Source organism: Cinclus cinclus, chromosome 5 (assembly GCF_963662255.1).
Source record: "Cinclus cinclus chromosome 5, bCinCin1.1, whole genome shotgun sequence".
In the NCBI taxonomy this organism is placed as follows: Eukaryota; Metazoa; Chordata; class Aves; order Passeriformes; family Cinclidae; genus Cinclus; species Cinclus cinclus.
In genome coordinates, this window is record NC_085050.1 from 54,012,527 (window position 1) to 54,084,615 (window position 72,089).

At 39.6% G+C, this 72,089-nt stretch overlaps 1 protein-coding gene across 1 annotated transcript; it reads right to left on the minus strand.

The window, feature by feature from the left end:
• Positions 1 to 3,508: 3,508 nt before the first annotated feature.
• On the minus strand, positions 3,509 to 29,778 carry BMPR1B (bone morphogenetic protein receptor type 1B). Its single transcript, XM_062493833.1, has 10 exons — positions 29,630 to 29,778; positions 22,133 to 22,235; positions 21,060 to 21,162; positions 14,950 to 15,046; positions 13,971 to 14,109; positions 9,096 to 9,288; positions 8,337 to 8,634; positions 5,763 to 5,938; positions 4,371 to 4,501; positions 3,509 to 3,634 (listed from the first exon to the last, which is right to left on the minus strand). Exons 1-10 carry the CDS (start codon positions 29,767 to 29,769, stop codon positions 3,509 to 3,511), a joined length of 1,506 nt encoding a protein of 501 aa, XP_062349817.1. The 5' UTR covers positions 29,770 to 29,778.
• Positions 29,779 to 72,089: the final 42,311 nt, after the last annotated feature.

Consider the following 72,089-nt stretch of genomic DNA (forward strand, 5'->3'; position numbering starts at 1 on the left):
ATTACAGTATTTACAGGTTTAATAAGGCACTGGTTCTCAAAAAAGAACACAAATTAATTTCTTAGTCTCTACATTGACAACCTTTTCTTTAATAGAAATAAGTTTGTGCTAGAGAAAGGATAGCAGTTGCTAGACAGCATCTTTTTTCTTCTCCCACTTACCTATGCCACCTCACCTATGCCAGTAAGAAACTAAACTACACTTCCTTGAATGATTTACATTTGAAAAGTGGATTTCTAGCCCCGTGGGCACTGAAGCCACAATTATCTTTACCACTGACTTCCAAGCCCTCATCAATGTGCCCTTTGAAACTACCAAAATATGGAAGTGACATTAAAAGGCCACACCTGGCAAAATAAACATATTAACCTGTATTCACTGCAGGTGCCGAAATCTTAATATTGACATGCTGAGTGCTGCAGAAAGTCACCCATGCAGGCAGTAACTCGAATGTCACAGCACTGGAACAAAAGATCTCCAGACTCTCCTTAGGCTGTTTTTTGGCCTTAGGAATAGCCCTTCACAATAGATTACAGTGGATAGGAGATTTGAGGGCAAAATCTGGACTTGGGAGAAAATAGGCAGGCACTAGTTACACAACCGCAGACTGTTTGCTTTCTCAGTGTGTGTCTCCTCATATACATATATATATATATTTATCAATTTTCCTATACAGCACCGTTGCAGTGATTTGTCATTTTATGCATTTTCATAAATAAATATTATATTTAGTGCTTTTTCATCCATAATAGTTACTCTTAATCCACATACTGGAGCTATTCCAGACTCATAACTGAATATATATATATTTTTTTTATATATATATATATAAAAACACATAAACTTGAACATTTAACATACACACTTTATGTGATCTATCGACCAGTCTCTTAGACCCTCTTCTTCTGGACCAAAATAAAAAGGTAAGGTTTGTTCAGGAAACCAGTGACTGGCCCTTTCTCTTGCAACACACACTGATGACAGGTGCCAGAGGCAATCACTGCATGCCTCGTGCTGCCAGCTGGCAAAGCACCTTCCAAAACACTCCTGGAGAGAGAGCCCTGCTAATAAAAAAAAAAAAATCTACTTGAGGAGAGTAGAGGAGAAACACACCTAAACAGGCAGGAAAGACGCATCCCTGCTGTGCAACCGGGAACCTGCAGGTCCCATCCGCTTCTTTGGAGCTTAGAAATCTTGGTTCCATAGGGTGTGCTGGCTTTTATGGGAAGAAATGACACTAGAAACCCGTGGCTCCATTCACTAAGACGAAAAAGGTGAAGAGAGGCTGGGCTGTCCCCATTTCAGCCCACAAATCTCAAGCCAATGGTGACCAAGGTGGCCAAGAAGAGGAGCAAAACTCCACTCGCAGCCTCACAAACATTTTTTAAGGACGGGGGAAAAAACCATCATCGCCTCCCCTGGGGGTCAGGATTTGGTGTATTATTAACTCTCAGGGATTTTCTTTTTGTATTGCTTGGTAAATTTGGGTAGGGAAACTGCACTGCAGAAAAAGCACTCTAATGAACAAAAGACTTCTGATTAAGCTTTTTAACACCTATCATCATGGAGGTCGTGCTGGTTCTCTTGAACCACACATTTTTCTCTGTTAGCTTGAAAGTATAAAATGGTAATTTTTCCAGCTAGAAATACCTTCAGGGAGCTGTTAAGCTAAACCCCAATTATATACATACCTACCACAAATAAATCAGTGTTGTCCAAAAAAGGAAAAGAAAAAAAAAAAAAAGAAAGAAACATTACAGAAGTGCTGAGGCTAAATCCTGCATGGCAATTATTTCAGTTCTAAAATCGGCTTAGCATAATCAAAGCAGCATTTGTAAGAACTTATTTCAAAATTGAGCTGAACACCATCTAATAAGACAACATAGGGAGGCAGGAAAATTTTAAAAACAAATGAAGGGTAAAAAAAGGGTAAACTGTTAACTCCCATGCAGCTCAGCTTTGGAAATCTGATGAAGAACAGAACCTTTCAAAGGGAACCTTTCCCAAGGTATATTTCACCTCTCATTTCCCCTTCTGTACCATTAGCATTGCTACAGCTGCTGCAGCCCCAGGAAGGAGGAACGGGCAAAGACAGAAAATTCATGTCCATTGCCTTTCTCCCTGACAGCTCCTCTTGCTGGAAACCACAATGCTACACAGCCCCAGCCCGACAGCTGTGCCTGCGGCTGCCAGAGGTGTGGAAGCTGCTGGAATGCCACCCAAAATAGCAATGCAGATAAAACCTGAGCCAATGGTTTGGTTTGTGGTGTCTCTCACTACAGCAGAAGTGCTGGGGGCAGGTTCCCAGCTCTCACCATCCTCCTAATGTGTCACCCACTCCCTCCCTGTCACTTCCTACTACAGCCTCAAGGCACCTCAGGTCTCCTCACACTCAAGGAAAAATGACTGCCACTCCAGAAATGGGCATTTTTGAGGTTTTTAACCTTCCTTTAAAAAGGGAACAAGATTTTTTGTTTTGTTTTTTTTTTTCCCTGTGTTTTGTGGTTGCAGATGGACCCCTCACTTTTACACAAATAAAAGAGCAAGTTAATAATTCCTTCTCACAAGGTATTTCCTCTTAAACAGTGGTTGTTTGTGGGTCCTAGCAGTTTCAAATTACCCAGCAGATTCAAATGTGTACTTCATTTCCACTCACACACAAAATACTTTATTTTGCAGTGGGTGGAAAGGAAGGGAAAGAAAGCCAAGAAACAGGGCACTTGTTTATTACTGTGGTGCTATCCCTATCAGGTTTCCTGGAAACATGAAGATCTTCTTTAAACAAGTCACACCAAACCATATTCATACAGCTCCCAACTACCTTAAAGGAAGCAAAACCTTCCCTGGGACATGCCACCCACAGCAAAAGGAATGGCAGGGATGCATATGGGCTCCATCTCTGTACTGTGAGAATCACTTGCACATGTAGGGTTTGGAAAGTTATCTCCACAAATAGGTGGCTTTTAAGGCAGGCTCCATTACAGCTCCTCTGAGCTACACAGACCCACTCACCTTTTTTTTTTTTTTTTTAATGCAGGAGTGCAATAGTCTTTTTGGAAATTAAAAAGTTGGTTTGCTTTCATTTTCAGCAGTTTCCTCCAATTTTTTTTTAATGCAACAATATACATATTTTTTACTTCTAACCCAAAAGTTTTATTTTCATAAAATTTAAAGCAGTGTCTTTTTAAACAATCAAAATAATAATAATAACAATAATAATAATAAAATAATAAGTGGCTTTCATGGAAAGCAACATGCATAATCTTAAACCAGTTACTAAAACTGTATTTCCCCATGTAAACAAGGGCAGATGAGCCTCTTCAATCTTGCGTGTCAAAATTCAGGTGATTTTTGCATTGGATAGTCTCTTCAAAAACTCACAGCTGCTCTTAGGCATGACTCCTCCATTCAAGGTACTTAGCAAAGACTTTTGATACATCTTCAGGACTTCTGCCTGCACAAGAAAGTCCATTTCCAGGAGCCTCCACCAGAGTTGCTTCTGGCAGAGTCAGAGTTTAATGTCCTGGGACTCTGACATTTTGGCAAGTGTCTTCTTGACGCGCAGGGCTGTGAGCCGGGAGGCAGGGCTGTGAGCCCAGCACTCCATCATCAGCTTCCCCATCTGCCGTAGGCACTGCGGAGAGAAGTGGGAGAGAAAGTCCCACTGGGATCAGTGCAAGAGGAGACTGCAGTTGTTGACAACGCTGAAAAACTGAAGGGAAAAGGTTTATCCCAAGGGCAGTGCAGACCCTGAAAGGTGTTACACATAAACACCACCAGCACTGCCCAGACCAGCCAAACATGTTTCATGCAGATTATTGTAGATTTTTATACATGCATTTTCGGTAATACACAAGCACTGTGCAGTAACAAATTAATCTTTTATTGCTGCAATGCCTGGGGTGGGATTACCAAGGATGCTAACCAATTAATCAAGAGCAGCTATTGCAATAAGCCTCCTCAATCCTTGACACGTGTGGTAGCAGACCAAACATTGAGTGCCATCACACAAAATCCCTTTCTGGAACTGATACTCCTGCCTCCAGTGTTTCCAGCCCCAATCTGAAGGCTCAGAGGGACTTGGCTAAGGAAAGGATGAGGCGGGTGAGTTTTGATTAGATCTTCTCACACTGGCTGTTGCACAAGACCTCAAGCAGCCCAGGGAGGTTGTTTCTCTCCCTCACATTCACAAATCTCATGCCACCTAAATCTTTCATCTCCCCGCAGAATATTCATCCACATGCTGCTATTCCCAAATGGCAGCACCCATGGTAAATATCCTCCTCCCTCAAAATGATGCAGAATTGGGTCAGTCTCACTCACTGAGTGATTTAAAGCACAGACTGCATGTTAAGAGGGACGATGGGTACCTCATCACTGCTCCATCTGTTGGGAAACGAGGGGCGTAGTCTCTTGATGCAGACGATCTCCCGCATGTCCTCATACGAGGGGTCGTTGGGCACGAGGTCATGGTATGGAAGCTGGTATTCCTCAACTATTCCTGAAAGAAGCAATTAGCTGCCTGTCACTTGCAGAAAAATAACTTCGACTCCCCTCTTCCCCTCTCATTTTAGAACAGATTGGCCATACTGTCTAACAGTTGGGCTTGCTGCCCTTAAAAAGGACTTGCCTGCACTAGAGGTTTATTCCACAGTCAAGTTCCAATGTAACCATTGCTGTGTAAAGACTGGCCAGGTATCCTAATCCAAAACTGTAGCAACTTGCCAAGTGACACAGTTTCTACCACTGCTGTCCAGTCCAGCAATCTCCAATAAGTTCTCACAGAAAGAGCTATTAGCATAGGCTCTGTATCAGAATAATTTGAGAGAGAATTAACCTTGAGTTAGGTCTCCTTCTTATCAGTGAACCTGGAAAATACTAAAGGGCATTTCTGTGCCTTTTCAGAACACAGCAAGGTACCAGTCTTTGTGCACAGCAACAATAACAAAAACATTACAGATTTCACCTCACACCATTGCAATCCTCATACCCAGCTTCTAAACACAGGGATCCTGCTACTCCTTGGCAGCATTCAGCTCCTCTAGGGTGAGCGCTCAGCACAATACTGCAGGATTTAAAGACCCATAAGGTATGTTGCAGGTATCAGAGATCCAAGACAGACATGCTCTACTCTCACCACCAAACTGGCACAGAACTGCTACCAAGTCATTTCTGTGCGTTTAACTTTCTCAGTGGCAAAAGAGGTAACAACACCCATCACTACTGCACTACATTGAGCTCTACATGCAGAAAGAGGGAAATTAAGCACATCACTCGTATGACAGTGATGTAATAAGTGCCACTTCCCTCCAGTGTTCTGTTATTTGTCTTGTAAACAGATTGTTTCAGAGTAGCACAGCAAAGCACAAATTAATTGTCCTCCTCCTTTCATTTAACCCTTAACTAAACTAAGAAATCACTATTTTCTTTCTGCTAAATTAGCTGAACACTGCAGTCCAGCAGAAACCTTTAGAAAAGTTTAGTCCAGATGCCTTTAGAAAAGATCCTCAATTGAGTTCCACACTGCCTCAGTGCAGGCATCCACTGCCTTCAGATGAGCCATTAAAATACAGTCGAAATCTCTGCTGCTGAAATAGCACTGACTGATGCTTCAAAGTAAGTTTTAACAAGAGAACAGATATTAAGAGAGTTACCTGTATGGTTTACCCACACTTGTTTATTACTGTAAAAACAATTACCCACAGAAAAAGGTGTAATGGATGTTCACCGACACAATTAAAAGTGGCCTCCCAGCTCTTTACCTCCTGAAACACATCTCCTTGCTATCTCCCAAAGGATGAGTCCAAAACTGTACATATCAGCCATGATGTAGGACTGAAAGTGATTTCTATTCAAGCTTTCATCCAGCACCTCAGGAGGCATATAACGTTTTGTTCCTACACGGGTATTTGGAGGAATGTCTACCTCATTTGTATCACTAAAAAAAAAAAAAAAGGAGGAAAAAAGCACATCAAACATGCAGTAAAGTGGCTTGAAAAGAAAGCAATTTAGGTGGAATAAGTAGTAAATCCATACCACATCCACTCTCAAACAAGGTCAAAAGTAATGCACAATCTTAATAGAACAATTCTTGCAAGAAAAGCCTCTTAGTGTGAAGGCAACCCTCCTTAAAAGGCTGACCCGCCTGAGGCTATGTTAAGCATTCAATGCAGAACCACAATGGAGATAAGACTCAACAGGGATGCTGTAACATTTGTGAGATTTCATTAGCATTAGACCCAACTCTAATGTTAGTGATAACAATCAAATCTTCATTAAACACTGTTTTCTTAACATACTCCACCACCTAATGCTTCAGTCTCAGCAATTAATGAGGAATACTAAGTAGCTGAGGCAGTATCTCTTAGCTGTAGCAAATCAGATCTGCAAGGAAGATGAATCTGACTATTATTGCATGCATGCATTATGTTTGATCCCTCACAACCTTTACGCATCGAGATATGCAGACACAGAGAGATAAAATGCGTAAGAACATCTAAGCAAATGTGTCACACCTCACATATTGACCAGAAGAGACAACATACAGGAAGAAAAATCCTATTAATTATGGCAATGGATTCTTGCTTTTTTTATTAGCTCAGATTCAGCTGAGTTAATATATTATATATTATTACATTATATATATATATCTAAATATTATATATTTAAATATATTGGAACATCAGTTCCAATATATTTAAAAACTTTATACATGGCATTTATTCTGGCTGCTTAAAAAGGTCTTCTTTCCTTGCCTTGCCTTCAAAATGTATGTATTTTAAATATGATAGATATATCAGAAGCTCGCAGAATAATTAGATTTTTGTAGTTTTCTTCATGTATGGCAATTTACTTTTCACCTACTGATACGAAGAAAATCTGAGTCTGTGGTCAACCAGTCACCTACACAGTCATTAAATCATATATATGCAGTGGCACTAGTGTACACCTACAAGAACATAACATAAATGCAGTGACCTGCACTATCTTGCAATATTTCAAATGAAATGGAAACAAAGAAATTAACTAGAATCATTAGCTTCAGCAGAGCACACCCCTTCCAACTATTTTCTGTTCCCTGTTCTTGAATGGGAAATGCTGTCCGAGGAAGGATCCAGTATGAGAACAAGCCAAGTACACAACATGAATTCCATCTGGAGTGTGAAAAATCCATATTTCACCTTCTTTTGTAACAGCACTTGGCAATTCTTAGCTCTTCTTCATTCACAGCTAAGCAGTGTGCTGCTCTGTATTTGCCAGGCAAAGTACACCTGCAAAGGGTGAATTTCTTCTCTGAAACTTTTTAATAATGTATTTTCAAGTTGTTGTTTTCTAGGCCTCTGTTCCTCAAAGTAAAAGTATTCCTTTCCTCTCTCCTAAAGAAAGGTCAGGCTCATAAAGGAATTGTCTCACCAAGCAACCTGGCAGGTAAGTGAACAGTAAGGAGAGCACATAAAAACCTTTCTTTCCTTTCACTCTGAATAATTTCAGTTCAAGATTTGCACAGAATTCCTTTTTTTTTTATTATTATTATTTTTTTTTTAATACTCCAGGGAGTGCACGGTTTCAAAGCTGACCTCTGAAAGGGAAACCTTCAGTCTACGTATTCTGGACACATTTCTGTGTACATAAAAATCAGAAACTTTGGAACACGTCTCCACCACCAGGACCACCGCTGAGAGCTCAAGCACCTTTTGAACAGAGCTGTCAAAGATCAGCGTCTCCTTATGAATCCCAGGAGTGAGTAAGTTCTACTTGTCTGCCCTTTCTAAGTTGTTTAAACACACAACCATTTTTTAAAATCAAATTTAAAAGCCATTTCAAAAATCAAATCTGTACTTTGGCAATTTGATTTGTAGGAAATGGAACAAAAGGCAGCCCAAATGGGGTCCCTTTCAATAAATCCTAGTTAGTAACTCGTGCAAATTATTAGTATTTTTCTCTCTAAGTTGAGAGTGAGTTTTCATGGGATAAGACAAGCTAAATGGTTCAGTGACAAGCTCAGTGATGTGACTTCAAGCTGTCAGTGCTACATCCTTTCACTGCATGCCAGCAACAGCAGGATAGCTATGGAGGATAGAGTAATGAAAACTGAACCTTTATACAAACACAGCTAATGTGCTCAAATAATCAAAAAGCAACTTATTACAGACCTGCATGAGGTGCTGGCATGACATTCTTCCCCACACAGGTAACCTCACACACAGATGAGCAGAGCCAGAAGGTGTGCACACACATTGCAGGTGCTTGTCCACACGTGCACATTCAGCCAACAACTAAGGAAACCTTTGCACCTGATTTATTTACCTCTCCTCAGCCCCCTCACTTCCACTCACCTGATAAATTTAACAGCCAAGCCCAAATCTGCTATACAGCAGGTGCCATTCTTTTTCACCAGGATATTCTTACTCTTTAGGTCACGGTGGGCAATAGCAGGTTTGCCCTGAGTGCTGAAGATCTCAGTGTGCAGGTGGCACAAGCCACTGACAGAGGAGTAAGCCAGTTTCAGCATGGCTTTTGTGTCCAAAGTAGTAGATTTTAGATAATCATAAAGTGAGCCGTTCTCATGGTAGTCAGTGATAAGATACAGCTGGGTCCAAGATCCTGTACCTTTAATATCTGCAGCAATGAATCCTTTAAAAAAAAATAAATAAAAAGGATATTTTCAATACTTCTCATGGGATTTTTGGGTTTTTTTTTTTTTTGACTGTTCAGAACTCTGGACTGTCACCTGTCATCCATTTCAGTAGTTTTGTTTTAATAACGTATTTACTTCCTTTCATCTTACTTCCATGAAACTGTGCCTCACCTCTAGCCTTTAATGTACTTTCAGAAGCCCAAATATGGATATACCAGTGGCTGAAACAGACATGTTATGTTTGGAACAACAACCCCCAAACCCCATTATTTTTAAACTTTTATTTATGTTTCAGTATTCCTTTAAACAACTTTTCTTTGAAAAGCACTGGGTGGCTAATTGCAGAGCACAGAAGGAAACAAAGCACATCGGAAAGGACATCAGATAACAGCAAATAGAAAATTGCTAATCTTAAAAACCTGTCCACTATCAAATAGCTCTCTTTCACTTCACTCACCAAGAATATTTTCATGTCTCATCAGGACAGTCTGGTAGATTTCTGTTTCTCTGAACCAGCTGGCCTCCTCTGTAGTAAAGAACACTTTCACTGCTACCTTTTCACCACGCCACTTTCCCATCCAGACTTCTCCATAGCGACCTTTTCCAATCTGCTTCACCATTTGAATCTGTTTTGCGATGGTCCTTTGAACCTGTGAAATGCCAAGGCAGATCTTACACCTTGCTCAGTGGAAATCTCTGCATTCACCTCTCTCCTCCTGTGTCTGTTTCCCACAGAGCCAGCCCAGAAGAGCGTAGGATACGCAGCCATTGTGACATGGATTTCATCAACCCTCCACGACTGCAGAGGCTTTCCATCTTCTCCAGGACACACTGCTGAGGACGTTCCCACCACTACAGAGAAGCCTTTCCATGCACACTGAAGACATACTGTGGTCTTTCAAGAAACTCCATCAGTCTGTGTAGAAGAAATTTTTGTCCCTGCACCTTTAATTTTTTTTATTTTTCTGTGGGATGTAGCACTTGGTTGAATTATTTTTGGTTATTTTTGGGAAGTTTTGATAGAGGTAGGAAACACATTTTCATTAACATAGGGAAGCTTGTTTACATAGTCTACACTGCTGAGACTCCAGACTAGGGCTCACAAGAGTCAAAAGCCTATTGGAGCTCCAAAACCAGCAAAATTACACCCCCTTTTTTTTTTTTTGACAATACTTCCTATCACCTTCCTTGAAATTGCCATGCCTAATTATTTCAAAATATATGTTTAAATATACATTTGGTGTTAGGAATCTCAACCACTACTTTCAGAGTCAAAACACACGTGCCTACATTGATTTTATAACCATAATTACATATTTATAAAAAGCAATTTCTCCCCAAAAATATTTTAAAGAACAGCTTTCCAGTGTCTGCCAGCTTTGTCAGGGGCTGTACTGTGAGCTAAGGCTAAAATCGTGGGTATTGCAAGGTCAATGTCCATGGCAGCATTGCAGAGATACTCTTATCAAGGATGACAGACTGCCTCTACATTTAACAAGGTTTTACAGCCACAAAAAATCTTGGACAAACGGAGACCAATAATCTCATCAGATTCCGCATGTCTGCAGATCATGTTTTTCTAAAAGTTCACAAATAAAAATGCAAGTGGTTGCTGCAACACAGTTCACTGGGTTTCATGGCTTACTCTGCCTGGTGCTAATATAACAGGAGATTAAAATGTCACCCTCTTGTGCCACAGCGTTGCCAGTTCAATCCACAGCTAATGAGTTTTTGTCAGGTAGGATTTGTAAGAGTTTGAAAGAACATTGCCACCAACGCAAGGAGATTTTCATCTGGCTCCAACAATTGGCAAAATCTGGACAAGTTCAAATTTGTAGCCTCTTGCTCCATTTTGCCACCATCCAGATATAAACTACCAGTAGCAAGTGAATTTATTGCAGCAAGTGAATCTAACTGCTATAACTGAATCCCTACAAAATCATATCCATTTCATGAAATCCAAAGCATTTTTGCAATCTTGGCTGACAGAAATGAGTGAAACTTGATTTTAAAAATAATTTTCTTCCTTTGTTATGCTTGGGAAGTCCAGTGGAAACCACTAGACTGGTAATGCCAGGCAGGACTGCCACAACCCCACTGCAGCATGAATGTGCATCCACAGACAAACTCAAAACCTATTACATCACTTCTATCATTCATTTTTTAAGCATGACACTGGTTTTCATACTGGACAATTTTAAGAAGCAAAACATACTGTGGTATTTATGTAAAGCTATTCCAAATATCCCAATTTTCTTCTGTCATTTAAAGAGAATTCCATTTTTCCCGTCCTACACTGTATTATTAGATGTTCAAGATGGTAGCTTCTGTGCCATTATTTTTGATTAACATCAATAAAAGCCAACAATAGTGATTAGCCTAATTTTTAAAACTGATTTATCTTTTCTCATATAGTGATTGAACAATAGTTATATTACATTGGAATTTTGCTGTAACATTTTGTAATGTCATTTTAGCATTGTTGCTTTCTATTTTATCCATTTTAAAAATGCATCCTGAACAATAATGTGGTTACATCAAATAACTTAATTTGCGTAAATATATGTAATGGCATCATAAAGTACATGCAATTACAATACTTAATGATGAAAAGTTCCTTATTAAATTACATTAAGAAAATGAAAAACACATTTCTGTTACGGGTTTTCAGGCGGCAGAATACTGTGTGAAAGGCCTTAACCTGGTTTTGTCTTGTTAGAACTGGTCAAATGATTTCCTATGAACAATTTATTTTATTTTAAGGAATTCAGCTCCTTCTTGAATCATAAACCAATTATGATTTCTAAAACAAATAGGTTAATCAAAATTGTTGGCTGAACTGATTCCATAAGCATGCTGAATTATGTTCTCCTGTGAGTTATTTACACTGAGTGGGGCTGGGGGTTTCTTATTTCTTTTTAAATCTGTGTATTTTGCTGCTTGAGCTCTGTAAGCAGCCAGGTAAGGTTACATGACCTTTTCTTTCCTCTCCCTGAGTGGAAACAATCCAATTACCAACTATTCCTACTTTTCTGGCATCCAGCTAAACATGTTCAGCTACTGCAGATGAAAATTTTGACAAACCAACCTTTTGTAAATTTCATATTTTGAACCAAGAATTCATACCTATGGCTTGGATGCAGTCCCTTGAAAAGCAAAGTTCATTGGAAGGGAAATGATGAAAAAAAATGTGTGAGAGACCAAATGTGTAGAGAACAAACTGTAGTCCAGCAATCTCTTCAGACAGACCATTTTGCAGCATTTGACCTGCAGCAAACTCTTCTGACAGAGGTACAGACAGGTCAGGAGAACGCTTGCTGCACGTCATCATACTAACAAATTCTTGGCTAATACTTGTTTCGGGTATAATATTTGTACCCATTAGAATAAATGTTCTACACAGAAGAAAAACATTACTGGTTAGCATAAGGTGACATTTTGCATTAAATTTGCATCTTTCTTTCCTGAATTTATAGCCCTGGATGTTTCAGTCCTTGTGTAAGAAGCAAGGTTAAAAATAAGCTCTTGCACATTAAAGACCAGAGAATTATTGCCAGGCACTTTCCATACACTTGTTTCAGGCATGGGCCCATAGGTATCACTCTGTGCATTCCTGGTGAACTCACAGTGGTTGTTACTGTCTGGGAAGTGCAGCAAAGATCTACAGCCAAGTGCAAGATCCGTTTTCTTCTCTTCCACCCAAAATCACTACTTACAGAAACAATTGTGTGTGTTTCTTGTAAGCAAGGGGAGATGGGGGGGAAGAGTTCCAGGAGGAAAAACACTTGGTCTAGTGGCTGCAAAGTCTCCAAGCTTGAGAGAAGTGGACTGACAGAAGACTGGATGGTTTCTACGTCACGGAGCAGTGGCACAGCAGACAAGTAGCAGGAGTTGGTTTTCCATCCACTTCAAGAGCAGACCTGGGGATACCACTGAGACCACAAATCCCTCCTTCAACCTGCTCACTGCGACAGAGGAAGGCACAAAGAACAAGCAGTCATAACCAGCATTGCTCCAGCTTTTTTGGGACCCTGGGATGAAGGACTGAGCCATGCACCGCTGTGAGGTGTCCCAGGGCACCTGCTACCTGCATGGGCTGCTGGAAACACAGCCTCTCAGAGAATTACAACCAAGTTTCCTTGTCCCTCTTATTTGCTCTTAATTATTACTTTTTTTTTTTTCTGTCATTGGAACAAGTGAAGACAAAGACCTTGATGTGGCAGGTATTATGCAAAAAAAAAAATCTAAAAAGACCAACCAAACCCCAAAGCAAACAAGGGAAGAATCCCTCACAATTAAAACAACTGGAAAACCATTACAAACGGTCCTAAGCTTGCACACAAGATCTCTCCCTTTCCATGGGTGCTGGAAGGATATTGGTATGGGATAGGACAGAGCTTTCTTTAAGCCAAGAACAAACTCAGCCTGTTGCTCCATTTTAAAGGAAATGTAAAACTTCCCATTTAATGTCTTCTTTAGGGTGTTTAAAAGATATGTGGGGGCAAAAACCAGACAGAAAGTACAGGCTACTTGGAAACTGGATAACACCTACAGTAATAGCATCGCTACAAACAAATAGGTTTGGAAGACAGGAGGGATGTATCCACTCTGAAAAATGAAAATGAAATCTATTCCAATTTCTCAGAGACACTTATTTTAAATAAGTAACCTAGCTTTTTTACCAGTTCTTTTCTTCCAGTGATGATCCCCAGAGAAAAAAACCCCTTTATTGCCACAGAATGTTCTGCCTTTTCAGCAGGCTTAGAAATCATGGAGTCTGTTCAGAAATAATCACAAATTCCATCCCTGTGCCTTTAACCTTTGAGATTCTCATACTACAAGAGAAAAAATCCCCCTTGACTTCTGAATGCAAAGTGCACCCTACAAATAAAAAGGTTCCAAGTTTGACAAGTTCCAGTTCCCTTTAGGAAAAGGTGATGTGTCAGCGTTTGAAACCCTACTGTGTGATGCATGTACAAAGGAAGAAAACAAGATCAGTGGGCCAGGTGCTGTCTTGTACACTGCAGTAAATCCTGATGTGCTTCCATGAGCTCTTTTAGCCTGTACTTACCCTATGGTATCAAAAATAAGAAAAGAACTGAGGTAGAAAAATAACCCTAACCTTTTTTGGCTTCGTTCACATGAAAAAAGACCCCTGCTTCTAAAGCAGCTTTCTCCAGTTTAAATTCTTGTCATTTCTGCCAGAGAAAAAAACAAAAACAAACAAACCTAAAACAACAACTGAGGACAGATAAATGTATTTTTTGTGCCTCTTCTCCCTGTGCATATTTTTGCCTTTGAAGTGTGCATTGAAATAGTATTGCTTCCTTACCAGGAGAGGGAGCCCAGAACCGCTCCCTGAACTCTGGGACTGCTCGATCAAATCCTTCAGGGACTCTCCAGGGGGAATGTAGGTCTCATCCTGCTCCAGCCCGATGCTGTAGTGGGGTCTTGTCTCTTGGCGTTTGTATCTGACGTTTTGCACGAAAATGAAATGAGGTTTGAATGCAATGAACACATGTGCGATGAATAATGCACATGTCCTTCACGTTTCCTTCATTAATAGACTAACAGCTTTCTATGCTTCCCTGAGGAATATGCTGGACTCACTCGCCAAAATTATTATTTTATTTTATTTTATTTTATTTTATTTTATTTTATTTTATTTTATTTTATTTTTAGCAACTGTTTCCAGCATCAAAATTCAAGTATAACACTCAAAGGCCATGCAGTCTGGGGTAAATTTGCAAAGCAACCAAATGTCATCCTTTCAGAAACTAAAATATGTCTAAAACACTGACCAAGTAACTTTATTTTACTGTCTACAGTGCATTTCTAGGAGCCAGAGGAGGTAAGGTCATGAAATCTGGTAATATGTAAAAAATGTGCCAAATTATTAAAATATGTAGATTATGATAACATTCTAGGCACATTTACTTATATTCCTCTATCATCTTCTTTTTCATGATCACCTCTTCATCACATGAACAAATTTAGAAGTCTTAGGTATATTTCCCTTATAAAAATTTCCCTATAAAATTTTTCCTTTGGCCTTCTCAATAAAGAATAATCTGTGCTTCCACCTGAATGGCTTTTCAGGACGTCAGTGAAAGATTCTGTATTAAATTCATCACACAGGTATACCTGTGAATAGCATGAATAAAGTACACTTTTTCTTTCTAATGATAAAATTACAGTTTCTCCTTTCTTTCTTTGAGGTCCATTTCTATTTTTTTTTCAAATTCCTAAACCTATAAAAAGATAAATGTTGGGAGGAACATTAACAAGCTACCAAAATATTCCTTATTTACCTGAAGTAGCAGAATATGATGATCAGCACCAGAAGGATGCTGCAAACAGTAACTGAGATCAGCAGGGCCTTATGGTGAATGTTTCCTTCAGCAAAGTCTGGGGTTAAAAAATGAGAAAGGTGGAAAATTTAGAAAGGGAGATGGCATAAAGTCAATGTCAGAAGTGCACTGAGCACAAGATCATTTCCACTCTTTTCTCATGATTCCTGTACAGGAATACCTGGATTCCCCAGGCATTCTGTGGGCTTCCTCTTTGACCCTCACTGACCAGGAGAGAACTGACACTTCCAAAAGCCTATCTGTTTTCTCAGTCCTCACTCAGGCAAAGCATCTCCTTGATTTGCAATTCCCTGTTTGTCTCTGAATTAAAAAATAAATCAAGACCTGTAGCTCTGTGTCTTAACCTGATCAGTCAGGACATGCAAAAATTACTGCCTTTTTAAACACTCAGATTAAGTAGCATCCTGTTAAGTAGTTAATATTAAAAAATAAAAACAACAAAACAAACAAAAAACCCAAATTAAAAAAAAAAAGAAAAAAACCACAAAAAAGCAAAAAACAAACAAACAAAAAACCCCAACAAAATAAAAAACAAACGAAAAAAAAAATCCACCAAACTGCATTTATCCTAGAAGGGAACATACAGAAGACCATTCAACCTCCAACAAGGCAGGCCATGAGAGGCCTTGAAAGTGTATTATTTCCATCATTACACAAAAATTTGCCTCTTAGATCCTGTTTTAAACACCTGAGCAAGAATTTCTTTTCCATTTGCTCTACAGCAGCCCTGTGTGCCAGCAAGTCCTTCCTACGCAGGCTGGCAAACTATCCTTCAGGAGCTTTTCTGCAAAACACTTTGAAAATAAAATGTGTCAAGTACCTTGTAGAAAATGCTTTAGAAATTGCATATAAACCATTAAATATAGCAGACTGGTATTCTCCTTTAAAGTGCAACATTAATCTCCAAATTTGTATTCTCAGCTCAGGCAAGAAAGCTGTATGCATGCTTCTCTGCTGAAAAACAAAGACATCCAGCTCTATTCTTTTCTAACCTCCCCTCTCACCCAAACTCTCAAAATTATAGTATTTTAGCCTATAACCCTACCAATAATGGGAGAATGCAAATGAGGGCCACGTTTCCTGAAGCTCTTCCAGCCTTGCTGTCTTGCATCCTTCACTCCAGTGCCTGACACATCAGAGAATGCAAGAAATCTATCCTTATTGACTGGTCCTGGAACGATGTTATTATGTTTCAGATTTACAAGGGTAATGAGACCAGGAAATTCCTAAGGGACTCTTAGTTTACTCTCAGACTCTTTTATTTTAAAGATCTGGTTTCTCCTTCTTTTTATTTTTTTCTTTTGCTCCCAAACAATTTCTTTCCTTCCCCTTTCCACTACAAACAGAGATTACCTACCAACACACCTCCTGATCACACTGGCCATGTTTTAACCTGCCATTACCTGCTCTGGGAGCACTAACAATGTAAACATTCAGGACATGGCTGATGCCTTTGAGAGGGGACACTGACATGATGTCTATCAGGAAAACACTCGAGCCCATCCTTCTTCCTGCCACAGCAGATTTATCCCTGGCCTGCCACTCCAAGTGGGCTGTGGGTCGAAACCGAGAGTCCACCGGGGAATCCAGAGCTCTCGCGAAGGCGACGGCAGCTCAGCAGGGCTGAGGGCTCTGCTTTGTGCTTTGTAAGCAGCCTGTGCCAGCCAACAGCTCCCTCCAAAATGTGTGGCTGTAACAGTTTCAGATGTCACAGCCCACTAGATAAATAAGCAGAGCATAAAGCAGCATTCCACACCTGGGAGAAACCTGGATAACCATCCACAGCAAGGGTGCAACACAGTACCCCCTGTGTACCTCACAGAGTACAACACGATGGGCTTCCACGCTTAACAGTAATTCATGAAAACTGATGTCAGAGGCAAAGGGAACAATTCAGATCTTATACTTGTGTCTGCTAGATGTTAAAGCCATGGAAATCTGTGCATTTTTGCAGACACAGTATTGCCCATGAAGTTGTTCACGCTACGTGTGCGTGTACAATTATGTACATTTGGAGAGGAACGATAAACATGCTGAAATCTTGAATCAAATTCCCATAATTTTTAGTATTTAAGTGATCCAAACCTTATGCTCCATGTTGCTCACGGGCTTCTGCCACTCAGAAAAGTAAATAAATGCAGTTTGCTTTTCCCAGAGGCCAGAAGGCTCCAACTCAACGAACTCAGGCTCCAACACTGCAAAGTCCTTTGGGTACCCAAATGCAATTATGTGAAGCAAGCCTAAGGAAAGCATGGAAGCCATAAAGGAATGTGGTGTGATCTTGCTGGGAGCAGATGACAAGACTTTGACCAGACGCAGAGCTGACCCTCTTGTGGTGGGTGGTGTCCCCCGTGCTGACAGTGGCACAGCTTTAGCAGTGGCTCCCTGTGCACAGCACAGGCATTCAACTGGCTCTCACAGGAGGAGAAAGTTCCATATGCCTTTCTATTTATTTGGCTGTTTGAGAGGCAATACTGATGGCAAGCTATCGTCCCACCTTTCAAACACTTCCTGTGTTTTTAAAGCATTTTGGCAGGATTTCATTTGCTTGCTAACTTGAGGACTTCATAAACCCATTGGTGTGCGTGGACAACACAAAGATTAAATGCAAGCCCCCATCCTTACACCAGCAACGTTTGTTCTGCTGCACTGAGCCAGGGCTGGATTTCTTCTTCTGCACCTCCAGCGCAGGCTGCTCCCCACAGAGCAGCAGGACAAACCTCGCCTTCCCTGCACTACTTGACCAGGAGGAAGGATGGGGCAGCTCAGCTGTGAGTCTACCTAGAGACTTGCTTGTCAGCTCTGTGGTGAACACTGTGGTGGGTCCTGGACAGTGCCAGTTTACATGATGGAAGTTCTCTGTCCTTTAAGGAGTCCAGTGCTGTGCATTTTACTGCTGTGTTACTTGGAACTGCAAGGTGCCAAGCAACAGGGTTATGAGAATAAGCAGCAGCTTCCACAGAGGCAGCAGTGAGTGATTACCTGGAGCACGGTGTGCGAAGGGCAAAACAAATACACAGTAGGTTTGGGAATCTTCTTCACACACCTTGGCTGGCTGGTAACAGCGAAGCCCACCAAACAGCACATTAACAGTTCCATATTGCAGGAAAACATTGATGCAGGCTGGTGTCAGCAGGGAGTTTGGTGAGACCAAGATGCCTCTGTTATTCTCCTGCAATTTCCCCCCTCCTCCACCACTCATTTCACTGACTGTCATCAGGGGAGACATGCTGAGGAGTGCATTGAATGCCACCCAGAAGGTTCAGAAGTCAGTGTATCAAAGGGAGAGGAGGTTCTCCTCCCACCTCAGGTCCCTCCAGTTCAGAATGTTGCAGTTATCCAAGTAAAAACGGCAGTGAAATCTGAGGCGTGGAGACTGTGTGCACACATCAAACCCCATCATTCCTCCAATCATTCCCTTGCCCATTCATCACTAGCTATACAGGCAGGGAGCCAGACACGGTGGCACCACCACTTCTGCTTATATAGGCTCTAAATCAGTAAAGACATATTTCTCCTTTTGACTGGTCTCAGGCTGGGCTTTCACTGGGATTTCCAGGAATATCTTTTATTGTTTAAAGCAGAGGTGTTGTATCAGACTCAATCATGATTTTCATTTCCTTAATAAGACAGATGTATAGCTGGCACGAGGATTTAATGGTTTCTCTGGGATATTTTATCCTGCTAGTTCTGTACCAAGATGAGCTCAAAACTCAGGCTTAGCTGTTGTTTCTTCCATCTTACTTAACAAGTCTTGCATTAGTGTTAATTTTTTTCGCTCTCACTTTCATGTATGTAGTTCTCCTTTCTTTCCAGGGGGGAGAGGAGAAGGATAGGGTGTGGCATAAATCTGGCCTTGTAGCACATGCCAATCCTGGAAAAGCACTTAGAGAACACAAGTCACTTGCCTTTGTAGCTGTTACCCTGGTGCATAGGTCAATTTTCAGCTCAACAGCCTCTGACCTGCAGCTGCATGCTCTCCCTAGGCTTTGCTTCCCATGAGGTATCACCTCAGATGTGAGTTCATCAGAAGCCAAATTTCTGTTTTTCAGATGCTGGGGAGCATACGTATGTTTCATGGAACCCTGAAGGCCAGAAGGTTATTCCAAGTTCACCTCTCTTTCTCTGTACTTACAGTTTATATTGAATTTGATATACAATTCTAACATTACTTAGACAATAGAAACAATGATCACAGCAACAGTACTGGGCACTGGCAGTAGCATGTACTTGTACACAATATTTGTACCGATTGGCAGTGAGGGTCTGTGGTTCAAAATACGGCTTTGTTTTCTGAGGTTTCATACTGGGATACAGCAGCGACAAATTAAAACAGGCCTGGCACCAAGAATGACATATAAACTTAAGGCTCTAGTAAAGGTGATGACTTCAGCCCTGTTCAGCCAAATTTATTGAAGTAGTTCCTGAAATGCATTTCTACGAAACAGTTTCAGGAAGCTGATAATGTGACAGCTTATTTAAAAAAAAAAAAAGTCTTCTGAGTATGTTGAGTGACTACATCACCTTTTGTCGGTCATGCTAAAATAGTCAACTTTGCAACACAGAACAGCTAGAACCCTGCTCCAACTCTGAATTTTTTCTTTTAAAAAATATTCTCTCTGCTGTTCAATGGGTCTGCCACAGTGGTTCTCAAGCAATGTTTTATATACCCTATATACACATAAAACAAACCCAGCATCGATCCAAACAACTCCTACCACTACCAAAAACTTGTATAAGCAGCAGATAGCATTGCCAAATAACTAAAATCTAAATAAGATGGATGTCTAGTGTTAGGCACCGATTCAGTATTTTTAAGTAGTCCTAATGCAGAATAAACTCAGCCAATAGCAAGAAGAAATCATGGCAGTGTTTTCCAAAATTATATTTAATGAAAGACTAAGTAAGTGTGAACAAATACTGACTGCTTTTTGGAGCTTCTCTCTCAGTCCAAAGAACTTCTTAGAATTAAATAAACCAACAAAGTAGTACATAACTCTTCTGTTGGAAGTCAGAATTTCATGAGGTTTTGCTGCCTTAATGCCTTGCTAGTAAACCGTGAAGTATTTACATACTACTCTCTGCTGACTCTGCAGCCCATCTGTGCATGATTTCACAGGCCTGAAGGGAACAGCTTACATGAGTGAAGGCCTTCTCTGAGCATGCATTTGTGTAATATCTGCTGTTGGTGAAATTAAGAGTACATCTGCCCACCGATCTGATCTTCAACACAGAACACCACAATTAAAAATTCTTCTGCAACTCTGAACGGACTCAATACTGACTACCACAATTCCTGTCAATGCCAAGAGTTTATTACAGATGAATTTACACTTACTTAGGAATACACTTCTATAAAATGTATTCTGAACACCCAGACAAAAACAGTTTTACCAGCTTTCAGGAAGTGTTTAAACAAAAAAACCAAAAATGCTTAAACCTTGCCACACTATCTACTAAGTTAATACATGTCCATTTGCTTTGTAATAACGTTTCTTTTTAAAAATGTGTGAGTTCTTACCCCACATTCTATTTTCAGCTACATTTTTCACACAAAAAATACACTTTAATGAGTCGCTATTGTCCTAGTGCAGGATGATCAGGTCCTGCAAATAAGAAAAACTTTGTGTTAACTTCAACTGACCAATTTGTGTGTGGAGTGATGAATGACAGCAATGCATGTTACAGGGGCTGGAGAGAGGACTCCATCTTATTATTAGGCTAACAGTAAGAGTCATCCTCTGCCACGACCAGCCTAGGTCCTTGAGATGATCTGTGACAGCTCAGCAGGTCTGTGCTGGGACAGCATCATGCAACTCTAATGTGTCTCCAATGTGTTTGCTGCATGTGTACAACAGAAATAACAGCAAGTGTCAGCACCACTCCACACACAACCTACAGGCATGGGGAGATACTGTTTAATGCCATTTATCTCTCCAGTCACGTGCTTTTTGGATAGGGGTGCTTCAGTCTGCGCTCTATTTTTCCCTAAAGCACAAAGACCAACAGCAGGAAAAGATCAGTTTAGGACTGGATCTTCTTCCCCTTACCGCGATTCTTCAGTGGTGGCAGTGTAGGGTGAAGGTGTCTGTTACAGTAATCTTGGCCTGTGCAACATTCAATAGATCTTCTTTGGTGTGGAATAGGAGTGTCCTGCAACAAGCAATTTAGATAGAAAGCAAGTCATTACATAGTTGTAAATGTACAGGGTCATTCTGGCACTTGAAAGATGTGCTTGCTAGCTGGACTGTGATCTGCTACGGATTTCTAGGATGTGTGAAGTAAGAATTTCTGCCAACCAGCGTATCCAGCAATATTTCATCCAGGTAATTAAGACATTAACTCACTCCTAACTTACTCCTGTTGGTGCCTTAATGCTGTAGAGGGGACTGACTTTTTCTAATGGTGCAAGTCAGAAGTGTGAAAGTCATACATCCACCAGTTAGACCAAAAATGAGTTAATACGGGTATCCAAAACAGGTTAGCCAGGATAATACAGGAATTTAGCTGCAGCTTCTGGTCTCGTGGGAGCGGATAAAATACCTTCCATTAGCCATAATGATTAGACCATTCCTGGGCTCATCTAAAGGTTAACATGAGGAAAGGTTAACATTCAAGGCTAACATGAGGAAAGGCAACCACCTTAGAACCACCTTGCTCCATTTTCCACACTGTTTTCATTCCTGCAGTGATACTTGTTTTCCATTAGGTTATCATTGTACTTGAAGAAAATATCTGGCACCAAAAGTCCCAAACCAAAGTGCAACTGCATGTAAGACACAGATGTTGCTGCAGTACATCAAATAATAGCCTAACTAACTTTACCTAGCATGGAGATTTGAGGAGTTAAGACTGCAATTTTCTAAATTCAAATTTCCTCTGAGTGGGAATGTTACTAGTAGCAGCAGTGCCAAGACCAAAACCATGAGTTGTTATTATTAGGAAGAGCTATAGTATCATCTTTTGGGGATACAAATGCATTCCCCTCAGTAATCAGCGCAGATCAACTATCTGCTAAACGAACAGAAGTGAAAAATGTGGCCACAGCAATGTCTGCTGACTGCACTTTAATTGAAAATTATCAAGAATTCAAGTGACACTCTGGCAGAAAATGCTTCCTCACCCGACACTGGAAGTCTGAGCCCTCTAATCCAAGACATCCCTTGGTGACCAAATGTCCACCAGACTCATCCTCTTCTATTATGGTGAAGCAGTAGCCATCGGTGCTGCAGATTGGAAAGAAGGAATGAGGAAAAGGCGTGGAAGTGAAAAATGTGCTATTGAATATTGTCTTAAACTTTGCTCCCTGCCAGGCAAATCTGCCATTCACAAATGGACACACCAGGGCTGCTGCAGACCAGCTCCTGCACACACAAAGAAGGCTCTGCCTCGGAGCTGTGCACTTACCTTTGCAACATATCACAGCCTAAACCCCACTAACAAACACTCCCATTCTCTGCCTGTGGTCATTAGTGTGTTAAGACTTTGGAAACCTGTACAATGCAAGCTTCAGAGCTGCACAAAGCCTGCCCTGAGTGCAGGAACATGGCACCAATATTTACACCACAGTAGAGACCTGAAGAAAGAAACATTTTTGAGATACTAAATGTAAAATATTATCAAGAGTGATTTGTGATTCCTGTTTTAATCATATTGTGAACTGCAACACTCCTGTGTATGAGTCCTTGAGTTATCATCATCACCCTTCATAGATGTTTACTTGGGTTATAAGCCTGAAGTGAGCCAAAATGCTTCTGTTTACAGGAACGTGCACCAGGGAGGGCAATTATACTGACAGATGGCTAGATGGTGGTGGTGGTGATAAATGTCCTTCCTTGATGAAGGTCAAATGCCTGAATGCTATGGAAAGAGGGAGTGAAGGGCATGGAAAGGGTGGCTGCATTTTATTGAGACTGCTGTACATTAAGTTCTCAGTACTCTTAGGGGGGTACGTAACATGTAAGAAATAAAAACTGACTGATTCGCAATAAGAAGATCCAAAAATAAAGAAAAAACTCTTTAATATAAGACATTTAAGTCACAGAAAAATAAAATATTCTGTTTTTTGCTCAGGAAAATAACACTGGCTATTATGTGCAATGAGTATTTTTCAGAAGAGAAGAAACAAACTCAGTTAAAACAAGGAAATAAAAAGAAAAAAAGATTAGAAAACTTAAATACAGCAAAATTTCAGATGATTTGCTCCTTACTTGAATGAAACAAGAGTCTAAAGAGCACCATCAGCAAAGGCAATGAAGATGTAGGAAACGAGAGCCACAGTTACACATTTAAGAGACAAACACAATTTGTAAGTATTAGCTGCACGACCAAGAGATGCTGCATAGGATCATGTCAAACATTTTCTGTAGCATATTTTTATATTAGTGGGGCAGGGTCTAGCCACGGTAAGCTTATTACTTCAAATAACAATCTATCATGGGTTACTGTCTTCTGGATCTGAAAAGTAACCAACTGCACCTTACAAATTAGTTTCCCAGAGAAGCCAGTGATGACTTCTACCCTTCTTTGACATTGCACATTGGAGTGAGGCAAAGGAGACAGTAACCCTTCTGGGCAGCAATCACCTTGATGTCATTGCTTGAGCTGAAAAGATAGGAGCAATAGGATTGCCAAGAGAGACTGTAAGGAATCCATTAGAGTAGAATATTATATTATATTAGATTTTATTTGTTTGCATGGTGCCTTTGATTCAAAGTAATGAGGAAGTTTAACCCAGGGGACAGAGCAACAAAACAATAAATTGCTATCAAGCGAAACACAAAAATGGACTCCACAGCTAACAGCCACAGCAAAAAACCCAAAACTCTTGGGTCATCAAAGAAAAGCAGGGTAAGGAAAAGTCAAATTGTTTGCAAAAGGGAGAAAAAAACCACAGAAAGTCGGTTTTAGTTCTATTTCTCTGAATTGTCATATGGGATTCTGATTCTTAGCTCACTTCTGAAAATTAAAATCGGGCTCCTCGTGCACTTTAGTCCCTCTAAAAATTTTACTCTAAATTTAAAAAGAAAATATGAGTTTGGGTGGAACAAAACAAATAAGCTATAAAGTTCCAAAAATAAGAATAATTCATGCTCTTTACAGACTTTAGAATAATGAAGGAAAAGTGAGAGAAAAAAAATAGCATTGCTGAGCAGAATAAACACTGGTACTGCTTGTCTCCAGCTCTAAGAAAAATCCAAATAACAAAAAGTTTTCATGCAATGTAAGAACTCATTATCTTTTTGAGAATTTCTGAGGTGCTTGGGTGAAAGGGAGAAGTGACTCTTTTGAAAAGAAAGAATGATCTCCTACCTGCTTCCCCCCTCTCGGCCCTGACCTGCTCTCCTGGTTCACAGATGGACCACACACTGCAAGAAAAGGGCAGGGCACACACCCCTGCTGCTTTATTGATTACCCACCTCACACCTGATTAGGGTAGAAATGAAACTGTTCTTACTAATATAGCCAGGAAGAAACAAGTCAGAGATGTGTGCACAGTCTCAAATTTTATGTTTATTTTGGTGACTACAGAAAAAGAAACATCTGTACATCACTAATACTTCAAAGCAGTATGAAAAACCTTTTCTCCACTTCCCAGAAAAAAAAAAAATTGCAGTATAGAACTACTCTTTTTTTTTTTTTAAAGTCTGTAATGTCAATTCTAATTTTGTGTAATTTGATTCTGCAAATGGTGTGTAAAGAAGGAATTCAGTGTGCTATCACTGGATACATCTGGGTACACAACCAGTAACCTCCTCCACTGAAGCACCATCATTAGAGTATGGTGCAGGGGAGTGATTAAATTCACTTTGGCTGCGACTACTAAAAAGCACAGATTTGCTATGTCATATATTTGCCAAGAGTGAATTCTTACAGCCAGGTCAAAATGCCAGGAAAATAAAGGGAGTTAATAGGGAAACACTGACAGACACTGATATAGAAGGTGCTGCTACAGTTACAGATTACCACAAAGCAAGAAGGGACCTTAACTCACACCTTTCCTAAAATGTCACAAGAGAGAAACCAAGGCCAAGAGCTTTGCATCTGCTCACACAGATGTTCCCACTGGCCAGCAGCCATTTCTCACAGAAGTTGTGATTCCTCAGCTACCAAAATCTGCCTGCTGGAGATTTCCCATCCGGCTCTGGCAGTGTGTGACACAGCCAGGGAAGGCAACACAGAACTCTGAAAAGCATCAACTTTCCCTCATTCAATGCCTATCACAAGGAGATAGGTAACTTCCATAAATTGGTGAAAATACCCCTTATCTTTAATTTGATTTCAAATGAGTCCATACAATTATTATTACTTTTTCCTACTCTTCCTCTTTATATTCCTCATTTTGATACTGGAAAGAGCACAAGCATCTTTTCACTTCCATCCAACACGACAAGTCTCAGCACTCTTTTTTAAATGATCAAAACAATCTCCTGAATAAAGGAGGAAATTTAAAAATAAACATTTAATAATTACAAGGATAACATTTAAGATCTCACCATAGCTCCTTTATCAGAAAATGTTAGCTTTTCCCTAAAAATTCAAGCTGAATTAAAACAAAGGTTTTCTGAACTCAGTGCTCTGACCACTGTCAAAGTCTTTATTCTTCTATATACCAAATGAGAAAGAAAATTCATATTATCTGGAAAACAGGAGAATGAAAGTAACATCACGCAAGTGAGTTATCACCTTTGGTAACGCTGAAAAAGCAACTTAAATATTTTATTGTTTTACATAACCAAAGACACGGTTGGGCAGAAATACAATGTAGTAGGCAACACATAGGAACTTAAACTTTATCAGCCCAATCTTTAAAACTGTCAGCATTTATTTGTGCATGAACATAGAGTGCAACAAGGCACCTAATTAGCCTCTGCCTCTACTGCAATCCCATTACAGTCAAAGCCAATTAGACGTAACACCGCGTTTTAAAATATGCAATTAATTATGATTAGACACAACTGTCCGTGCATTCACTTTGAACACAGAAAACTTGAAATGGAACAATAAAACAAGGTTTTTGTTGTGTTCAAAGCAGCTTTGACCTTCTTTACTGAAAGCATTTTATGAATCACACAGATGTTCAGAAAGAAGAGTAAAAGTTTCAACATGCAGCAGTTTAACATGCCCTTTACAGCAGAGGATTCTCCAAAGGTTTTAACTTTCAGGACCTTGAGTGCACAACCCCTCTTTCCCCCAATAGAGAACCCCTGAGCACTGGTACAGGAGTGCCTGTCTCCAGCCATGGGAAGGGCTATTGCAGGAGCTGTCTCTGCCTGTTGTGGTCACATAGCTGTGGGGAAACAGGGTCCTGGTGAGTGAAGATAACAGCCTCAGCTCCTGCTTTGGCCACCTTTTGCTACACCTTGGCATCAACCCTTACCTTGATGACACCCTACAAAACTTCACTGTACGCACAGACTGCCCCGTTTTTTAAAGCACACTCTAACTAGAGCTACAGCTTTTCTGATTAGATAGAATAGCATTCTGCCTTTTTAGCTGCAGTGTTGTCCTTAGCTCTCTAAAGTACTGTTGGACTTAAACTGCAGAAGTACAAAGAAAGGGAAATTCTGTATATGAACACAGCAGGCTGATGGAGGATTTGATATAGATGTGGTTAAAGAATACTGGCTTTTAAATTTCTACAAAACAATTATGGAGAGGATTTTAAATGGCCACCAGATGTCCTCATTTTTATATAAGCATTCAGACTCCTGGAACTGTGGGCCAGATATATACTTTAAAGCTGAATACCTGTGGTAGCAGATAAAAATCTTCATGTGAGATGACAGACTGCTTTCTATGAGAAAATGTTAATGGTGATTGCAATACGGCAAGCTATTCTATTCTGAGAGTTTTAATTTGAACACATCTGGAAATGCTTTTGCATTGAACTTTCAGAGGTTCTTGCTCCTGGGCTCATAAAATGCTTCACTGCTTTAGTAAGATTCCTTGTAAGCACACTGGTTGTGCTTACAGAGCCCAAGCCCTGACTGTGGATGTACTCAGCGAATTTCCTGGGTGTCAGAGCTTTGTCAGGCCCTTGGGTGCCCCTGAACACACTGGTTCATTCCTGTTGGGCTGGCAGGTTCAAACTCTGACAGTCCAAGCACAGCCCAAAGCTTAACAGACTGACAGAGCTGACAAGAGGTTTGATTTTTAATTTTTTCTTAAAAATATAAAATGCAAGATGCTTTTAGTGGCTACATCTGTGGCGAGCAGATAATTAATACAATAACTTTTAATCTGAAGAAGTAAATTTATTCTTCAGACAAACAGTGCAATCTATACTTCTTGAACTTAAAAATAAGGAAACTCCTTTATAGTCCTGAGTGCTTTAAAATTGTGCCAACAGTCATTCACATAGAATAAAATACAAAAGTTACTGCCTGATTAGTAGGATCATCCTAAAACTCAGGGGACACTAATAATCCCCACCAACCTGGTTGATTGTGCTCAAATCTTTTGAAATTTGGTCTCTATCCAGCCAACTAACCACATACATAATTACCAGCTAACCAGACACCTAGCAACCACTCTTTCCCAACAACAGGCTCAGAATCTTCTTTCCTCTGTAATCCATAATTCCAGCTAAGTAGTAGGGAATTAATAAAATGAATTATTGCACGAACAGTTAAACAGATGCAGGGAAAACACAGGGTGTTGAGTGCTTCACACCTCACTGCAGCTCTCACACCAAGGCAGTGGGAGCCATAGCAATGATCACTATCATGGACAGGATTACTGCTGACAAGCCATGAAGGCAGTGCATTTAAATTAATTTAATTTTCTTTCTATTACTCCAAACTCCTTGGCAACTTTTCATTTATGCTGTTGCTCACTGGGCAAGTGGCAAGGTGGGTAATGCTCAGGTGACAGCACAGGGCAGAACAGAAGAGTTGATCTAAAGCAAGTCTCCTGACTGTTCCAGGAAACTCCTAACTGGACAGAAAAGTGATTAATATTTGAGGGATAAATTCCTGTTTCAATTATCATTTTGGTGTCTTAATTGAAAGAAATAATTCTGGCAGCAAAGCAGAACATTCAAGCCTGTAGTCTTCAAGGATTATGAAGACAAAAGGGCTTACAATGTTGTATTTTATTACCACCTAACTGCCTATCTTTGGGCATTTACACCTAGAAAAACGTTTGACATTTGACACCATAAAGGAGACTCTGAAGAGAGTTACTTTAAAGTACTGCAATGAGGGAAAATGCACAAATCCATTCTAACAGGACATTTACTCACAGTTCCATGAAAAATACTTCATGCCAATGAATGTCTACAAAGCGATGTGCAACAGCAGGCCTACCCAGCTGGAGGACAAACCTCGTTCAATCAGTTCCTTAACACTGATCCCTTTGTGCTTCCTAATTCATGGATTTAAAAGTCATCTGCAAATTCCCTGTTGCTGTGTGTGTGAGACAGCACATATGAAAGCTGTGGCTCTTGCTGGGCAGGAACAGGAAACAGCTGATTCACACTGTAGGGGATCAGCAAATTGATATAAGAGTGGGTTTTATAGCTTTCTAAAATGGACTGTCATGTGAGAGCAGTTATGTCTAACTCTTGGCTGGAGCATGGGCTTGTAGGGAGAGGTTAGAAAGTGGAAATGGTATTTACAGCTGTCACCAAAACTTCGATACATTTTAGTTGGAAACTGCAGACTGAGAAGAATTCAGTCATCTTAATTCTTAACAAAGCAATCAGTACCTTCAGCAACCTTAGGCTTTCCCTGTTTATCTCTGAAATATGCTGCCTTGAAGAGATGACACCATGTTAGACAATCTCACCTCAAACAGCACTGCATCTCCAGCTGGGCTCACATCTGTGCCCTACTTTGATGCTTCTCTGACTCCCACAGCTCCACCAGACTATTGGCTGATAGTTGGTGTCTCCAGTATCACACCTGCTCTAGCCCAGAAGAGAAGCTCAAATTCCTCATATGGAACAGGAAGAGCTCAGCCCAAATTTGTTGCAGCTAAAGCAAACTGTACCTGTACGCCGAGCCAAGACAGAGGTTCACTCAACCTTCATTCAACAGCAATTCTATGTGTCCAGCAAGAGCTGCTTTGGGGAGGGGAACAGCAGCTTGGTCCCCCACAGGTGCCCTCAGTCACCTCTGCTTGCTTCAGCCAGTGCAACAGACCAGTGATGAGCCTTCAAGGAGCCTGTGCACATCTGGACCTGCCTCTCCTCCAAGGAGCCTGAAGGTCAGGGTTCTTATAAATATTATTCTACTGAGAGGGATTATAAATCCATAAGCATTCAGTGACATTTCAGTATATCTCCATTAGGTCTCCTCTCATTAACTGCATGCACCTTTAAAAACAAATTTCAACCTTCAGAATATTTAATACGCAATGCATTAAAACAAGTATTATCTAAAATGATAAATATGTGTATGTCCTAACAAAACAAGACAAAATGAAAACAAAACAAAACACAACAACCATGCAGCTGATACCTAGGTAAAAATTTCTTCTGATTTTTAGACACAGTGAAAAACAAGTCATTTACATATTACTGCTTAAACAAAACTGCGACACCCAACTTGGGATTGCTGAGCTACCACAAAGTATGTTTTTTCACGTGTCATCACCAGATATCTGTCCCACAAACCTGCAGGTGCTGTTGACCGAGTCCTCAGGGCAGTGGTGGTGGCACTGGCAGGACAGCTTCTTCTGTGGAGGAGCAGGGACTGTACTCTCACCATCTTTTCTGGTCTCCATGCTCAGCTTGCCAGAACTTCGCAAGGGCATGTTGTCTAGAAAACTGGCTGTAAGAGAGGAAGAAAAAGAAACAGTTCTAGGCTGTATTGCAAGACTTGAAATGAAGGCTTTGAACTACTTCTACCTGTCAAAATTTAAGAAAGTTGAGATGAGCATTCACTACAGAGTGTTTTTCTGTAGTTTGAAATGGTCACCATGGTTGAGGCTTACTGGACCTTGGTGGTATTAGACCAAAGGTACTGATGTTTGAGTTCTGCCACTGCCAAGAGATATATTGTGCTTTTGTTATTATATATTGCACAGTACAGCTTTGCTTCCACTGCATTACACAGGTCAAATCCTTGGCTACACCTTCAAGCTTTCTTTATCTCTACAGCACTCAGCACAGATTTACATTTACTGGACCCCATAAAAATCAGTGGGATTTATGGTACTCCACACAAAACAGAACACGGGCATACGATTTAAGAAAGACTTAACAGAAAGTGATGTTCTTTTAAATTCAACAGCACATTCTGTCACTGAATTGCAAAAGGACTGCTTGGGAAGGGAAAGAGCTCATTTCTGTAAAAGAAAAGTCTACAAACAAAGTAGAAGAGAAGAATGTGGTTTTGGATGAACAATGCTAAAATACATGGAGGTGATTATTTCTAAAAATATCAGAGTACTGAATCTCCATGGAGCTGGTGGAGTACAGCTGGAGATGTTGGTGATAGGCTAGGAGCTGTTTAAGCAACCTCCTTCCCCCAGCTCTACTCATAAATATCAGCTTTCAGCCCTTGTGAAAGTTTTAAGCCTCAAAGACAAAAATGAGATTAGCATGTAAAGCTTCAACTGGCAGTCCTCACTCTCCTTTTGGTTTCCTATAAGAAATCTTACCAAAGGGTCATTTACAAGCAGCTGTCTTCAGCAGTCTTGATTTACTGTTAAGTCTTTATAAACAATTGTTATTATAATTATTTTGACTGTGCTTTACTCTAAAATTTTCTCAAATCACCATCATTAAGGCTGATTTATTGTGGAGCTGACAAAAAAAAATTGTATCTTTTTTAGCTCGCTATGGAGAGATAGGGTGGGCAAACAGGCAGAGGGGATGAGGAAAAGTAGTTACACTTCAGGGCTTGGACTGCAATCAACAAATGAGGTGAGATTGAGGCTGAAGGAGTCTGAAGCAGTGAAAGGCTGGAGGAAGCACGGGGCTGTTCTACCAGTCCTTGCCCTTAGGAGGACTGAAAAAGCCCAGTCTAGGTTTCTGGGAGCATGGGACCAGCCAGGACACATCATGCCTCCAGCTGCATATCCCTCCTCGCCTGTGCCAGCTCTGGTAGCACAGGATAGGCATGGATAGGCACTGGGAACAACCGGCAGACAGGCTTTAGTTTTCTGCAGTGTAACATGAGACAATGCAAGCTTATCCCCAGTAAAGTCAGAAAAAAGCTGTAACTTGTTAGCTCTGGAAGAAGTGGGGCTTTGCACATAAGAACACTGCATTTAGAGAAGTGCTAGTCTTTTAACATCATAGCCCTTCCACTCCTTGCACAAGAGATATATTAATAATATTAGGGTGATACACATGAAAAATAATCATTCACCATGCCAGACTAATACTCCTATGAAACACAAAACTCATACACCTTGACCTTTGCTCAGTACCTCAGTATCCCACTGAAACCAACTGGCTTCTTGATTAGCTCACCTGTTTCTGAAGTCAAACCAGACAAGCAGTTACAAAACATACACAAACCATGGGCTTGTGACCCCTGTGCCCAGCATTAAGATATAAACTGGATTCACGACACAACTGGTTGTCAGTCCCACATTGTTCTCACTAACATTTGGCAAAATCAAAACTAAATGCATGAATGCATGCATGTATGTGTTATGTACTTGCAGCTATACCTTAAGATGAAGTAGATGCTTAAATTAAGGGGAAAAAATGCACTGTTGTTTGATTCTCCTAACATGATTAGGCAGCCTGTGTGTAACAAATTAGTATCAACAGATGTTTGCTCCCTGGGTCACAGGATTAGGGATCACCTAAAATGTCTTCCAATCAGCAATTTTTGTCAGCATTACCTTGTTACCATTGAATGGGGAATTCAGCTATTAGTATTCCTGTCAATGATTTTCAGACTTCAAGCTTATGAGGCAACCAAGTAAACTTCTAGCTCCTGAGTGTAACACTTTGCTCTATACAGAATTTCCACAGCTGTTTCTGTGATACCTGCAGTGTTAGTAGTGATCTTTCCTCAACAAGGAGTGTAAAGACAAGAGCTTCTTACACCTAGCACAAGAAAAGGGGAAAGGTTTAATAACATATTTGATGGTGTCTGAATAAGTGAAATTTAGGCAGCTAAACACCATCCTCATAACATATACAACCATAGATCATTCCTTTTCTCCACAAGCATATATATGACAAGACAGTCTTACCCCAACACAATCTGTGGCCATCACTCATCAGCGATGTGATCATGAACAGTTCTGCACAAACTTGCCATAAACAACAGCTTATGCCCCTAGAGCTGGTTGTACTCTCAGATATAATAAGACAGGGAGAAGTTGCTGAATTGGAATAAAACCCTGCAGTACCGTCAAAACATCACAGGTGGCTGTTTAGAGATGTAGTTTGGTTTTGGGAAAATTTAGGACAGATAGGCTGGCATTCAAATTTACACTTTCCAAGAGTTGGGATTAGAAATGTAGCCTAGTTGGGATTAGAAATGAATCATTAGAAATGATTCCACCTAATGCCCAGGGTCAAAACTACTGCAAAATCATTGCAGTTCAGTGTCAAATATATTAAATTGAATAAACTAAAATAGGCAGGAATAAGACACTTTCAAGCAAGCTCTTTTCTGTCCTCTAAAATGTAAACCTCACTCTGTTCTCTTCCCACTATTCTCTTGCTCCTTTCATCCCTTCATTTCCTGGCTTCTAACTAAAATGATGGGCAGATCTTTTGCCTCTGAAATTCAGCTGTCTCACCCAGCAGATAACCATGGAGCACGTACAAACTCTTTATCTCTCACTCAGAGCTGAGTTTCAACAAAGTCTCTTGACTTCTATGTCTGCTTGAATTCAGCACAGAAAGGTCTTCCAGCAGTCCCTTCCCCAAAAGGAAACGTCTAGGAAGGAACTCACAAGAGAAGTGGGGAGAACTTTCCAGCTTGGCAACAAGCTCCTCCTGATTTCAGGTGTGGAAAGCATAGCGTGGGATGGTGAACAGCTCGTTCATCTTGCATTTGCTGCTGTTCTCTAACAAGCACATGTTGGTGATGCAGACGTGGCTCTGTCTAGGGTTTAGAAGCCCTTTGTGATTTGAATGCTCTCCTGGAGCCCTGAAAGCAAGAGATTTCAGGCTATTTAGGTTTGGTGGCTTCTTTGCTGTAGCCTATTCGTTGCAGTCTGCTAATGGTCAGCTTCCCATCCCTGATGCACTGAGCACAGGTTGGGAAAACTGCAGAAAAACAGTGATATCAAAAATAAGGTTATTTCAGTCTGCTGAGAAACTGACTACATCAGGGAATTCATGAATGCAGTTGAGCACCTGAAGTTCATCATCAGACTGGTGCAGATTCATCAAGTTCAGCTGAGTTTCTCAGCTTAACTACCTTTTTCCACTAAAGTTCACCAGCATGTACAAAGCACCATCCACCACAAGGACTGGCAGTCAGCTGCAAGGGCTTTGATGTCTCTTCGGAGTGCTACTCCTGGGAAATATTTTCCTCTCTAGGACTGGGACCACTGAAAACTGACAGCCTCTGTTATGAATCTCTACCTGAGAACAGGGATTGTGTGCAGAATGCCACTGCTTTGTTTTCTCCATGTGTTAGTGTGTCCCTCCCTCTATGCTTCGTGGTTCTTTACAGAAAGGAGCATCTACAAAGATCCTGAATCCAGAAAAAGGAAAAGAATGAAAATAAGGTGGTGTAAAATGAACGTCATTCTCATGGTCATGCAGGATAATATTAATGTCTAATTTAATCCCCTACTAACTCCAGTGTGAACAACCAATCCTTCTTGGATATAGTCTTCCGTCTACCAGCACCAAGATTTGCATCAAAATACTTCATCGTGTGGCAAACCTTTTCACAGCATTTCAGGGGGTCCTGCTGTAATTTTTTTAAAGTGTGAGAAGTAATCATAGATCCCCACTCCACAATGACAATGAAGTAACTATGAGGATGAATTCTAGCTTGGTTTTAAACAATGTTGTTTTTTGTTGGTTTGACAGGCCTGCAGGCAGTGGTACGTCGCACACAAAAGGAAAATCACCTATTTGAGCTTTACATTGGCTCATGTAGGTGCAGAAAAAAATTCTGATCTAAAGAGCCAGTCTCTCAGTGTACATTCAGTCCTCAAACTCTCTGCCATGGCTGCCAATAAGTACCTCAGCCCCTGCCAGCTGTAGCCATAGTTATGTGATTTGGACAGAAATTTCTCCACTAGAACCTGGATAAAGCCCAGTAACTCATTTCACACCGGCCCATAGCCATTGGATGGTAATGACTTTTGGGCACTGCTCTGATTCAACAAGTCTGGTAATGTAGGAGGTGAAAAGCTCATTATTCTGTTTCTCTGTATTCTGTGGTTTGAATTTTAAGCCATCCTTTTCCTGGAGGATGAAGAATTAGCAGTAGTTATCTTAACAGATTGATTTCTGTGCCACAACTGTGAGATTTACGTGCTGTCAATGCAGTGAAAAAAGCAAATCTCTCATGACCTTGCAGGGGTTTATAAGGAGTGTAAGTCAAACTTGCTCCTTCCCCAAACAGATGCTAATGACAAAAAAAAAAAAAAAAAAAGATATCAGATATTTGTGCTCGCTCCTCTTTGAAGCCTCAGATTGGTTCAATACCATCTATTAATATTTCCCCAGTGTAATAACAAGCACCCTCTGACTGGGAGCAAGACTTACTGATTCAGAGTAAGAAGCTCAACACATCATGGAACAACTGTTTCAACTGCTCATTTGGGCTGGAAATTAAGGATATTCATACAAAAGTGTCTGAACAGTAATTGAAAAAAAACCAAAACAATGTAAATCTCTGAAGAAAATCAGTGAACTTAATAAAATAGTTAAGACGGAAGTTTTAAACCACAAGATGAATTCATCTATGCCCTGCACTAATCTACATAGTGTGCCTTCCCTCAAAACACTTTTATTAAAATACAAAACTATCTTGCAACACCCTGCTAGAGTTTCCTATGCCATAGCATAAACCACAGCCTGATGACTTCCTACCAGACAAGGGTTATACCATCAACGCGATTGTTTTAGGAGAAAGAGAAATAAGTAACTGCTAACTCACTGTACTTTACAGTTACTAGATAAAAGAATTTCCATGGGATATTTTTTGGCAAATAGTCATCAACGAAAACACAGCACAGTTAAAAGACTTGAAATAAATTATACCTCTTAACTCAGCCAGATCTACTGTATAAAATAGTCAAGAGGTAATAGTAAAACACTTTTTTATTGGTGATAATTATGTAACAGACAAGGAAAACTGGATCATGACAGTTTGCCTTTGCTGGATATTCAAGGCTACCATAAAATTCAAGGAAATATCAGATGCTGAGACTTTCATATTTTTGATCCAAAGCCACAAAAAAACCAAAATTTGACATTTGTACACCAGACAAAACAAAAACAGCACACTTTGCTTTTCAGTGTGTGACTATATTGCACTAGTGAGCCCAAACTGCTATCAATCTGTGTTTGAAATTGTTTGAAAAAAACTCAATATATATCCACTCTAATAAACTGACATGCTACAAAAAATGTAACATTGTAGAGCTTATGTATGATTTGCACCATTTCCCACCTATGCTAGATTTCCTGTACAACAAAATACCGAGAACCTACAAGTTGCTCCTTCTCATCTGTATATTTAAACATTTGGAGAGGTTTTGTTTCAATTCATAATGCAAATAAGGTTTAAAATAAAATGTACTTTTAAACAACCTGTCAAGGCAGTTTTCTTAAAAACTGTTCCTGTCCATGTTCACAGAATTGCCACTGAGTGCCAATATAACTACAAGCATCCGGCACCACATTAAACTACTCTTCAGAATTATTATTATTCAGAAATATTAGCTAAAAAGTTTAGCATGTAATGTAACAAGCTGTGACAAAGGCACTGAGAAAAGACCCTCCAAAATAAAACCATTCCATACTACTCGCAACTTAGAAACACAAAGACTTCTTTGGTAACACAGCCCATGGAAAATGCACGTGTAATTTGCTCTGTTTTCCTCATTTCTGATGCCCACAGTTAATCTTTCACATACTTCTCATTTGGAAGAAAATGGGAATTGGTTGGCACATTTTTCATAGCATGAGACAATGCACCAACACAATGTAAAAAAAGTAGAAAAGAAGACAAGTTTAAAATTTCCAAAGGAAAGTGCATGCAAAGTGTTCTATCCTGTCAGCTTGGACCCAGTAAAATCTATCCCTATGCACTGCAATTCCCCATTAATAAATATTCCCCAACTGTGTCAAACATCTTGCCTAATTCTACCTTCTGCAACCCTTTGGTTTAATGTGCAAATGTTCCATGACAAAATAAAAGGTTTTGAAATGTAAGTTAGTCTTTAATATTTGCAAAGATGAATGAGCAGATATTTCATACAATTCTCATTAAGATACCAACACAATTTAAAAAATTTTAATCCTTTTTCAAGAGCTGTATTTTACACAGCAAAGGTAAATGTGTTGGAGCTATCAATCTGGAGCAACTAAATGCAAATACTTCATAAATTCTAAAGTGAGATCTAATGTCCAATGTGAGAATGACTGATTCTTCCGGACCCACAGAAAACAGAGATATTGAAGGCCACCTCTGCATCTGTCTTCAGTGTCAAGACTATCCCTCAGCAATCTCTGATGCAGGAGGAATGCTCTAAGAAAGACATTCCCTTTGCAAAGGAGGATTGGGTTAGAGAACACCTGGAGAGATTTGATACCCAGAAGTCCACAGGCCCTAACAGGACACACCTATGAGTGGTGAGAGAGCTGGCACATATCAGAATTAGTTTACTCATGATCATCTTTGAAAGGTTGTGGCAATCCACAGAGGTGCATGAGAACTGGAAGAAAGCAAATTCCATCCCAGTTTTCAAACAGGGCAGGAGGGAGGAGCCAGGAACCTACTGGCCAGTGAGCCTAATGCCTGAGAACAGCTCACTTGGATAGAGCAGGGTGCTAATAACACCAACCAGCTGGGTTTGGCCCCATATGGGCCATTCACTCAAGTGCTGGACTTGATGATCTTTGTGGATCCCTTCCAAGTCAGAATATTCTGTGAAAGGAGAATGATGGAGCACCTCATTCTGGAGGCTATCTCTGTCAACATGAATGACAAAAATGTCAATCAAAGATCAGGAGTAGTCAACATAAATTCACTGAAATTAAATTATGCTCAAAACAGGAAATAGAAATTAGGGCACAAATACGTCAAAAAGGCAATTTGGATATTGACAAACAGCAGAGTCTGTGCCACACTCTACATTTAAAAAAATATTTTAAAATAATATTGGAAGATTATTGTTAACACCCTAAGATAGTTATTTCTGTTTCTAAGCTGCAAATCACCACATATACTTGCAGTTCCAGCAGCAAACACCAAATGTGATCATCAGGAGATTATGCAAATGTCACTACAAGTGATCTTGAAAATCCTCCCAAATTGCAGCAACAGGGGAAAGAATACATAGATGGGAAGCAATGCAATGTGATACCATTGCTACTAATCCATGCTTTGCTGTCTGATCTTTAGGAAAGCAGAGAAAATTGCACCGGGCAAGCTGCAGATTTTTACTTATCATCATTTCAGATGATATTGAGATTGAGGTATTCAGACAATGGAATTTAAAAGAAACAGCTTTGACCTCATGGCTTCCTTAGATAGGTTTAATAAATCACTGTCACTCTCGCTGCCTTTCCAAAAGAGAAGAAACACAAGAGCACCATGCGGTTGAGACAAAAATAGTGCCTGGAAGATAAAAATACCAGCTAGCCATTCTCACCTCAAGATCAAAGACTGCACCTGGATATTTGAATATAATGAGCATGTGCACATGCCATGTGTGCAGAAACCAGTGCCAACACTGTTCAGAAGTGCCAGTGCCCCTCTGACTGACTGGGTTTCTGTTCAGGAGTAAATGTGACATAACCCCAGCTCAGCGTAAAGAGGAACCTACTTCATAAATTAACAACTCCTTTCTAATTTCTGCTACATTGGTGTAATTCCCTTTTTCTCTTCTCATAAGAATAATTTAAATAGTGTAGATGATCACAAAACCAGAACTGTCATATAGCTGTTGTGGTATAAGCATGCTGTATTTTTAAAGAATTTTTTTTCAAATTCTGTGGCCATGCATATATGTAATCTGTTTATTGATTAACTTACCATGCTTCCCAAATCATGGGGATGATGATGCTTCCTACCAATTCCCCTTCCAACGTTTCCTCAATTGCTTGTCTATCTTCCAGAAGGACAGATTATATGGTGTCTGAAAAAGTAACTAGTATTTTGATATTTTTTCATGGATTAATGCCATCTGCTTCCTAAAATCCAATGTGTTTATGACACTGTCAGCAACTGACTATTGCTGAATGAAATGCTCAAGGATCTCCAAGAATTTTTCTGCCTGGAGGCAAATGCCACCCTGACAGGTCCCCAGGACAAGCAGAGCTTTAAGCAACTGAACAAGTGACAGTATAAATTCCTGCCCTGTTAAGCTGCCAAGGCAGGGACTGCATTGAACTGACTGTTGCTACTGTTGGCCTCACCACACACACTGCACAGGCATTTGAACTGCATGTGTGGAAATCATAAGTGATGAAGAAGATCTTTGTGTTCATGAACGAGGGCTGAGGCACAAAGCTTATCTTCTGCAAACATGGCTGAATGCAACAGAAAGTGTCATTGACTTACTCACTTTGACAGAAAACAAACAAATCCATCTAGAGGGGGAGGAAAGCATCTGTACTGCAAACCAAAATTAATTGCATGCACGGAACAACAATAATGAATTCTGACCGCAGACTTAATCACTACAGTTTTCCACAGAAGTGTTTGAGCAGACTAAAAGCATTTCCCTCTCTGAATGCTCCAGAGCTCATGTCTGGGCAGGAAGGGGATGTGTGCCACACATGCCAGTGCCACCAAGTCATCAACCAGTGCCTACCAACTTCCATGCTCGCCCACGCACTCGGGCCTCTGCAAGAGGAGGAACCACCCTCAGCCCCACTGTGTTTGCTTGCTTTGCTTTATTCCCAGTGCCATACAGATGTATCTTCACAACCACACTTCATACACAACCTCAAAACCTAAGAAATGTGCACTGCAAACACCCTTGGCAAGCTCACATCCCATGTGCTCTTCTCCTCGACCAGAAGTTTTCAAAAGATGCATGACCACCTTTCTTTCATTCCCTATAGATTTCTCTACTATTCTCTTCAAATGTAATTTTTTTTTTCAGTGTCCAGCCAGCTATGAACAGCAATGAGTAGAAGAAAAAGTACATTTGTTTTTATTATTTGGCTATTTTTCCAATGAATTAGTATTTGAAATGTATAGAACAGACACAGCATTTTAATTAGCCTTACTGAAATACACAAGCACTATATATCACCAAAGTTAGACTATCACTACGGATAAAACCAGTCCCAGCTCTGAAATTCATGCCCACATTGCAAACCTGGCACCAAAATTAGCCTATTACTGCCAAAACATTTATTTTTAAATTAAATTCAAATCCAAAGATTAATATAAAGGAGAAAAAGAGAAACATCTTTTTAAGTTCAAGATCAGGCTGTTTTCCAAGTACTAGTTCTTCTAAAAATCTCTTTTTTCCTCAATCCTCACCAAAAAGGGTAACAGGAAACCTTTTGTTTTATCTGCAGTATTTTCTCTGTAAATCTATCACCTTTCTCCTTCAATCTAAACCAACCAAAAGTGCACCTAAAGGTTGCATCGGCCTCCCGATACTGTACAAACTCCGACCCCCAGTCCAAGTGAATTAATTGGAAATCTCCAGAGAGAGAGAGAGAGAGAAGAGAGAGTGTGTGTGTGTCCCTGCAGGAACCAATGCTGCAAACACAAGTCCCTGTGCACCACGAGCAGCTGGCTCCCTGCTGCCCCTCATCTTGCCAGCATACCAGCAACTCTGCTTTTTCTTCTGACCTTCCCAAAGAACCCACTGAACTTCACCGTTTTGCATTTCTTCCCAGTGTCTTAAGAGTTCTGCTAAAAGCAGGCTTTGAAAAACAAAAGAAAAAGAGAAAAGGCAAAACAAGAAAAAGGGAAAAGATGAGGAGGGGGAAGCACAAGTGCTTTGTGAGCTGAAAAGCTAAAGACTTCTACTTACACGGAATTTCCGCGCGCTCGCTACACCGCTGCCAGATTCCCCCAGGATGAGAGTCATGTGAGGAGGCAGAGGGTGGCTCTGCTAAGCAAACACAGCACCGTAGGCCGGGCTAATCCTGCACCTGTGGCGTGTTATTCAGCAGTAAAGAAATGTAGTCCAGGCTGCCTCTGCTTAATACGGCTCAGCTGTTTCCCTCTGCGCTTGCTTTGATTGTAAGCTGGCAAACAATATTATTTCAGCCAGGCGCAAAGGGGTGCTCAGGCTACATAGGATGTGACAGTTAAAAAAAGGTGAAAGAGAAAGAAAATCCTGGAATTACAAATAAAACAAAGATCCTGAGCAATAGAGAATTTCTAACTCTTTCCAGATGGTTGGCAACGCCTTCCAAGGTCAGCATATAAAATGCACAATGAAGTTGGAACCTTCTGCTCCTCACCTCCCTTTAAAGTGTGGCTACTTGTGATACAGGATACACCACAGTGGCCTGGCCCTCATTTACCCAATCCAATACATATCTGCCGACGAGAGCAATCACAAGAAGGTTCAGGCTTCTTATGGTACAAAAAATGCCAACTGAGAACAGACTATGAAAAGAAATGGCATGCAAACAGCAATTTTGGATTTTTTTTTTCAGAGAAAGAGTCAGCAAAGAGGTCATGATGCTGCTAACTAGGGCACATGGGCTTTATCATAGCACATCACAAAAAAAACCCCAAAAAACAAACCAAAACAAAAAGAACAAAACAAACAAACCAAGAAACAACAGCCAAAAAACCACCCCAAAACCCACAGCCAAAGAAACAAATAAACAATAATAAACAAAAAAAGCCCAAGCCCAAGCCCAAACCCAAAACCAAACAAACAAAAAAAAAGGACAGAAAACCTGATAAACTTGATAAACTGTATCAAACAGCACCAAAATTTGGTCCCATCACAGAACAATAGCAAGAATTTAATTTCAAGGTCTCATTCATGGCCATTGAGAGCATTATATGAACCTGATATTTGCTGTGCACTACCCACTGTTAAAAAATCCCTGCAACTGAATTCCAAGCATATTTATATCAAATAAACCAGTATTAACTTAAAAAAATAACAAAAAAAACCCCACACAGATTATTACTTCAGATGCTTCAAATAATACAGTTAACTTAATCTGGCAATCAGGATTTATTCCAGCTAATATGGCCATCATATACCACACCTCCTTCACAAAACATCTATCATTTTCATAGTAGCATGCAAGTGTCAGAGATGACCAACAGATGCTGTTACTAATGTTCCTTTCTAATATTAAGCTGTAAACATTAGACACTGCAGACACTACACGTTCATAGCATTTGAACTGAAATGCTCTTCTCTACAAAATGATACATCAGTTTCTGCTCCATCATTCCCTAATCTAATTCCACATTTGGAAACTGGTGATGAAAAAAAAGAGATATCTGCACAATCAGAACTACATATCAAATTTCTCGGTGGAAGGTTTATTGCAGCTGCTGTTTACCAATGGGATTTTTTCCAAAGAAATAGGAACTTTATTCCTATGAGAAAATGCTCATAACTAATCTGGAACTATATGAACTTTCAACTGGTTTCTTACAGAAGAGCTAACTCTTCAAGATGCTGACTGAAACAAATAGGATAACTAGATATTTGATAGATCACACAGTAAAAAGAAACAAGACTTTATACAACATAACACCAAAATAAAAAAGCTGCCTCCAATTTCCTCTTTCGAAAAATTTGCACGTGTTTTTTTTAAATACTTAATTCCGTTTTAGGAGCTTTACATATGCTTTTTAAAAACTATTTGGTATTAGCAGAGGCAATGGCTAAATTTTTCCTCCTCCATACTCTAGCCTGTTCCTGATTCATCCCTAGTTTACAGAACTACCTGTAACTCTATCAAGATCACATGTACCAAGTGAAAAAGATAGATGATGTCTAAATTTCTGCCAACACAATGTTGAATTGTGGTCCTGCTAGAAACTGCTTGGTGCTCCTGGAAGCAATCACCTTTCTCTCTTTAACTCTCATAGGGCATTCTGCTCCTTCTGCCTTGCGTCTCCTGGAGCTCATTCATGGCAATGTCCAACAAAATCAGAGTTGTAAGTAGTGTTTTGAATTTGCTTTCTTTGTACACTGTGGCCTTGTGGTGCTACCCAGACTGTGCTCTGTACCAGCCTGCTGTTCTGCCAACACAAAGCTCAAAACCTACTTCTAAGATAATGTGAAAACTCAAAAAAACAATGAAAAACGTGGAAGCTGGAGAATAAACAAGACTGATATAAGTGTCTTTAATTAGGAACACCTTTCATACACAGTTGTTTTTACAACCAGTCACACACCTAAATGCTTACATTTAAATAGCTCTCAAAATAGTGGACTAGATGGCTGGGGAGACGTAGGAATTAGGGACATAGACTATTTTGTAAATCTCTAGCTGAACTTCACCTAAACCCAGCAAAAGCTTCCTGCTAGATTGCCTGTTTAAAACCAGAACACTGTGCTGGCTGCAATACTTCAAGGGTGAAATCCACCTCACAACACAAATCTGTGATTTCCAATAAATACTCTTCCTGCAAGTTAAAAATCTCAGGAAAAGGTCATATTTAAGAGCTGACAGAATGTATAGGAATATTAATCTCTAACACCACGAGGCATCATTGCATCCCATATTATTTTAATTTGACGGATAAGCAAGGAACTTTTGTTCCCAAGGTAATAATAACAGAGCATTGCTGATGGGTGGCAAATCCACTTGACTTTTCTTTCTTTTCCTTCTCTCTTCCCAGAGCATGCACTTAACTCTATTAAAAAGGAAGGCTTACCACTTTCCATTCACAACTAAGCCAAAGGTCAGGAAAATATAAAAAATCATCTTTCTTTCATTAACAAATTTAAATATCATATAAAAAGGCCTAGAACAAAGTACAGTAATTGCCAGCTGCCTAATTACTTTTTCATCCTGTTCCAGACCTCAACCCAATGCCTTTGCTAGGCTGCCTGCCAGTGATATTTGAACATTAAAATACACCAAATTTCTGCAAAGACTGTGTTGCAAAATGTGCTCTGATGGGCAAACCTGAAGCAAATATAAGAGCAATCTGATATTATTCACCTTAAGTGATGAGTGAAGGGACAATACTGTGTACTGTCATCTCCCCCTCAGGTTTGTATCCATATTCATAGAACATTTCAGTAATAGGGGGTTGGAGGTTAGAGGTGGCCAAGGACAAATTTTGGTTCCCAATTAACACTACTGAGCCATGAAAGCCTTGTCTAGCAGGCGCCATCACATACAAACTATCCTCCCACTGCACAGGGCCCTTGCTCTCTGCAGGGTTCAGTGTCTCCGGGCTTGCTCAACAGTGTAAGCAGAGGGATCATTAGTTATGACTAGTAGAGTCTAGGAGATAATGTTGACTCTCATTTCAGGAACTATTAAGTTATAAACACTGCGCTGAAAGCCATTTATCTGCATTTTTAGATAAACACAGAAGCTAATTCAATTAAGTAGGCTGCAAGAAATAAGCTACAGATGCCAAATCAAACAACTTTTAAACTCCAAAAGAGAAAATCCATGCATTTAATAAGCACAGCTTTATACCACGAAATTACTCACATGGAAGTTCGTAAGAAGCATAGCTTAACCACCTCACTATGTCTGATAAAATAGTACAAATCAAAGTGTAATTACAAAACAGTCAAACCCAACCAATGTAAATTACATGCACTTACAATTTGCAAGTTCCTACTGCAGCTACCAGTGATGGTGTACAAAGTTATGAAGTGGCAATTTTCATACAGTAGTATTTACATTTTATCTCTACATCGCTATAATTTGAAAATATGATGCTATTCCAGGCCTCCACAAATGAGATAAATGCCTAAGATGTCATGTTCGAATTTGCACTTGCTAAAGGAGAACATTCTTCTTGAGATAAGCAAAAGAGTATGAAATTAATTCCTCGAGTCTTGCCAACTAACCAGATCTTTTTAACTGAATATTGTTCATCTGTCTGGACATATCACTATGAGATTGTTAAGATACTAGCTTTTTAAAGACCCCCAACCTCAAACCACTAAAAAGCATACCCACTAAATAGCTACCAGTATCCTTTAAAAATAAGTAAAATACATGGCATTCTAAGCCTCTTTTTCTATTAAAAAATAAAAAAAGAAGAATTTTTTTCCCCCTCCCCATACAAAAGTTAAAAACCTGATCGTTCTTCGCACTTCCAGATGCCAGAGATTTTCGAGCCAGGTCTGAGGTCAGACAGGGGAACATGCAGGTGCACCATGCATCAGCAGCTGAAAGCTTGCAAGGTTGTGCCGGAATCTGATCCGCCCCCCCTTCCCACATTCCTGCCGGCATTATAAACACTCCCTGAAGGAATAATACCCTAATACGGACTAATTTTCCATAAACAGCCCCAGCCTCATTAAACCTCTTCTTTATCAGCATTGTTCAAAGCAGTTTTTCTGGTAATATTGAACTCTCCTGCGCCCATCTAAAGAGAAAAGAAACTCCTTTTATGTTCTCTCCAGTACAATTTCTTCTACTTAGGTCCACTGGCACTACACAATGGATTCAATAAAAATATTCAGTTTCATCACATGGTAGTAATGTCCTAAAGACTATGACATGGATTAAAAGAGAGAGAGAGAGTCTGTTCCAACAAAAAAAGAGATCGCTCTTCCAACAGGATTTGATAGATTTCTACGAGTGACCCCTCCCAGCAATCAGGCTAGCCCAAGTGACTTAAGAGGACAGTATTCCTAAAGCAGATGTTTTTTCCTGCTTTTTTTCCCTTCCACAGAAAAATCCTTTTGCCTTCAGTGACATCACACAGACTCTGTTAACACGAACAGCCTTTGTCACTAAAATAATTTAAAGAATTTGAACATGCCATCACCTAGCTTCACTGTGGACCCAAAAAAAGAGCTAGTCTGCATTCAAGCAGCCTTTGAAATAACAAAACCTAAGACTGATGTTATGACATGTTGAAACCAAGAGTGGATCCTCTTCCCAAAGTGATGAATAACTGCAGCACCTTATTCCAGATGCTCCATGATGCACCTTGCCCTTCTGCAAGTCACTGGTGTGAATAACTATGTTCTTTTAAAACCATTTCTGTTGTGCAGATGAGAACTTTTATTACAAGACTGACAGAAGAATGCCATCTGCAGACATTCCTTCCTCCCCAGCTCCATCCAGATTATCCTGAATGGCCTGAGACTTGAAATACAACAGAGGATAACACAATACAGACTAGAAATGCAGCCAGAGGATTTCTGCCTATCCTAACCACACGCTCTAGTAACAATCCTGAAATGATAAACCCAGTTGTACTGTGAGTTGCTAGTTCAGGGGAGAACAGCAGACCAAACAGTCCTGTGTTTTCCAGTGATTCCTTTGCCTGCTGGTCAAAGAACAAACATCCACAAGAGACTGCCAGAAATATGGACAGCAGGAAAAGAAAATGCAGGCAAAAGCACTGGGGGAAGACAAGCCATGCATCCATGACCTTACTAGCAGTTTTAATTCCATCTAGCGGGGACATTCTGAAAGAAATATAAACACGCAAATATACTGTTTATACATTATGTGTATCTATGTGTGTGTATATATATATGTATCTATGTATACAGATACATAGTCTATCGAAATACAACATACATCAATAAATAACTAACGTGTTAGGGCTCTAAACTGAGAAACAGACTACTGAACAAATCACTGTGGAAATGAAATAATTTGAAAATTGAAAACAGTGCTACTGTTATCAATATAATGTCAATATAAGCAATATAAGTATGAAAGTTATGGTCCTCAACCATTTTTCTCTTGTGCACAATGAACACAAGGTGTAACACTTTGTTCACACATATTTGATTCTAAAATAAGACACATAATAATGAAATAATGATGATAAAACAATGTTTCCCATATTTTATTATTCTGTTCTTCCAATCACTCTCTCATTTTTCCTCATCTTAATTCCTTCACAGTGTTTTAAAGATTTAATTTTTCTCCTTTTAAAAATATATTTATTTCTTTTTAAATTAATCCATTTGACTTCATCAAAAATCAAAAAGAAGTTTCAACTAATGCTAGCAAAACACAGCGTGGGTCTTGTAGAGACTTCACTTAAAAGAAGGTGGCTATGCTCATCAATATGAATTTAGAACTTAAAAATTATTCTTTTCTTTCTCTTTTATGCTTTTAATTTATTTAAAAGAGATTAAAATTGTCATCCTGCTAACTTTCATTTCTTTCAGCTCCAGGCAATCTCTAAAAATACTCCAAGGCATAAGAACAAGGGGCCTACAGCAAATATGCATTTCAAGCTGAGATGCTGTGTTGTATCAGAGAGAAAGAAAAATATTTTCCCAAGCTTTCAACTTTTCATTTGTATAAAATAGCGTATTTTACAGCTAGGTAGCTGTAACTCACTACAAATACTGTTAACATACCTAAATGCATGAATTATGCAACATTTTCCATGAGAATATGAAAGGAAATAGATGCCCAATATAGGGTATAAGAATATAAAAAGTCAGCTTTCTTCCATAAAATGGCAGAATTCTTAAAGAATGTGTTGGTGGTCAAATCTGACAAATAAGAGATTGTTTCCATGCTACACATCCTGAATACTGATTTGATCAATCTTAACTAAGAAATAAGGAAAATTATTTGGATATTCTGTAAATAAGCACAAGGATTATTATTTACCCATAAAGTTATCTGAAATAATTCCCTCTCAGCTTATGTTTCTTATTGCTGCTCTTTTAAAGCACCATTGCTAAATCGATTCCCTACACAACTTTTCAACAGAGGAATGATTTGCTGGGTGGGGACCATACCAGATAAAACAACCATCAGTCAGTTCAAGTCAGATGAAGAAGGGAAAGGGTAAAAACCATTTTTAAATATGAATGTGATTATTATAGACATTCACACTTTTCGACATGTAATATTTTATATTTCTACACTGCTTTCCTTTCCAAAACAGCTTCCCCTTGGACTGAAGCTGGTGGACAGAAGTTCAATCTCTGTGAGTTAAAGAACCAGATTTATCTGTATGTCCAGACACTAGAAAAACACTTCCAAAAAGGGCACTTGATTTACTTCAACACAGAATTCACGTATTTCTCCCTATGTTACCACCATGCCCAAGAAAACACATTTCAAAGATTTAGTAAAGCATTCAGCAGAAAATCAATGTAAACACTTAAATATGCGTGACATCAGAAAATATGTCAGATTTAGTAATTTTCTTCTATAAAATACACCACAGTTAACTAATCTTATCCAAAAAACTGGGTAAGGTCCCCAAAAACTACAAGTCCCCACACTGGAAACACCTGCTTTGTCCAACGACAGAAGTGATAGGGAACACACACGGCACAAACCCAGGAATAGCAATCAGAAATTCAGCTGCAACTATGACTAATATTTGCCAAATTGATAGTGAGACATGGCTGCAGGAGCCTCTTCAGGAGCAGAGCCACAAGGCAGGAATTCCAGCAACTGGGCTGTACCAAGACAAGTCAGAGGGAGTATTACTGAGGATGAAATGTCATGGGTACTCTCTGTTATCTTTGTCTTGGAAGTTGGCTTAGAAGTGGAGTTTAAAACCTTGACTCCATACGTAAGAAAAACATGAAGCTCACATCAAGCCCAGAGATGGAGTAAGTGTTGGTTGGCTAACACAACTTCTCCACTAAATGTTAGCCACCTAACCTGAAAACAAGCAAGAACAAACCTTTGAATATCTACTTGAAGGAATAAAGTTAATAAATTAATGTTCAAAAAAGTCTAAAATACACTCTGAGAGAAAAAAAAACAAAAACAAAAACATTTTCTTGTACTATATATTTTTGTTACTCAGCAATAGAATTTCTTATATTAAAATCATTGTCAGAAATCAGCAAACCTAAGAAGCTATGTTTAAAGAAAGAAGAAAAAGAGTTAAATACAAAACCAATTTTGTATTTAGAATTTTGTAATTTATTCTACATCCAGCTGGCTGTAGTTCCAGTAGGGGATCCACTCAAGATAGAAACAACCCTACTTCTTTGGTTTTATTCTCAACAGCACCCTCAACGCTGAGTTATCAATTCCAAAGCTCGCTGTGTTTCAGGAAGGAATCAGTGATTTCTGCAAACTGTTCCTACAGCTTTAGTACAGGAACATCTAAAATTTTCATCCCTTTAAAGATCCTACAGTTATAGAATGAAATCCCAGGCTTTACTGCAAGCATTTTTAGTTTTGCTGTCACCTGCGATGGGTTTCACATTTCATAGCAAGGTGTCACCTGCAGAGAATTCCTCTTCCTTTCTCAGTCAGTTAGAGTCAATTTAAAAATTTACTTAGTGAAGTAATTTTTTGCCTATATCTTAGTTCCCACTGAAAATAAACTGAGTTATGATGTTTAAAATTAAGGTGAAATAACGACCAGCATGCATAATAGATTTACAGGGTTCCTTTTGGATTTCACATTCATTGTTATGTAACCCATAAAGTACTAGGGAACATTGGGAAGAAGTCAAAATCCTTGACTTAAAAACCTCACACCCATTCAGAAAGAGATGGTTAGGAACCACAGTATTCTAGCTTCATATTTCTGGTTCCCTTCACTAGTATAAAATGGTTTCAGATTCAGCAATAATATTAATCGAGTGTTTTAAGACCACTTTTTCCTTTCCCTACGAAGTTTCTCTTTCTTAGCACTCTCAAGAGTATTGGCTTCTGCCAAAGGTAAATTCAGTGTCTGCCCATAACAATCATGGCAAAGTGAGACTCAGCACACTTCCAGAAAGGAACAGATGTACTTTATGTAGATCATTGTATTACAATAGCTCAGAATACTGCCAAATTAAAGGTGAAAAAACCCATGCTTTTCAAACATGCTTGCAAGAAACCAGCATAATCATATTACTCCATCTGTATGTTGTACTACTTACAGAAGTTCAAAAAAGATCAGTAAAACACATTGTTTCTATTTTTTTGTACACTTCTTTTAGAGAGGTTTCTAACTAAAATACGTGAACAAGGGAGGGGAAAAAAAGCACCCCATTGAAAAATAACAAAGAATCACACATCTTAGAGCTGTGGGGGGAACAGGGAAGAAATCTGTTGGCAGATTAAACAGAGACACTGGAAAATTTCCCTTAGAAATACTTTCTCCCCATCTCTGAAGAATTTCATCATTTTCCTGTACGTCAATATTTGTTGTTTCATTTGCTCTACAGCAGACACAGATCATCCAACCAGTGTCTCCTTTCTGTCACTTCCACCCTTCTCCGGGAGAAAGTCAGTTCAATACTCCTTCCCACTTCCCTCAGCAGGGGATTACCAAAATCCTCCAGATGACATCACAGGGCTGTCTTACAGGTGGGACCCAACATTTCCTCAATAAAGCCAGCCATAAGATTTTAACAGGCTGACACTCAGCTTTGTCTCAACAAAAGGTGTCCAGGGGTTCATCCAAGAAGAGATGGAGGACAACATGCTCAAGCTATTAGCCCTGCTTATGAACTTTTCAACCCATCCTGCAGCAACTAGGGTATCAGCAAAGGATTCCACTTCCACAGTAACACCAGCTAGGGAGCAGTTCTTGCCAAAAGAAACACCCCTGTCAAAATTCCTCTGCCAGCAGGGATGTGCAGGTGTTTCCCCACTCCTAATTTTGTAGCCTGTTGGTTGAGGGGACCTCTTCATCTTTTAGTCCCAAATCACATGTGCTGGGAGTTCCCTAAGGTGTAGAGATTATTGTTAAAGAAAAGCAAATGATGGAAATTGAAACTTAAATCACCCGATTTATATCCGAATTAAGCTGTAAAACAAAAAAAAATCTGGCGGCAGGTGGAATTTGAGCAGGTGCCCTCTCCTCCCATTTAAGCCATCAAAACCTATTTACCAAAGGTTCCTCCCATGTAACACAATGATGAAGAATGATTTTCTGGACCCATCCTTCCAAAATACCTAAATATTTCTAAAGCATCTTTCGCTCCTCTTTGCCTATGGGCAGACAGTTTACATTTAGGCAGTGAAGAGGAGGTGACACATTGTACTCCCACGGTTTGTGTACATTTCATTTTTTGCACTTTGTGTTTGTTAATGACATTAATTAGAAGGAAGTATTTTCCTGCAGGTACCTTGCAAAGAAAAATAGGACACAATGTCTGAAACACTTCAACTTGGTGTACTGTTTTGATGCCTCTTGCCAAAATCAGACACAGTGATGCTCTTCTGCCAGCTGTGGTGCACAGGATGCTGATTAAGATCTTTTTTTCTCCACAAAAAGCTATCTAAAGCACAACCTCTCCACCCTCCCATTCCAGAGACGTGTGTTCCAGGCTGCAGTAGATTTTCTCCTTTCAACCAGCAGCTCTATGACACAACCCAGAGGCTGAAGGAGATGTAAACTATTTACCCTGCCTGGGTGTGCGTTATTTTTGCAAGCCAGCAGGCCAGCCTCCCCGGGCCATGTTTGTTTATAAGGCAAGCGTTCCCCGCTCCTGCAGGGAGCTCATGGAAGGAGACGCCTGGGAGTTTCTGTTTGAGGAAAGCCACTGAGTAATCTGCATTTCTGGCAGGGGAGATGCTTTATTTAACTTGAAAATGGCTTCAAAAAGCAGTACAGCAAGTGCATTGTCCCTGAAGAACCTGGTGTCACCAATAATGCTGCCATATGAGTGAGAGCACAAGACACTCCTATGAAGTTCAAATGGAAATACGAAGCAACCTTACAAATCTCCCAGTTAAAATGTGGATGATCTGATTTCACATGGAGTCTGTGTACTTTCTCTCCCTCTCTTTCACTCTCAGCTCTGTAATAATTCTCCCTGGATGGTGTCTCTGTCAGTCATTGTGCATCTTTGGGAGTTTTTGTTTGTTTGTTTGTTTTTTTCCAATAAAACAGGGAGGACAAACCTTCAGAATGATTGTGTAAGGAATTTTCACATTTGGAGACTACTAAAAATGAAAATTGGAAATAAACTTAAGTAAGTTACTGAAGTTTCCTCCACTTCCAGCCAACCTGTAAATGTAATTTTGAATGCATATTGTTCCAACTACACCATTTAGTTTACTTTCTAAATTATTTACTCATTCTTGAAATCATTGTGTTTTGGGGTTTGTTGCTTAGAGCTAGGCCAATGTTTACATGGAAATGTTATTTTGAAAGAAAAGTATTTACATTTTACTGAGAACAAGTTGTACTCACACAATTTCAAAAATCCTCCACTCGTTTAGTTGAAACTATTGGTCAAGTGTAGCTCAAATTTGTTGAGTACTTTGGGCCCAAACCCAAACATTTTTTCTGCCAGTCTTTATTTTCTTATGCTTTTTAATTGTCTTTTCAATCAGCTCTAGCCATCATATCACTTTCCAGTTTTCTAGGAGAAAAATTAAGAATAATGATGAAAAAGAATATTGGGAATTTCCTATTCTATTTATCCATTTTAATAGGATGCTAAGGTCACACATTACACTAAAAAGAAATGCAAGACAAAGCCAAGTAAAGTATATTTTATCCCAAAAGTGGAAATGCTGGATAGTCAGCACTTAAGAAATTTACAGGAAATGATGTGACATATTGAGACTGTCAAATATCTACAAGTATGATAAAAATAATTCACAAAAGCCCTCTTCAGATACTAAAACAAAGTGATCTGCTGAGTCCTAGCTAAAACAAGTCAGCATTCCCCCATCCTCTCAATATTCAAGACTTTGTCACAGCAGGCAGCAGAAATTCAGGACATACCCATTCCACAAATTTACCTCAGAGGTTTGGTCTCACACAGATATCAGTGATTCACTTAGAATTAATTCTGGGGTTTAATAAGGTTTAATGCAAACCACACTCTGGATGTTTTTAATTTTTATTTTTTTTTATATGTAAGGACGCTACCATGTCACACTGATGATTAAATCCCAGAGGTGAAACAAGGTTTCAGCCACAGCTGGGGCAGTCCTGCAGATAAAAAAGTATCATACAGGACACACCAGATATTTCCCACGGAATCACAGTAAAGGGGCATTTTGAGAGGAAGGGAACAGTCCAGTAGCTCTCCTCCAGTAGCAAACCACTCAAGCTTTTTCAAAACATTCTAGTGTGTTAAGGCTGATTGTGCTTCTTTCCATTTACTTATTAAGAGACAGCAAGGAAGAGAGAAGGAAGTAAATAGCATAAAACACAGGTGGCATGAAGAAACAAGGCCAGCTAAGGATTGTGCCTCCTCTCCCACTGCTGTTTTTCAGTGTGTGCTGTTTCACACACCACGCAAACTTCTTAGGGCAGCTCATTTCCACTTCCACCACAGCTTCACTTCTATTAGCACAGGGCTGTTTGAGTTTAGTATTGAAGGAGAAGGTTTAAAGATGCCTTTCAAACCCTGCATGGCTCTCTGTACAACATGGCTGCAAGCGAATACAGTCTGTATTTGCTAGTAAAACAACTGTAAGCTTCAGCATCCAATACTAGACAAATTCAGCGCTGATTAAATAGCAGCCCTGATGTGTATGTCTCTACTAAGCTACAGGGCAGCCTTAAGCAAAGCTCTCCATTTCTGGCAGCAAGCCTCATCCCCAGTTCAGACTTTTAAGGTAACTTCAGCATGCTTCACATAGCACACTACTGTTAACAACCACTTGTCACTCCTTTTCCATCTCCTCTGCTTTCAGCCCACCTACCAGGGTCATTACTTAAACCAACAGAAATACATTTTTCAGTAACATTTTTAGGGTATTAATTACCTTTTCAAGATCACAATGTATCAGATGCCCAGCTTTTCTTTCCCTGTCTTTCAACAGTTAGTGTTCAAAATGTCAGTCATGAGCAACATTCTGCAGGATGTTTTGCTGTTAGTACAGAACAAATATTTAGGTAGAGAACCTGTAAAATGTATGGGACAAATCTTAAGTAATTCCTACTGACTGCAGTGAGTAGTGCTGCAAAGGGAATCAACAGATCTACTTTGAATGGAGTAATGTATTATTTTTCATAAATATTTGCCCCTGAAAATGGAACCAACTCATAAAACGATCTTCATTCTCCAGAGAGATCTGTACTTTGCATTAGTATATCCTGCTAGTATAAGACTGCATGAATGTCTTTCCCCACAGAATAACAGGAGAAGGTTGAAGAAAATCTAACTAGAATGAGATTTTAACTCAATAACTCAATAACTTAATAACTCTAGAATGAGAGTTAAACTTTGCCAAAAAACCACCTACAGAGAAAACCCCTTTTTATTCACCAGCTCAGATATTAACCTTCATTTATGTAACTTTAAATGGAAGTTACAATCTGAAAATGGGTGTTTGTAAGTAAAATGCCCATTGTAAGAGCATTATAAATGAAACTTGCTCACACTGCCTATGTGTCTGTACTTCAACCAACTTGTTGACAACTGCATGAAAACAGCAGTGAAGGTACAGAAGGGAATGGATTTAATTTTTTCTATGTTGGGGGTAAGTTTCAACTGTTTGGCAATAGGATTTACCTCCATGCTCTACAGATCAGAGGCAAAACAGCTATTTGAATTCCTTCTCCATTATCACCTTTCTGTCTCCCAGAAGTTCACCTTTATTCATTAACAGAAGAAAGAAAGAGGTCAAGTCTTCTCAGTCAAAACACTGCCTTTTGTTTCTCACAATACACTGGAATTACTTTTGTATGAGGACAGAATGCTGTACTTTGCTGAGATTTTCTACAATAAATACTATCTATTATTTCATGATTTTAAAAATGTTCGAACCAATGACAGTCTGGGGTGAGAAACTTCTGAGACTTACCACTTGGGCTTTAAACTGCCATGCATGCCCCACTGTATCTTTTAAAGTGAGACTCCTGTTTTCATCTCAGTCTTCAAAGTGCTGACGGAAGTGCAGCCTTCGAGTCCGGTGCTGTTTCTCATACACTGAATAGATGCTGATGGACACATTTGCAAGCAGACACATTCAGTGTATGGAGAACAGTGAGAAACATTTTGGGAGGTGCTGAAAATGAAACTCTAAGCTCTGGCATTTCCTTCAGGAGGTATAAAACAACAAAGGGATCTTAGGAAGCATTATTGTGATGAAAGAACACAATGGCATCGCTGTGTAAAAAAACTAGACAAATAATGCTTGTTCAGTTAAAAAGCTACATTGCTAAGGCCCTTTTGCTCTGTTTTGTAGAGAAGGTCCTGAATAGACTGAAGATATATTAGAGTTTAAGAAGAGTCTTCAAATTATTTAATATATAATCAACATATTAACACATTTTTTCCAACCATCCAATTCAATTAATGTGCATATATTGAGACCCAGATTCCACAGGACCACAAATGTCTTTGCAAGAGCAAAGATGGGACACTACATCTCATTCTCTTCTGCATGCTGCCTGAATGTGCACAAACTGCAGACTGCAATAAAGACAAGTTTCTGCATTGCTAGGAAAAGCAGCTGGATTTAATTGTGTGTAAATTTACCCTGCAGTGTTTTGTCCTATCTATCAAACAATAAAACGCCACCTCAGTCATCCTCATAAGAAAAATAACAAAGGAACTAATCCTGATTAGGTCTAACATTGTCTGAATCACATTTATGTTCACCCTGAAAAAACAGGTCACAGAAGTTAATCCAGCCTGCAAAAACATCTAGAACCAGAAAACCCATCAGGCAGAGTACAAGTCATATGCCCAGTCACCTGACATGAGCTATACACCCCGTCTTAGCAAGAATTAACCCACTGCAAAAATTTAACCACTGGCAACCTCTTCAACTTTCTTCCTTTCCTCTCTTCTCCTTCCCAAGTTTCCCAGCAACAAAAACAGAGCTAGCAATACAGAAAAGGAAGGTGAGTTGCATCCTTGTATACCAAATCTTTAAAAATTTGAGATTTGCTGAAGATTCTTAATAAAAAGGCCTGAAACAGGCAGGACTCTGCAGGGAGAAGATTGGATTAACCTTTCTGAGGAAGGTGAACAGGGAAGATGAATCAGAAGAAGTCGTCCAGGAGAGCAGTTTATAAAAGACATTCTCTGTAGCAGCAACCGGGGGAGCCTAAAGTTTATCCAAGGGACGCTACGTTTTATTTCCCCTCAGGCTTGACCAGACACCATACTTTGCTGCTTACAAACTGGCTGGACAAGGAAAACATGTGCTGACAGTTTGGATATCACCAAAATGAAGGTGTCAGCCTTACTCTGAGCTCACTCAACTGAACAATTGTGTAAGCTCATCCAGAAGCATTTCACTACTAAAGGCCAGCAAGCCAAGTTGCTGGCTTGCTCATTTCCTTCTATGAATACACGCCAGCACACCTGAATATTACAGCAGAATAAAGGAAAATCCAGAAAGCTGCTGCTAAACTTACTGCTTATAATGAAATCACTGCAAGATCTTTTTATGCAGACCTTTTTTGGGCTGTTTTCCAGGATGAAGCAACAGCTGTCTTTGCCAATCTCCTCACAGGCAAAGACAATTTTCAAGATTAATTGCTCTGATAGAAAACAGGAGTTGTTTTTTTTTTTCTCTTTGCTTTGTTAGTGTAGCTTCTCCTGCAGTCAAGTTTATATCCTGGAGGCTCTTCCAACTGTGAATTAATTACAGGTTTGATAAGCTGCGTACCTGTTGTTCATAGAGGTCAGGAGTGGTAAACTTAAAACCCCCTTTTATTTCCTACAAGACTTTATTTCCTGGAAGACTGTAAAATTAATTTGCCACTTCTCCAAGGAGGCTGATGGGAGGCAATTGGTGCTACTCGTCTATAGTTAGAAGTGTAGCAAAAGGAGACCTCTGCTGAAAACTGGGCTTTAGCAGAGGACAAGGGCCTGAAAAAATGACAATCATTGCTCTTCTCCTGAAGAGCTTCCAACTCACCCATCAATGAAAGTAGCAGAGCCCATAATCCAGACTGGTGGGTGCCCTTGATGAAACCCATGCTACACAGGATGTCATCCTTTTTAATTAGGACATTTAACAGATGGATATGGCCAAGAACCAGAATCGCCTGTTCTTCTTTAAGAGTAAGCTCTCCACCCAAACAAAGCATTAATGTGTCACTCTGTATAATAAATACATGACTTGCTATATAAAGAAGTAGAGTTGAATGGCTTTGGCCTTGTCTTGAACTAATTTATTTTAAGTCTATATATAACAAGTTCCTCTGACAATTAATTGTGTAACGTCTACAAGACAAAAACCGGCACGCTTCGTTAGCTACAGAAAGACAGGTGAACTGACAGAAACTTCCACTTAGTGCTTTACTGGCTGCCTGCCATAGTTTGAATGGGGGCAATTATGAAAAAATTGAACACATGACTTTAATAAGCTTCAATATAGATTGCTGTCTGGTGGAAACAGAGCTTTACAGTAAGTTACTCTGGGTCTAGTCTTTGCTACTAAGAACAAATGTGTTGTTTCAGATGTCAATCATTTATTCTTGGTATTATTTGAAAAGGTTAGTGAGAATACTGACATATAGAATTGCAGGTGACAGGAAGTAGCTACAGCACTGATCTCCCGCAGCATCCTGTGAGATAGCCACGCTCCCTCCCTGCCAGTGGGAAGTACCTCCCTGAGACAACAGGGATGTGGCAGCAGCATCTGACTCCAGGAATGCTCAGCAAAGAGTAGCTGCTGCTGCTGCAGGACACCTCTCCAAATGGGAGGTGTTCCCTGCCCACAGCTGAGCACTGGACAGTTCACAGATAAATGAAAAGTTATCAAATATTTAGGATGGACATGGCTTGATGCAAAGGTGTCCTTCAGGGGTTTTACAGTTCAAGCTCCCACCCCCAGCAACTGAACTAGCTGTGAATAAGACAGCAAGTAATGCATCACTTCACACTCACCATGAGGTAGGGGAGGCATCAGTGCAGCAGTTAACGCTTGTTCCACGTTTTGAGCAGCTTAAATGAAAGTTGAGGCTTGAATGAACCAACAAGTCTCCTTGCCAACCAATGTTCTTCCTTCCCCGGCCAAGTAAAACCTGCCTTTTTCAAAAAAAATCACATTAGCCCCCAAGGGGACTGCTCTTTTAGCAACAAAGGTCTGCTGGGAACTCCTTCAGGACTGAAGCAGCCTATTGATGGGTAAGCAGTCACTGGTCCTCTTGCATGAAAGCCTGCCTACATGTGAACCACAGAAATCCAGGCTTGCTGGAATTGCTCACATGGGAAATGGGGGCAGAGAGACCAATCAGAGCAACAGCAGCAGTGGTCCCAGACTCCCGTACAATTTTTTTTTCCTAATTCCCTAGCAGAAGAAGCAGCAGGACAGTTTCTCCCCATTCCCACACCCACCTGCCAACTCTAACTCCCTTCCCTGGCAGCATTGAGGATGTATTTTTTATGTGCTGCCACTGATATTATTATATTCTGTAATTTCAACCTGCTCCCAAACCATTTGTAAAAATAATAGCAATTATTAACAAGAGGAACAACGTGCACTGATGACAAATACATATGAGACATTTCTGACACACCACAAATTCAGCAAGGACACGTCCAAATAATGAACTGTCATAATTTGGCACACAAATGCAACATGGAGAACAACTGGCTAGTCAATAATCTGCAGCACCAAACAGGAGGTCACTGACTTAATGCGAGTCATCAGTGCAATAATTTATGAGAAAGCAGTTACAATATCAGGAGATATCAATAGACACTTCTGTGTAAGAAAGGATAAACAAGCTCCTGCTTGAGCAGGAAGCTGAGCTCCTGCTCAGGGCAGGAAATTCATTTTAAGAGCAGTGTTGTACTTTGGGTAGCATCGCTCCCACAGGAGAAAAAACTTGTGAAAAACAAATCCAGAAAGTCACAAAAAGTACCTTCACCAATTTGAAAGCAATTAATTATGAGGACAAATTACAATTATGAGATTTGTTCAGTCTAGAGACAAGAGCCACATGGTATCCGCTCTGAAATGAGTAAAAAGCCTCTGTCAAAACAGATGAAATGTACTCCTGCTCCATGTGCACTTGCACAAGGTGAGAAACAAAGGCTGAAATTTGAACACTGAGATCTTAGACATCCAGAAGATCAAGTTTTCTTTGAAACCCTAACAATGAATGGAAACAGATTGTTTACAGAGGTGGAAGAATAAACATTTATTCCCAAAGGTTTAAAAAACTATTAGACAAACAGGTGTCAGAAATGGTTTTGGTAAAGTGCCTTCAGGTAGAGGGACAGCCTAGACAATTCAAAGTTCTTTGCAGACTTCCTGCCTGTCACTCTTCACAAGTTTACCTCAAAATGCAAATTGAACTCATTAAAAAACTGAATCTACATATCTTAATTTTTAGTACATAATTATTTTAATGTACCTCCATTTTTAATTTAATAACATTGAAATTCTAACTTGGCCTAATGAACAATAAAGAAAATAACCTAAACCCAAACTATTTTACTGTAACATTCACAAAACACATATAATGGCATTACAGAGATTCCGTGTTACTGTTAATTGCTCACCAAGCCAAAGGATCTATCCACAGAGTTCTTATCAAGATAATTCCATCACTGGAAATCCAAGATTCCAACAATACTGCTCCCATTATCATATTCACATGAGAATATGAATAGAGGTTAGATCAGTTGTAGCATCAGTCTTGGTGACCGTCTGAAATCCTAGAATCATTAAATGGCTTGAATTGTAAGGGACCTTAAGGATCTTAAAGTTCTTCTAGTTCCCAGCCCTCCGTCCCACACTGTTCTCTCCAAAGAGAAGGGTTGTTTTTTAAAAAGGAGAACAATGGCTCAAGAATTGCTAAGGCTCTCAGGGTGAAATTCTTTTGAAGAGACACTGAATTTTTGGAAATAAGAGGACTACAGTATTTTGGTTTTTTCTTCATTCTGGAGACTCAGAAGTTGCAGCAAGCCTTAAGTTAAATTAAAACATATTTTTATTACACTTTGAACATTGCAGTGTGTTTCTTTGATCATAATAGCTTAATCTCAGAAGAACAAAGCAGCATTAAAATCACTCTCTAACTCTACCCATGTTTCCTAATCTCCTCTGAGATTATTTTTGATGCAGGAAAGAAAACAACTCTTTTGAATAAGAAAATCCATATCACATTTCTCTCCAGAGCTTTAATTGTTTAATGCTATTTCCCTAGGAAGATGTTCAGTTTCGTCTACACAATCCTTTTTTCTTTCTTTTCCAAAAGGCTAATCGGTATTTTGAAATATAAAGCTACTTTATAAACTGCCTTGATTTTTCAAATGAGTCAAACTGAAGCTGTAATAAATAACACAATTTACCATGTCTTCCCCTATTCAATGTATATAGATCTCTTGTGAATAGCAGCTTCTACCAGTTGGGGTTTTGGTTGCCAGAGCAGTAAAATCTTGCTTTCCAAAGCTTTATGCTCTTTGTGCACAGCTTGGGAACTTCATATTTAGCAGAGAATTACCATGTATATGCAACTGAATTGTTGATTTACAGGGGAGGTAGAAAGTAGCATTTGCAGTGGAGTGTGAAAGAAGATGATATATAGTCAAGCCAGCAAGGGCCACACACAAGAGAGGAGAAAAAGAGCCACCAGTCAACTCAGCTGGACTCATGCTGCCAGGCTTTTATAACACCAGTTCTTTATTAAGAGGAATAGTATTTTCCTTACAGCCTGGATCCCTAACAGGCCAAAGAATGTTTAAATGCAGGGAGAAAAAATGCTATTGCAAAGAGTTCCTTCCACATCTTCTCAGGGGGTTTAAGGAAACAGACACCAAATGCTCACAGTGTTGCAGAAGTGTCTTGTATTTCCTTATGGTCTGTGTCCAGTGAGTTTCAGGGGAAATTTCCAAAGAGGATGCGCTGTTGGAGCACAATACACTTCAAGAATACTGTGTTCAGCTCCATCCAGCAGGTGTTTCGAAGGAATGCTCTGCCTGAAACCTGCCTTTTGATTACTATGGCTTTGGAGACCTTCTGAAAAGAGAGACCTGACAAGGGCACTGAGCTTTGTTTAGAGAACTTAATCCTTATTCTCCCAGCTGCCAACAGGCAAAGGCTATGTTTTCCCTAAGTGAAAAATTCCTTTCTTAGAATCAAGAGATGAACGTGGCAAAGAAGAGCAAACACCCTCCCTGAACAGCCAAGTTAACATCCCCAACAGCTGACTGTTAATAGCAGCAGAAACATCCCTTTTCACTTTGACAATATATATCAAAGTAAAAAATCTCTGCCAGGTGGCATTAGGCATTACAGGAATACAAAAAAAAAGAAAAAAAAAAGAAAAAACAAAACAAAACAAACAAACAAACAAACAAAAAGACCCTGATCTTGTGAGACTCCAAGTTCCTCCCTCCTGCTGAAATGAATGACGTGGAAGGTACTACCAATATAACCTGAATGATGAATAACATGCCAAAGGCTATAAAGCATAAGCCATTCCAGTGCTATACTGAGCATTACTGGAAATATTTCCAAAAAATGAGAAAAAACCCTTTGATTTAAACTGAAATTCCAGTCTTGGATGCACACGTTGTCATGAGCTTTCCATTACTCCTAAAATACTGGTAATGTGAGACCAAAGAAAAAATTATTTGAAGTGTTCATAGATTGATTTTTTTTTTTCTCCTAAGACCTTTTCTTTTATCAGTGGCACACAAACCTAGGACTTTCAAAGGTACTGGGAAGCAACACGGGTGGTGAGGAACTGGAAACAGGTTGCCAGCATAGCTGTGGATGCCCCATGCCTGGAAGTCTTCAAGGTCAGGTTGAATGGGGTTTGAGCCACCTGGCGCAGTGAAAGGTGTCCCTGCCCACAGCAGAGGCAGCAGCTGGAGATGTTCTTTAAGGTCCCTTCAAAACCAAACCATTCTGTGATATTTAAATATGGCAGGCTTGTAGTAAATCTAATTTGAAGCAGCACAGTACATTCCATGAAGCTTTTCTTAAATGAGATCTTTACTCATGAACAGAAGAGTTTGAATTAGGAGTGCATTTGTTGCAGCTCCTTCAAAGATCTAGCCTGGCCCAATAATAAATCAGCAACCCTCTCTGGCTATACTAATTGACACCCCAGGGATCTGAGGAGTTGAATTTCCTGACAATGTCACCTCCAAAGGAATATGCCAGCTCAGCAGGACTTTTTTCCAGCAGCCTTGATTCCTGCCTGTGAGAGTCCGTGCAACAGCACAGGGGATGGTGTTGCTCTTCCCAGTATTTGGGAACTGATGAGGAAACTGAATGGGTTGAGAAATAGACCAAACTGGACTAAAGAGCTGAGAAAAAGCATCAGACACCAAACTGGTAAGCAGCAGAAGTGAGCTGGGAAATCTGGGAACTATATAAAATCACCTAAGAAGGGGAATGTGCTGGGGAAAATTGAGTGGGGTGAAAACAAGAGGTGCTGGATGTTTATAACTTAGAACTACACTTTGATTTGTTTAATCTCGTAACTTCTCTGTGGAAAAACCTTTCTGCAAGGCCTGAGCAAAACATCCTGTCCTTTCCAAGTACTAGACACGTGAAGATTTGCTACCTATTATTTGTGCCACTTTGTTCACTCAAGGGAAAAGTTTTGTGACATGGATATGCATGGTCACTGTGATGCATCATGCTTTGGCACAATGGGGGGGTGTGCTACATGAGAGGACTTCTGTTTGCCTCTTGATTTTTTTCAAACTCTAAACAATAACCCATAAAACCACAATATGTTAGAAGCACACTAAAAAAAAATCAACTCACCTACCCACCTGCCTACTATGGAGATGGCTGAATTTGTGTTACTTCTGCAAGTTTAATAAAGGATATTTATCACTTTGTGTAGAACCCTTTTTTAACTATTGCCAGAAACTTAAAAAGTGAGGTAAATAACCACAACTAGAAAAAAACTACTAAAGATGGACAAAGAGAAGAAATGATTTTCAAGCAATGCCACTTGATGCTTTGCTGTGGCCTGTTTTCCCTAGCAGTACCTGGGGGTGGATCCAGAATGACCATCTCAGCCACTCTTTTCTCAAGCAGTCCCCAGTTCTTTGCCCATCCATGTGCTCAACCTGAAAACCTCAGTTCTGATCACCCAGCACAGTCAGCACTCACAGGTATCACTGATGCCAGAAAGCTGCTCCACACCTCAAGTAAGTGCATGCCAAAGGATGGAGCCCAGAGTGACTCAAAACAAAGCATGTAGCAAAAGGATGTCACGGGGAGATTTAGCCATGTCAGAACACATTTCCTTTAAAAGAGAGAGTCCAACCAAAAACTCGGTTTCCTTCTGTTTTGGTGCCATCATTTTTGCAGTCACATCAGTGATCAGCTCCACTGTGCAGCTGCCTAAGACCCAGAGACAAGCAGAGAGAGGAATCAACAGCAAGGAGCTGTACACTGCTGCTCACATGCCAAATTAGGCTGGTTTTGCCCAAGTGTGAAATTGAAGCCTGGGTGTCTTCTTCTAGCCTGAACCATCCTCTGCCTCAATGCTCCACCTGCTAAATGGGAGGACAGATACCCCTTTGTCTAACCTTGGTGATTTGTAAAACTAAACTTAACAGTTTAGAGTTACAGTAATGTTACAGTAATGATGCTACAATGATGCATGTCTCAGGGAAAAAAATGTGAGGAAATTAATAATCTCGGCCTCAGCAGGGATTGAACGGCATGTGGTAAATAAGGTGATAGTCACACAAAATAAAATCATGAATAGGGACTCATTAGGTGAGGATAGCTCATCCTTTATACAGAAGAAAGCAAGGATCCAATGGAAAAGCTAATCTGTTATCATGCAACTGAAGAAAGCACAGCAATGCATATGCACGGAAGTCAAAGGCTGCACGTACAACATAAACACAGACAACTTGCAGCACTTGTAAGGGTACTTTCATCTGTTTTGGGCTTGAGTCGTGCTACTTATTTGGTATATGAAACTTAACAGCTGACACCATTTAAAATCTCTAAATTTTCTTTCTAAATGCCACTTTTCTCTCTTTAAAATTTATTACTTTGAGTGCATTAAGGACTTGATTGAAGTATTTGGTCCATACCAGGCAGACGCCCAGATTAACAGATTCAGTTTTGGAGTGCTGAGGTCAGAACACGTGCCCTTCCTTCCTCTGCCTCATCCCTCCTCCTATGTTTCTTGCAAGGAGGCCAAAACACAGATGCCTTCACAACTGAAGAACCTGTCTGAGAGTCAGGCAAATGGTGACAAACTCTCTGCCATTCTGCAAGGGAAATTTGTTCTCTATTATTTTAGATTAAGCTGCCCCGAGAAAAAGAGTGGGCATGTAACATGGCAATACCTCACGGCCTAAGTGGGCTGCCACTCCAATTCTGAAAGCCATATGAAAGCATATGAAAGAGTAGCAGTCCTGCTATTGTTTATAATGTATCTACAAATATTTCTATGGCCTTTGTCACCAGTGGAGACAGCTACTCCCAATTAATGTCTCTCATAAACAGCTCTGTGGAGTCAGACTGCATTATTATTTCCATTTTGCAGGAGAGAAGGTAAAACAAAAGAACAGACCAGATTCACAAGGTGTCTTTGCGACTAACTCCCATTGAAATGCGCCAAACTTGGTTCAACTGCAGAACTTCTGTGGATATGGATCCACAAAGGAGCATACTAGGTGGGATTATTTTACAAAGCTTTCTATCTTTGAAAGGTCATTAGTGAACTAAACACAATTTTTTTCAGAAAACTGAGCTGTACTGTTTCCTTCAGTAAAGGTTTGGTTACTACCACTGAAATGCTAAATAGACAAGAGAAACTGGAGCAGGAGGAGTGGTAGGGTTAATAATAAATGCTTACAGTGATGAGTTTAATAGCTCTTTTTCCTGCTACTCATAACTGAATTTTCCCCTAATACCATCTATTTATTGTATAAATAGAAGAAATAGGATGTCAATAAACACCGGAAATATAAAAACCATTTATGCTGTCACACAGTAAGAAAAATCTTGTCATTCTAGCCAACAGTTGCAAAAACACAGATTTTCATACATCATTTAGATCTACATAAAAATGTAACACAGATTTACACCACCACCTTTACTTAGCTCTGAAAAATCCTTCACGTAAGTGTTAAACCTAACCTAGTGTGAGTGCAAACCTACCACAGGACCACAGCACTCCTCTAGCTCTTCAATCCCAGTGTGGAAGGTGTTTGCCCACTAGTACAAACAATTTGCTTGGAGAGAAGCAGGAGCAGTGCACCATTCACAATTTTTTTTTCAGCAATTCTCATCTTTGCTATCTGTCCTCCACTTCCCAGCATGCCCGAAGCAGGGCTGCAGCCTTCCTCCAGTGTAACACCCATCTAAGAACTGCCCATTGAGAGCAGGAAGGTGCTTCCCAGAACCAAGAACTTCATCTTAGTGCCAGGATGTGAAAGCACACAGGTGGCAGAGTTTGTTGTCAGGAGGGGCTGTCACCCGAGGCTGTAAAGCTCCAGACTGAATTCCCTCCTTTCTCTCTAAACACCCAGAGGACTCTCCCAACACGTATCTCTTGCAGAAATGGCAGAAAAACAAGAGCTTTTTCACCTATTAAAATCATTGTGTTTTAGAGACAGAATTTATTTTCCCTTATTTTTACATCAGGTAAGTTTTATTGCTCTTTGTTACCTAAAATAATCTTAAGACATTTGTTACAAAAGGAATGCTGTAATAGTTTTATTTTAGTGCTGTTTGGTGGCAGGATGCTAGCTAACTGCACAAACATGTTCCACGGGAAAGAAGTTTGGTTAAAAAAAGTCAGATTTTCACACAATTTTTAGGAGGTTTAGTCTGCTTTTCTTTGATTTTTTTTTGTTAATATTTATTACACAAAACATGTATGTAACTGAAGTGTATGACCACCGATGTGAAAGTGTCGAGGACTTTTTTGACCCCAAATAAGAATCTCTTAGGGATTCATGTCAATGTTATAATAGAATGGATAATAATAAAAAACCAACCAAACAAACAAAAAAAAAAGTACAATGACAGCAGATATTCCAGGCTGAATCCTTCTCATGTTGTAGAAAGCACATCATCTCCCTGTGTCACAGAGAACAGTCAGCCTAAGACAAGCATTAAAACCCTTCAAAAACCAAATCACTGCAGAGAATGTTAACCGCCCACAATGTTGGTGTCAGCTATCACTAGCTGGTACTAAAGATACTGGATCAATCCCAAACATTTTGGAGAACCCCGTTTTTTAAAGAGAACTGACCAGGAAAAATGCCAGAATATCACTATACTTCAGTATCTGGGTTTGCATGGGAACTGTAATCTAAGAGAAATGTGAATTTCTTTATATGTAATACAGCCACTACCAAGGAGAAACCATTAAACATACCAGCATCTCCATTTCATACAGAGCAGCAATTCCATGCCCAAATTTTCCCACATGAACAAGACACTCCCTAGATTGTCCAGCTAAAATGCCTACTGCAGCTGAGCTATCCCTACTTGCAGCAAAAAAAATCTCAAATTTTCTTTTCTACAGCTACAGCTGGAATTTTTATATTCCTTTTTTTTTTAAAAAGGAAAGACATCAATAAGAACTGATCTAGACAGAATCAGATAAAAAATTTTACAAATGCCATAATAACTTCAGACAATCTTTCACCTTCCCTCCTTTTACTGATGACCTCTGGTATGTATTTACTTATTTTCCAATTTATAAGGCAACAAAAATAATAAATAAAGTACATCTTCAGGCAGCTACTAGCAATTGAACTGCTAAGAGAACATACAGAGAACTACATTTAAAAAATAATAAAGTTTATGAGATGTTCTAGCTCTTTGAAAACTGATCTGAAAGAATGCTCCCAAAATCTAAATTCATTTGCAAAACTGAAGTCAGTAATGACAGATTCAGAAGGCGAAAATGTTATTTCTTCATCTGTAGCTGTATTTTCAGCTGGTGACTTCCCACAGGCAGCCATCATTCATTCAACAAAATCTACTTAGTGGCCTTTAATCAAACAGAATACATTTAACAATTCAAACAAAAAAATTGAGTTTTCACTTGTTACTTAGTCACAATAGAAGAGAGGTTAGCATAATGTCACACTGGCCTAATTAATATGCATTAATTATGCATTTTAGAAGAGGTATTCAATTAATGATTTATTTAATATATATGTTGCTTTATCACAGCATGTGTCAATATAGAACTAGACTGTCAATTTCAGACATTTCAGACTAGAATTTCTATGCTTTTTACTACTAAAAAAAAAATCAGCGGGCTGTTGTAAAGGTTCACTCTGTACACAAGGTGCCATGGTTAGAATAAAGTTCTTTTATTGCTTAGGCTGACCAGATACAAAAAGAAGAAATGAAGCCCATCTGTTTCTGAAGCTATGTCAATCACACTGATTTTCCCAGTACTCTGCACAGTCACCAAGATATTCTGTCCGGGAAGAAAAAGAAATTTGCTGGAAACCTCCTGCAAATGAAACCCAGCTGCTTAAGCACAATACCAGATGTCTCCTGCACTGCGTGGCTTTGATAGATTAAATTGAGCATAAGAAAGAGATGAAATATTTATGAAAATTAAATCTGCAGTATGCATGTCAGTAAGCCTGAAAAACGGTTTTTTTTTCAAGCAAAGACAGGAAACCACATTTTTCACCCAATCATCTTAGGTTGGATTATAGTGCTGGTATTCACGGAGCTGCTGAGGTGCTTATGTTTCATGCAGACTGCTCAGCTTTTATTCACACCACTTATTCCAGAAACAGGGACCACAGATATTGCCTCCAACACCAGTGGATCAAGCATTTATAAACAACATGCTCAAATGAATTACTGAGTTTTACTCCTTACCCACCGAAAGTTCAGTATTTTGAAGGCTAAGAAAAAGCTCCAATCCCACTGAGCACTCTGGGTAACAATACCATGTTACCAAATGGTAACACTGGACACCAAATACTGCTGGGACAAACATGCCCTCTTTCACACTCAAGGGAAAGCTGTCACACACTTAAGCAAATTCCATCACCCTGATGTGACACTTATACTGGCTTACTCAAAAGAGAAGTGGAGGAAAAAATGACTGTGGTAAAAGAAAACAGAAATAACAAATTAAGGTAGCGTTTACAATTAAGTTAAGCCATGGAAACACTAAATAACTCCATTTTTACAATAAATGTCTTGCATAAAATCTCCAAAGACACCTAACATCTCCAGCTCCCCAAGGTCCCAGTCTTGCCCACCTCAGTAGATCTGTTATCACTCTAACAAGCTCTATTATGGAACATGACCAGGTTTTCCCTTTCTCGTCATTCCTAAATTTCATCCATTGGGAAATAACTGTCTTGGAAAGGGTAGCATTCCCTTTCAAGCTGCTTTTTCTCTCCATTAGGAAATTGAGAAACCCAGAAAGAATTTTTTAGAAGTTAATCTTTGTGATCATTTGGCACTCTATTACTTCAAAATCCTGCTTGATACAAATATCCTTTCAAATACAGAACTATGACTTAATACACACAGATGTGATCTTCTTAGCAAAGCAAAATTAGTACAAAAGGCTAATATTTATACTGTGGATTAGTAACAAAGAGACTGCATGTCACTGTGCAGCTCACTGCATGTTTTTAAAACAGAAACCAAAAGGTCATTAACTTCAGCAAAGCCGGAACAGAAACAAATCTAACACTTCCCATCACCCTTGTGCTCCTTGAGCACCTCCTGAGTGCATTACAGGGCCACCAGATGAGCCAGGACAGCAGAGGTGTCCCAAAGGAGATCAAGAGTTTATTTGAAGAAGCTCAGCAAGCAACATTTCCCAAAGTCTCTTTCAAAAGATAAGCAATGAATATCCCATTTCCTTTCCATGGAATGTTTATATGCTATGGCTCAAGTACCTTTTATACTGCCAAGCCAATGCAAAGCCACAGGTCAGCACAGGAAGAACAATACACTTGCTTAGCGTGCACATTTTGACTTCGTACAAGAATACACTGAAGCAACAGGCGAAAATCTGCGGATAGATGACCAGAACCATTGCAGTATCACAGTAACTCCACAGACAAACATCATAAACATCACTAGCGTTAGAAAATATGTTCCGTGCTATCAGTTTCCAGTGTCGAATGCTAAAATAAAAAGAAGAGCTGCAAATAGGGGTTAATAAAAAGACAAGACTGTCCTTAGTCTGGATAACTAAACTAACACACTAGTCCTGTTAATTTTTTTAAGTAATTGTCTCCACTTTACCCAAGGAAGAGAGTAGTCCTGTGAGTCTCAAAAAATCCATCTAAGTTTAAAATCACGCAGGTCTTTTAAACACTTCATGGTTATTTGGGCTAACACATGGCACATCTAGTTTCAGTCCACTTAAGTATTCTGCTTTCTAGTGATGCATGTGGAACAACAGGCATTGAAAAAAATCGCAAAAGTGAAGTGTTTGCCACACTGCAAAACACGTCAGGCCTTGAAACCCAGCATCTCTGTCAAGGCCAGGATGGGAAGATAGGTGATAAACTCCAGTTCAGAACAAGTGGTGTAAATATATAAATATATATACATATATAAGTGGTTCTTATATTCCGAGTTGAATCCTATCTCTTAGAAAAACAAGAAGGGAGGGAATGAAAGAAGGGAAGACCCAAGTATTTGCTATCTTCCCTCCAGATATGATGCTGAAGAGATGAGATTTCAAGCATCTGTAATGTTCACCATAAACTACTTTTGCTGCTGATTAATAGTGAGAGATTAATATCCGGGGATGACACACAACAGCTGCAGTCTGAACCTCGTGAACACAGACATGGTTATGCATTTAACAGCTGGGTTCAAACTTTAAGTAGATTTTCCTGAATAGTAACTAGGATCAGTTTACAGCTGAAAAAATTATTACTTCAAATGTGTGCTGTGCAACTACACCACACAGCTACCTCTGAAGTAACACAGCCCAAAGGTTACCTATCTTCATACTTCCCAGATCAACCTTCAACTTTCTACAAGCCAAACTATGTCAGGTCCTATCTCCTAATTCCCACAGTTTTTACCTTTAAGTCTCCAAGTGTTAAAATGCATCAAGGAGCAACAAATGTCAGAGGTGGATGTGGAGGCCTGGTGCTTCTCCAGACAACAACCAGAACAGCAGGTGAACATGAAATCTTTTTGCATTACAACAAAGTATATAATTGCCTGCTAAATCCCTTAAGCAGTGAACTGACAAATAATTATACGAAAAATTTCACTGCATCAGGTTTATATTTACCAGATAGCAAAAATAACTGATAATTACCTCTGCTCAGAGTCTCTGTAGCTTTGGATCCATTAAGCATAAAGGCTGATATGTCACTCCACAGTGTGAGGCTGGGGTACATCAAGAGGCATAAGCTTCTCCTCAAAGATACAACTGGATCCTGCTCAGTTTTCTCATGCCTTCTCCCCCTATTTTTCACAAGTGCTACACTCTTGCATTCAGAAAGACTTCTCTATGATTTCCACACATCACTTTAGGACAAGGCTGCAACACGGTCAACTTTCTGACTATTCAAAAGATGCTCATTTGTTGCACCACTCAGGATGCCACCAGTAGTAGTATGGGAGGATGGAAAAATCTGCTGAATTTATATCCTGCCTCCATCACACATGGGTAAGAGGGACAGGAATATCACAGGATTTTTGTAAAGCTCCATTTTTACAGTAAGTTATGGCTTACACTTCATTCCATGTGTAGGACTGATATAGTTATGCAAAGAATTAGGCCAAAACTACGATTTTGCCCCAAAGCTCATCCTCTTACGAAACATTAATTTCTTTCCTTTTTTTCCTTTTGGATTTTTTGTTGTTGTGGTGTGGTTTTGTTTGTTTTTGTTTGTTTGTTTGTTTGCTGTGAGATAACCTTTGCTCAGGTTATGGGATAAAAGAGAGTGTTTTAAAAAAAGAGGCAAGTTTGGTAAGAAGAGCTTTTGTCACCAGTTTCCTAGACAGTACAACCCTCTGGGTTGCATCATCGAACTCAAGTAAGCATTTTTTCTAACCATTCAGTTAAATTAGCTTTTGGCCTACAATATTTATGATTCTGTTTTCAAACAAACATTACCTTTTCTTACCTAATTTTTGAACATTTCCTTCAGAATCACTTAAAGTCTGAATTACCCTCAGTAACTCTGCAATGCAGGATAGAAATGGAAAATAGTGCTCAGCCCAAAAGCCTGAACACAACAGCCACAGTTCAGTCTGAGTGAACTGCTCTGCTTTTCTTCCTTACACTTTGATCTCAAGTTTAGAGAAGATTAAATTCAGCCAAAAATACTCCAACAGACAGACATGAGCAATAGCCAACACTGGTCATGAACGAAGCACGTCAAAAACATTTCAATTCCCTCTAGGATAAAACATAGGCCTGGTAGATGTACGACAAGTAAGATTGTACATGAACTAGAGGATGAGACTGGTATTCAAAAATGTTTTTAGGGTTGGAGAAATGTTTGGGAGAAGTTGGGGTGCTATTAAGACAGTACAACACAATATCCAGCCACTGTAACAATGCACACACAAAAGCGATTGCACAAATGAAGAAATACTCAGACCTGATTTCTGCATTTTGAGGAACATACAGAGAGACTGAAAAACACACAGCAAAGTTCAGCAAAAGTAACTGGAGATACTCAAGACCAGACAAATGGAATTGGGCTTGAACTAGCACAATGACAACCAGAGTACACTTAAGATTAATTTTTCTAGAGGTGAAAATAAGGAGACACTGGAGATTATTCCTGGAAACCTGTGGTCTCCTCACCACTGAAGGGAAGCCAAATGCTGGTAAAGTATGTATGTCTTTTAGAGGGATTAACTAAACTCTTCGCATCTAGTGCAAATCAGTCTTTACATTAATGATTTAACTACATCTGATTTTAGCAAACATGTGGAACCACCAGGATCTCCCCAGGTATATGTCCAGGCAAAAAGCAAAACTCCACAGGTGAGTAACTCACGTCCTCACTGGCATCATCCTGCAAGGAAAGAGAAGCTTTGAGGAGATAAAGAATAGATGTATCTACTAAGCAAATTTAGGCTAGAATTAATAAAGCTTTAGAAAATCTTGTCTCAACCTGAAGCATGGTCTGAATTACTTAGAAGACCTCTTAATTTAATTTTCAACTCTCTTTTCAATAACAGTTTCTGGCCTTGAAACTGACTCATAACCCAAAGGTTAGGAGGTAGCAAAGTGCTACCGTGATTTTTTTCTTTTTTTTTTTATTAAAAGAAATAAATGCAATTATACAATTAACAGCTTACCAAGGTTTATTTTCCCCACAGAATTAGCTCCTAAAATTATCTTCAAGCACTCAGCTTCAATTGCAGCTATAATTTGTCTTTATTTGCTGAAAGATTTTGGGCTGGAGCTGCTGAAAGCACCTGTGGGAAACCACTGGGCACTCCCTGGCAAAGATTCTCCAGCACAAGAAATACGCAGTCCTGGGAGAGAAAAAATCCTGTGCTGAGCAAGACACTAGTTGCATTTCGTAAAGAAGTTAGTGCAAGCATTCAAAAACAAATAAACAAAAAAAATTTACTCCCAACTGCCAGGAAGTTGGGAATGTATTTCAAATGCAAACAGTGAACTCATAAACAGCTAGGTTACAAATTACTGGGAATCTCCTATGATACTTGTAATTACACTGTTGATAAGATACTGCATCTGAGGATCTTTTTTCTTTGGACATAATTTGTGCACGCTTATATTTGGACCTGAAATTCTGCAGAGAGGGAGAAATCGTCATCTCGTCTGGACAACCTAGGTTTCCTGTGCACATCTTGGAGCAGCCTGCTGCATTTCTTCCACATATCTGCCTAATCCCTCTGCAGATGCTCCTAAATCAGAATACATACCATTTCATTGAAAGTCATTGCACCAGGACCCTCAGTATCTTTAGGGAAATATTATTTTGGTATGGATAACTCTGAGGATGCTCTAGGACCCCCCTTGATTTCAAGGGATCATGCACAAAGCAAAGTGTCAAAGCATCCACCCATCAAAACTTTAAAAGGAAACAATCTA

Bases quoted from the DNA above. Each gene is read 5' to 3' on its own strand.
- BMPR1B (XM_062493833.1), bottom strand. From the start codon at position 29,769: ATGCCCTTGCGAAGTTCTGGCAAGCTGAGCATGGAGACCAGAAAAGAT. The intron at 15,047-21,059 runs GTAAGGGGAAGA...TTTTAACCCCAG, and splicing joins GCCACCACTGAAGAATCGCG to ACTTTGCTGAAGGAAACATT. The intron at 14,110-14,949 runs GTAAATAAGGAA...GCAAAACGTCAG, and splicing joins ATCATATTCTGCTACTTCAG to ATACAAACGCCAAGAGACAA.